This window comes from Camelus bactrianus, chromosome 9 (assembly GCF_048773025.1).
Source record: "Camelus bactrianus isolate YW-2024 breed Bactrian camel chromosome 9, ASM4877302v1, whole genome shotgun sequence".
Classification (NCBI taxonomy): Eukaryota; Metazoa; Chordata; class Mammalia; order Artiodactyla; family Camelidae; genus Camelus; species Camelus bactrianus.
Window position 1 is genome coordinate 7522912 of NC_133547.1, and position 60948 is coordinate 7583859.

The 60948-nt window shown below is 51.8% G+C and overlaps 3 protein-coding genes, 1 long non-coding RNA gene and 2 other non-coding genes across 9 annotated transcripts; 1 reads left to right on the top strand and 5 right to left on the bottom strand.

Annotated features, from left to right (window-relative positions):
* Window positions 1-933: 933 nt before the first annotated feature.
* Window positions 934-3530, top strand: LOC141578698 (uncharacterized). Its single transcript, XM_074370848.1, is given in 3 exon segments — window positions 934-937; window positions 1485-1654; window positions 2074-3530. Coding segments are annotated over 3 exon segments (903 nt in total). The 3' UTR covers window positions 2803-3530.
* Window positions 3531-16024: 12494 nt separating this feature from the next.
* LOC105062571 (uncharacterized) lies at window positions 16025-19651 on the bottom strand. The gene is made up of 6 exons (XR_834703.3): window positions 19512-19651; window positions 18099-18123; window positions 17942-17995; window positions 17710-17784; window positions 17504-17602; window positions 16025-16442 (listed from the first exon to the last, which is right to left on the bottom strand). It is a non-coding gene; the product is annotated as an uncharacterized LOC105062571 (long non-coding RNA).
* A 9494-nt stretch (window positions 19652-29145) lies between these two features.
* TRNAI-GAU (transfer RNA isoleucine (anticodon GAU)) lies at window positions 29146-29218 on the bottom strand. The gene has a single exon. It is a non-coding gene; the product is annotated as a tRNA-Ile (tRNA).
* Window positions 29219-32541: 3323 nt separating this feature from the next.
* NOP53 (NOP53 ribosome biogenesis factor) lies at window positions 32542-41276 on the bottom strand. Of its 3 annotated transcripts, XM_074369334.1 has the most exons (13): window positions 41028-41276; window positions 40527-40591; window positions 38678-38786; window positions 37875-38074; window positions 37470-37540; window positions 36433-36528; window positions 35004-35108; window positions 34709-34918; window positions 34130-34305; window positions 33878-33944; window positions 33035-33111; window positions 32870-32926; window positions 32542-32602 (listed from the first exon to the last, which is right to left on the bottom strand). In XM_074369334.1, the coding sequence occupies exons 1-13, from the start codon at window positions 41249-41251 to the stop codon at window positions 32596-32598; spliced, it is 1464 nt and encodes a 487-aa protein (XP_074225435.1). In that variant the 5' UTR covers window positions 41252-41276; the 3' UTR covers window positions 32542-32595. The 3 variants fall into 3 exon arrangements, with proteins under 3 accessions (XP_074225435.1, XP_045366585.2, XP_074225436.1); XM_074369335.1 differs by lacking the exon at window positions 32542-32602 and having other exon boundaries at window positions 32866-32926; XM_045510629.2 differs by lacking the exons at window positions 33878-33944; window positions 34130-34305.
* On the bottom strand, window positions 33723-33833 carry LOC123614578 (small nucleolar RNA SNORD23). Its single transcript, XR_006722015.1, has one exon. It is a non-coding gene; the product is annotated as a small nucleolar RNA SNORD23 (small nucleolar RNA).
* A 1738-nt stretch (window positions 41277-43014) lies between the features above and the next one.
* Window positions 43015-59305, bottom strand: EHD2 (EH domain containing 2). Of its 2 annotated transcripts, none has more exons than XM_010946875.3 (6): window positions 59149-59305; window positions 56756-57218; window positions 56144-56241; window positions 51871-52283; window positions 46912-47076; window positions 43015-44829 (listed from the first exon to the last, which is right to left on the bottom strand). In XM_010946875.3, the coding sequence occupies exons 2-6, from the start codon at window positions 57157-57159 to the stop codon at window positions 44278-44280; spliced, it is 1632 nt and encodes a 543-aa protein (XP_010945177.1). In that variant the 5' UTR covers window positions 57160-57218; window positions 59149-59305; the 3' UTR covers window positions 43015-44277. The 2 variants fall into 2 exon arrangements, with proteins under 2 accessions (XP_010945177.1, XP_074225434.1); XM_074369333.1 differs by having other exon boundaries at window positions 56756-57214; window positions 59149-59272.
* Window positions 59306-60948: the final 1643 nt, after the last annotated feature.

Consider the following 60948-nt stretch of genomic DNA (forward strand, 5'->3'; position numbering starts at 1 on the left):
GGCCTCTGGCTGAGAGTATTGGCAGTTATCACCAAGTCTGTCTCAGCACCAAGTAAGACTCCAAAAACATGAGAAAGCTACCTTCCGCATCCTCTCACCAACCAACCACAGGCATGGAGCCTCTTCTCAAACTCTGCCCATCTAACCATCAAGATGTTCCATTTCATTTCCTTTAAAAAGGAGGGAGAAGGTGGCCTCTAGTCACATCTTATAGACCAAGGAAATTACTAGATCCTCCCCTGTTGACAGCAGCACCACTGACTGTCTTGGTGACCAGCATGTTCCCAGCCACCCAAGAAGCACAAAAGATGTCCAGTCATGGCAGAATGTTGCCAGAAAGGTCTCCTTCTGGTAGACTGCCCCGGGGAGCAACAGTTCAGAAAGTGAGGCAAATTGAACAACAAGATCTCTGTGCTTTGTTTCACGTTGTCTTTGATCACTCATTTAATTTTCATTTGACATTGATGATAATAAAACTTCTCGAGAACATAAGTTACAGTGCTCATCCCCAGAAGACAGTGTCCCCGGGAGACCCCGGCACAAGCCAGGAGTTCATGCTGATGCTTATACCCAGATCTATGCAGCTGGAGGAGGTGGTTCTTGGGACCCAAGCTCCTGCGTTGAACACCCAAACCAGACCCAGTTCATTCATTCACCAGGAAAAAGGGCAGGACCCAGGCGGTCTCACCATGGGGGGTTCCTGGAGGCTCCCAGTGAGCAGTAGTCACTCAATAATAAAAGGATTAATAAATTAGAGTGTCTCCTGCAAGGGGGTAGGGTTGAAGGTGGGGCATGAGAGGGTGGGTCCCAGGACATTTAGGGTGTGCCTAGGTGGGTGCAGCAGGAAGCTGGGATATAAGCCCCAGACCCATGAGCAGAGTACGAAGCGCAGAGAACAGAGCAGTAGTGAGGAAGGAAGAACTCAGATCTCTCATGGGTGAGTCTGGACCACCAGGAGGGGCCTGGGCTGGTGGTGGGGCTGTGTGGGTAGGATCCTGTGGCCAAGACTGGGAGGCCGCCTGGACATCCAGAGAAGGCCCAGCTGTCTGGAAGGGCTTCCTGCGCTGTGCTGCGAGGAGGAATTAGCAGATTTGGGGGAGTGGAGTTACATTATTTGGGGTGGATGATCAGAGAGCTGGCACACAGTGGCCCCCCACAAAAGTCAGCGTCGCTTCCACCCTTGCCTGCCTTCCCAGCTGGGGACCCTGTAATATTCCAGAAGCTGTGATCAAGCCCATTTCAAAGATGTGGACACTGAGGCCCAGAGAGGGGCAGGCGCTGGGGCTCGAAGGTGGGGAGCCAGGGTCTGACCAAGAACATCTGGTCCAGATGCCACACCCTCATCCAGGCACTGCCTCCTGCTGCCGTCAGGCCTGAGCCCCTCTCCCACCTGCTCACAGGAGGGGCCTGGCCTAGGAGGAGAAGGGTGCCAGATCGGCTGGGAATTGGTGGTGGGGCTCATCTGACCCTGTTTCCTTGGCCAGACCCCGCCCGCTGCTCAGGACCCCTAAAGAGGCAGCGACAGGAGCGCACGGTGTACACCAAAGAGCAGCTAGAGATGCTGGAAGAGCACTTTAAGAAGAACGACTATCCGGGCTACCAGGAACGCCTGGGCCTGGCGGCCAAGCTCAACCTAGAGGAGCACAAAGTGCAGGTCTGACCCCCTCCCCGCCCCCGGTCCCCCAGACCTGCTCCCACTTGGCCACTTACCAAGTGCCCCGCCCCTGGACCACCTTCCCTGCCCTTCCCGCGCAGCAGGTGGGGAGCAGTCAGGCCAGAGGGGCCCAGTGCGGCCCTGGGTCACACGGCAAGCTAGGGATCTCCCCGGTGTGGGCGCACGACTGGATCCCGAGTCCACTTCAACCCTGTGCGGCACAAACCCGCCAACCCCGTCTGGCCAGGACTGACGCCCCACGAAGCCTCCCTGTGCCCAGACCTCAGGGCCTCTGAACCTGCGGACCCTCTCGGGCAGACCCCTTCCTGATTCCTGGGCTCGCGGGTGCCCCAGCCCTGTCCCTCCTGCCCTCGGCGCCGCCCCCCGGCGGCCTCCTGACCCGCAGGGGCCTCTAACTGGGGCTGGGGGCGGAGGCAGAGGCGAGGCCGGCGGCCCTCGCCCCGCAGCAGCCCCGCAGCCCGGGCAGAGGTGGACGCGCGCGGCCCCTGCTCTCTGACGCCTCGTCCCGGGCCCCTCTGTCTCCCCAGGTGTGGTTCAAAAACCGCCGGGCCAAACGCTCTAGGCTGGAGCGACTGTCCAAGGGCGGAGACCAGAGAGCCTGCGACGCCCCCGGCGCCCCCGGCCCCACATTCCCAGAGGAGCCGGGTTTCCGCAGCCCCGCTCCGCCCAGCCCCGCGGGGCTGCTCGCGGCACCGGATCCCGGCGCCTTCGGCCAGGGCCCGGCCAGGTGGGCCCCGGCTCGGGGCGCCCAGGCGGAAGTCCCGGCTGCTTCAGCCCCCGTTCCAGCCCCAGCCTCAGTCCCAGCTCCAGCACCCGTCTGGCCTCAGGACCCCTCTACCCTGAACTTCTATCCAGAGCCTCTTTCAACTCCAGATTTTGCAGGGGTGTTCTCCTACCGAGATCCCTCCCGGGGACCTCCCTCTCCCTTGATGTCTGGGTACCAAAAGGATGATGACTCTGAAGATGAGAACGACTTAGGCCCCAGGCAGCTACTGAATTTATAGAGTCATATGTCCCCACAAAGTCCTGCAGACCCCGCGGGACGAGAGGGGACTAGTTTCGTGGACCTGTGCATGGCACCCAGGCAAGGATGCAGGAATGTGTGGCAGCTCTGTCTTCACAGCTGATTACCCTCCATGGCGTTACTGCACCTCCAACCACCCAGCCTGGGGAGGTGGGTATTTTTGTCTTCACTGTGCGGCCATCAAAGGTGGCACAGCTCTGAATATCCCCACCCCGTTATTTGGGGTGGACACGGGCATTTCTGTCAATTAATGAGTCAGCGGTGGATTTGCTGCGCATAGTGTGTTCCGGGTTTTATGGACGCTGCCCGAGAACTTCCTAGGCGACCTTGACCGGCCTCATTCGCCCAGCGGTCCTGCCCAGCCTGTAGGACAGTTTAGAATTTGAGACTTTTTAATGTTGGACAACCTGCTGTCTTGTGACTTCTTGTAGCTTTAATATTGATTTCTCCAGTGATGGAGAAGTTAAGCATTTCTTGTGTGTTATTCAGGCATTAGGAATACTTCTAAATTGTCTTTTTTTCAACCCACTTTTCTTAATTTGTTTCAATTTAAATGGATGTCCCTTTTGGTAACCGAAGTGTTGGGAACATTTTTCCCATTTGTGCTTTTTTTATAAGTAGAATCTCTTGATTTTAATGTTGTCCATTTAAGTGCCTTTCATTATCTATTGTGATGACCCAGTGTCCTTTTTTCTTTTCCATCAGTGGTATGCTGATCGCTGTAAACAAAATTAATTTCTTAATAAAAATTTAAAGTAACTTTCATAAGATAAGCCCCATTTTCAAGTTGACATAAAAATTTATAAGGAAGCGGGTGAGTATAGCTCAGTGGTACAGCACATGCCTGAGGTCATGTGTTCAATCCCCAGTACCTCCATTAAAAGAAAAAGTTTACAAAAGCTGACATTCAAGGTCTGCTTACTTGCCTTGTCACAAACTGAAAGCTATTTACAGCTGGCATCAGTCTGAAGTCCTCAGTCTGCTGCTTTTGATACAACAGGGTTTGCTTTTTAGTGGGGGAAGGGCCGTCTGGTTTTTTTTTTTTTAGGGGGATGGATTTGTTTTTTTGTTTGTTTGTTTGCTTTTTCCCTCTAAAATTAACGCCTTTTCTTTTGTCTTCCTTGTTTAAGAAATGTCTCATTATCACATGGTTATAAAGATATTATTTTTGTCTCTAAAATCTTTAGTTTTAACTCCCATATTTAGGTCTTAAAACAACTAGAATTGATTATATGGTGTGAAGTAAGGATTTCTTGTTTTCTCATCATGGATTTCCAATTGTCAGTTTACAGAAAGAATGGTTAATTTGTCACAGATCAAGCATCCATTCATAGATGGATCTGTATCTACAGAGTCTGCATTTGGCATCCCTGGGCTCTATGTCCCTGCACCAATGATGTGTTCCTTCTGTCATCAGTTTCTCTGCTGCCCTCTGTGGCCATCCTGACCCCTGCATCTCCCCACAGCCAGTTTTCTGGTCCTGTCCTGGTCCCATTTAGCAAATGCTCCAATCCTCTTAGACCAGGCTGACCTCAGCAAAATATAGTGAGAATTAGCAGGGATTTAGAGGTTCATGTGACAGGCTATGGTTTGGGGGCAGGGAGGCAACTGCTAGAATATAACGAGACTCCTTACGATTGTCAGACAGACCCTGGTAGGAATGGAGACAGAAAAACACACAGACCCCACAAGGAAACTGAGGGGCAGAGAAAGAAAGAGACCAGGGGCAGGAAGAGGGGACACAGAGAAGGGGAGATACAGGGACAGAGAGGGGCAAGATAGGTAGAAGGTGGGGAGCCGCAGGAAGAAGGGGAAATTGAGGCGCCAGACTCTTGCTCTCAAAACCAGAATAGGCAAGGTTCCCCCAGCATGTGTCATTTCCCATGTGACAGCAGCTGCTCTATATGCCTTAATAACCTCACAAGAGGTCTTTGAAGGCCAGCAGCCTAATCCCTTGCCTACAGGAGTTCCTACCAAACATAAGAGCATTCAAGTGCCTTTCTGAGAAGACAGCAAGCATCCGAGCTGAGCCTGAACCAGGAGAGCACGGCCCTTAACTCCTCCGCTCCAGCAGGTTGGGCGGAGCCCATCTGCTCTGTGGACTCTTCACAGAAAGACCTGTGGACAGCCGGACAGCCGTGAGACTTTGGGTAACAACCACATGCCTGTGGGTGTGAATTACACGGAGTGTGCCATTTACACACTCAGCACGGAGGCTGATTTACAGGAAACACTGAGTAAATGTCTTACTATTCTGTTGTTTAGACAACCCCCCACTCCCCATCTCGTCCCTCCTCTGATTTGCCCATCTCCCACCTCTCTGTGCCATGGAGACCCATGCTTCCCCTTCCCTCTCCTCTCTGGTCTCTCTCCCTCCCCCTCAGTCCCTGGGCTTCTTCCCAGCAGGTTTCCTTGGCCTTGACCTAGTCTGACTCACCACATGCCCCAAGCTCTTAGGCCCAGGCAGGCCGGTGTCTGCAGAATCACAGCTAGGTCAGAAGACAGCTGAAGGGGTCATGAGACATATTTGGCAGGTGATGCCAAAACCTTTCTCAAGCCCCCGCTCATGTCTTCTCATGCTTCCTTGGTGGCCATGAGACTTTGGTTTCAGCAGTTGGTGCTGTCGCAGTCCCTGGGATCCCCTCCCCAACATAAGTCCCCAGGAGATGCTCTGAGGAAGAGAAGGTGAAGCTGTGGAATCCTCCCTGACATTCGCAGTGACTTGGGCAGTGGACGTAACATGCTGTAGATGTTCACACACATGCTTGGATGCATTTGCATTTGTAATCAAAATTTAAGTACACTTGTGGGGAGGGTATAGTTCAGTGGTAAAGTCCATGCTTAGCAAGCATGAGGTCCTGGGTTTAATCCCCAGTACCTCTGTTAAAAAATAAATAAATTCATACATACATAATTATCTCCACCCACAAAAAAAAAAAAAAACCAACCAAAAAAAATAAATAAAGAAGCCTAATTACCTCCCCCCCAAAAAAAAACAAAACAAACAAGAAAAAAAAGTTAATGGAGTACATTTATCTCCAAGCTCCTTAACTTGTATATATTAAATATATACAGCTTTTGTGTGTTCATCATACATCAATATAGTGTTTTTTTTTTTAAAAAGCATGCCATCCAACAGCTAGCCTGAATTTGACTCATTTGTGGTGAAGCATTTTATATTACTGTTTTCATTGCTGATCACAGACATTGGCTTTAACGTGCTTAAGCTAACTGCACTGAGTTATTTATTAGGGTCTTTCCCCCCAAGTTGCCTTTTCCTTAAAGTGTTTTACTTTCAGAAAAATACATACACCCTCGGTTTTTGGTTCTCTTTGGCTGCTCTCAGCTCCACACAAAGATCCCTTCTCTACGAAGAGAGATGAAGTGGAATTTTATGTTTTGTGTTGTACTCATTCCCTCTTGTGTATTTAGAATTTCTTGTAGAGATGTGTTGTTTTTTTTTTAATGTTTAGAAAACTGTATCTTGGATAAGGCAAAACTGTCATGCTTACTGACGCAGGAAAAATTCTATTGGAATACACACACATTACTGGAACTAGAAAATAAATCTAATAAATAAATAAATCAAGATCACAGGGTGCAAAATCAATAAACAAAACTTAATTGTATTTCTATACAATAGCAATAAAAAAACTGGACAAGGATATCTTTTAATAATACTATTCACAATAGCACTTAAGAACATAAAATACATTGAAAGAAATCTAATAAAAGTTGTGCAAGACATCTACAATACTCAACATATTGCTGAGAGAAATTAAAGAAGACCTACACAAATAGAAAGACATCCCATGTTCATGGATATTCTCCCCAAATCTACCTATGCAATGCAATCTCAGTAAAAATCTCAGCAAGGTCTTTTTCAATTGAAGTATAGTTGATATACTCTACTATATTTACTAACAATGTTGTGTTAGTTTCAAGTGTAGAGCAAAGTAATTCAGTTATACGTATATCATATATATATTCTTTTTCATATTCATTTCCATTATAGGTTATTGCAAGATGTTGAAAATGGTTTCCTGTACTATAGACTAGTACGTCTTTGTTGTTTATCTGTTTTATGTATAGTAGTATGTATCTGTTAATCCCAAACTCCTAGTTTATCCCTCCCCCTGAGCAAGATTTTTTTGAAGAAAATGACAAGATGATCCTAAAATTAGATGGAAATGCAGAAGATCTAGAATAGCCAAAACAATCTCCAAAAAATGGAGAACTGTATTATGCTACCTAATTTCAAGATTTATTATAAAACTACAGCAGTCAGGGAAGCATGTGATGGGCATAAGGGTCAACAAATAGATCAATGGAATAAAAAAGAATATCTAGAAATAAATCTTCAGATGCAATCAACTTGTTTTGAACAAAACATCAAGTCAATTTGGAAATTGGGGGTGAGGGGGAAGAAATAACAAATGGTACTGAAACAACAAGACATTTTTATGTGGGAAGAAAATGAACCTTGACACCCACCTCACTCCAGAGGAAAAACTAGAATGAGTAAGCTTCTAGAAGCATCCATAGAAGAATATTTTCTATTTCTTGGAGTAAGCAAAAAAAATTTTTAGGACAATTTTTCTTCTGTCTCTCAGTTCCTCCATCCCTCTCTTATACCCTCTTCGTTTATAGTTTCTCTTATTTTATTTTTTAAATATGCATCCAGTGACCAGGTAAATATGGCTAATCATCCCAGCCAGGAAGCACGTCCCCTCTTTCAATATCTTCCTCCTCCCTCTGTTTCTCCTCCACTCAGGTGATGCTCCCACCTGCCCCTCCATCTCCTTGTCTCCCTCGTCCTCTACCGCCTCCCTGTGGCCTCTCTGGTCCCTGAGTCTCCCCACAGTCAGTCCTCTCACCCTGTTCTGGTACAATTTAGCAAATGCTCCAATCCTCTTAAACCAGGTGGGCTTCAGGAGAGCAGAGAGAGAATTAGATCAGATTGGAGGGAGGGAAGGGGGTCATGTGACCGGTTACGGAGGTGAGGGAGTGGACAGACCTAACAGGGTGGACAGCCCGGGGGGCTACCAGGATATAACCCAAGCGCTGCCTGCTAATCTAACAGACCCTGTTAGGGATGGACAGAGAAGCACACTGAGGAAACAGGAGCGGGCCTGCGGGGAGGGTGGGGGGCGAGGGGCAGGGACGCAGAGGCACTGAAGCAATTAGAACGTGCCTCTCCCACCGCTCATAGATGGGTGGGCAGTGTTGAGCGCCTTGAGCCCTGAGAGCCTGGAGATTTTGTTACCGCTCATCTAGACTTCTAGAAGCCCAGATGATTGTCTCTAAACATCATCTCCTTCTGGGGGTAACTGAAGTTTTTTGGCGTAAAGGCTGGCTCCAGGTCTAAGGCAGGAAAAAAATCCATCAGGGCCAGCCTGGAACATCTTGTCACACCAAAAATAGGAAGAGCTCAGAGATTACTGGGGTTCCGTCCAAAGACTCGGGGGCCAACTTGAAGAAACCAAAGGTGGAATCATGTGAACTTCAAAGGCAGACTCTCAGCAGCGGATTGAAAGACGTCAAATGCTGCAATAAATGTGAAGAAAGAAAGAAAGAAAGAAAGAAAGAAAGAAAGAAAGAAAGAAAGAAAGAAAGAAAGAAAGAAAGAAAGAAAAGAAAGAAAAGAAAGAAAGAAAGAAAGAAAGAAAGAAAGAAAGAAAGAAAGAAAGAAAGAAAGAAAGAAAGAAAGAAAGAAAGAAAGAGAGAAAGAGAAGAAAGAGAGAAAGAGAGAAAGAGAGAAAGAGAGAAAGAAAGAGAGAGAGAAAGAGAGAGAGAAAGAGAGAGAGAAAGAGAGAGAGAGAAAGAGAGAGAGAAAGAAAGAGAGAAAGAAAGAGAGAGAGAGAAAGAAAGAAAGAAAGAAAGAAAGAAAGAAAGAAAGAAAGAAAGAAAGAAAGAAAGGAAGGAAGGAAGAAAGAAAGGAAGGAAGGAAGGAAAGAAGAAAGGAAGGAAGGAAGGAAAGAAGGAAGGAAGAAAGGAAGAAAGGAAGAAGGAAGGAAGGAAGGAAGGAAGGAAGAAAAGAGAAAGAAAGACGTCAAATACGTAAAAACCCACGGGTTCACAATGGTCCTCAAAAAGAAAGAATCAAAAAAAAAAATGAGGAAAGTTGTTGAAGATCTGATTTACTTTTCTAAACATTGCTAAATTAAGAAAAATCGTGTTTCTCCTGTCTTTCCTGTGGACAGTGTAATTCGGTGTAAACAAATAACTAAAGAGAGGTTTTTTTCCTTTGGGGAGATTTACAGTCAGTAAGTAAAGAAGAGATGATGGAATTAGGAAATCTCTTTTTGCATTGCCTGTGAAATAAGGGGTTTTAGGCCAGTGCTGCCTAGTAGAACTTTCTGGAATGATGGAAATATTCTATATCTGTGCTGTCCAATCCAGTAGCCACTGGCCACAACTGGCTATTGGGCACCTGGAGTGTGACTGATACACATTGGAATAAAGGCCAAGGGTGAGGGGAGGGACTTGGAAACTTGGAAGCAACCAAGATGTTTTTGAGGTGGGGGGGAGGGGTATAGCTCAGTGACAGAGCTCATGGTTAGCACACGGGAGTTCTAGGTTCAATCCCCAGTACCTCCACTAAAAATAAACTAATTAAGTAATAAAATGGTTAATTTTCTTTAAAAAAAGATGTCCTTTGGTAAGGGAATGGATAAATAAACTGTGGTCCACCCAGACAATGGAATTTTTATTCAGTATTATAAAGAAATGAGCTCCCAAGCCATGAAATGACATGGAGGAAACAAATGCATATTACTAAGCGAAAAGAGCCAATCAGAAAAGGCTTCACGCCGTGTGAGTCTAACAACATGACATTCTGGAAATGACAAAACCAGAGACGGTACAAAGATCCCTAGATGCCAAGGGCTAGAGGGGAGGGGGGAACAGCTAGGTAGAGCCCAGGGGACTTTTAGGGCAGGGAAACTACTCTGTGGTACTCTAGTGGTGAATACCCATCACTATATACTTGTCAAAACCCCTAGGATGTCAGTACCAAGCGTGAGCTCTAATGTAAATTATGGACTTTGGGTGGTAATGAGGTGTCAATGTAACTCCATCAGTTGTAACAAATCTGGTAGGGATGTCTATAGTGGGGGAGGCTGTGTGTGTGTTGGGGCAGGGGGTGTATGAGAAATCTCTGGACCTTCAGCTCAAGTTTACTATTAATCTAAAAATGCTCTTTAAAAAAAATCCTGTTTAAAGTAAAAAATAGGGGTGCTGACCCCATACCTGATGGTTCTGAATTAATTAACATGGGTTCAGCCTGAGACTTGAGTGTTCAAATCTTTCCCCAGGTGATTCCAGTGAGCAGCCAAGGGTGCGTTACCAGCGCACTTAGGTAACGGGCTAATGGAGAGCTTCAAAACTGAGGGAGGGAAACAATCTTCTAAGACAGGTATTTTAATAATAGAATAAAACAAGAAACAGAGGACAGATTTGAAGTGAAAAAAACATTCAAGAAACATTTAGAGCAAATGCAATATGTTGATCTTATTTGGGGATCATATTCAATCAAACCAACTATAAAAAAGGCATCTTTGTGATAACTGGGTAAATTCAAAAATGGACCAGGGACTATATGATATTCAGGAGTTACTGCTAATTTTGTTAGATGCAATGATAACCTTGTAGTCACGTAAAAATAAAAGTTAAGCCAAAAGAATGGAAAATAGGTGTTCAAACAAAAACTTAATGTTCATGGCAGCATTAGTCACAATAGCCAAAAGATGGAAACATCCCAGGTGCCCATCAACTGATGAGTGGATAAACAAAATGTACGTGTACAAGGGAATATTCCACCATTAAAAAAAAATGGAGCACTGACACAGGCTACAACATGGGTGAACCTTGGAAACATTGTGGTGAGTGAAAGAAGCTAGACACAAAAGACCACATATTGCATGATTCCATTGCTATGAAACAGAGTAGGCAAATCTATAGAGACAAAGATAGTGGATTCGTGGTTGCAAGAGGCTGGGGAAACAAGACAATGGGAAGTGATTGCTTACTGGGTTCAGAATTCCTTTTTAAAGTGATGAAATGTCCTAGAACTAGAAAGTGGTGGTAGTTTCGTAGCACTGGGAATGTACTAAATGTCATTGAATCAATCATACATATACTTTGAGATGGCTCAAATGGTAAAATTTATCTTATATGTATTTTACTTCAATTTTTTTAAAATGGAAAGAGGACTGGCACAAAAGGAAAGTGTGCTGGAAGGGTGCCTTCCTTCTTCCTGCTTGGAGCACAGATGTGATGTCTGGAGCTGCAGTGGCCATCTTGCCACCCTGAGGCAAAAACCAAGCAGATGAAAACCCAACAAGATAAAGGAAGGAGACAATAAAAAGATAGAAAAAATCTGAAACCTTGATCACATTGTTGGGCTGACTACCAACCTCACAACATCTTCGTAATAAATAGCCTTGAAGTTTAAAAGAAAGGTTGGGGGGTGGCAGGGAGGAGCTGCCTATCCTGAAAAATGGAGTCATTCTGAGGGTTTGGGTTAAGGGGAGAGGAAGAAGCAGTCTTTTCTCTGGAGGAGAGAAGTGGGGAGGCATAAAAAGCAATTCTGAGTCAAGAAAGGAAGATGTCTGGATGCTAGAGGCACTGAGGGCAAAATCTCTCATTTTGCACATGACTGTAGTCATGCTCAATCCCAGCCTCCTGTTGCCTTGATTCCCTAGCCCCATTTCCCTTACTTCCTCCCTCCATCAAGTCTTCACCCAGAGAGGTGAGGTCACTTGTCCGAGGTCCCACAGTCAGCAAGTAATGAAGCTGGGATGGGTTATAGATAAATGGACGGGATCCAGACACAGAAAGAATTTGAAAAGAGAGGTGTCTTTTTCCCTCTTTATTACTTCTTTGAAAAGTGACATGTTAACAAGCCTAAAATGGTGATTTCCTTGACTATACCGAATCTCAATGACCAGAACTGATTCCATGGTCTCACATTGATTCCTGGCGGTCCGAGGTGATCTGGGAAGGTGCAGTTCTCAAAATTGACCACATGGTGTCGCTGTCGGGAAAGAACTCATTGTGTCTCCCGTTTCCTGTCTTGCTGAAATCTTTTTTTTTTCTTGAAGATGTGAATTGTCTTGGTTAAGCCAAAATATGATCCTGTCACTTTCTCTTTATCCTCCATGCATGAGGTAAAATTAAAATAAAAGGACCATGGTAGGTATTCCTAGTGGTCAACATTTTCCCGGCTCTCCTCCTCGTCCTGACCACCGTTCCCAGGCAGATTCTACAGGTGGGTGGGGCCATGTGACGGTTCTGGCCAATGGGCTGCAGCTAGAGGTGATATGTGTCACTTTCTGGCTGAAGTCTTTAAGAGCTAGTGCATTTTCTTTCCCAGACGTGCGGACTGCAGATGCTGGGAGTCCAGGTTCCGCCGTAGAAGAACAGCGTCTCCATCAGTCTAGATCTGCACTGTCCAGTAAGATAGCCCCGAGCCGCATGATACGGGCAAGGAATGTAAACGTACATAAAGTAAAATGAAACATTCAGTCCCACCCACCACATTTCAAGGGCTCAGTAGCACCGTGTGGCCAGTGGCTATGGTATTGGCCAGAGCAGATATAGAAAGTCCATCAACATACTCAAAAAACTAAAAATAAACTTACCGTATGATCCAGCAATCCCACTCCTGGGCATATATCTGGAGAGAACTCTGATTCAAAGACACATGCACCCCAGTGTTCATAGCAGCACTATTTACAATAGCCAAGACATGGAAGGAAACTAAATGCCCATCCACAGATGACTGGATAAAGTTGTGGAATATTTATACAGTGGATGACTACTCAGCCATAAAAAAAAAGAATAAAATAATGCTATTTGCAGCCACATGGATGGATCTGGAGATTATCATTCTAAGTGAAGTAAGCCAGAAAGAGACAGACAAATACCATACGATATCACTCATATGTGGAATCTTTAAAAAAAAAAAAAGACATAAGTGAACTTATTTACAAAACAGACATAGACAACAAACTTACGGTTATCAGGAGGGAAGCGGGGAAGGAGGGATAAATTGGAAGTCTGGGATTGGCTGCTACAAACTATTATGTACAGAATAGATAAATAACAAGGTCTTACTGTACAGCAGAGAGAACTAGATTCAATACCCTGTAGTAACCTATAAAGAAAAAGAATATGAAAAGGAATATATGTATGTGTATGATATGTGTATGACTGAAACATTATGCTGTACACCAGAAATTGACCCACTGTAAGCTGGTTATACTACTATAAATAACTTAAAAAGAAAGAAAGTTCATCAACACAGAAAATTCTGTTGGACCGTGCTGCTCCAGATCACTGAATGGATGCAGAGAGGACAGTTGCCCTGGAGGGAGGTTTGCATGTGTTGTGCTAATCCACTGAGGCTGGGCTTGGTTTTCTTTGTTTCCACTAAAGCATAAGGCAACCTAGACTGACCCACCCGATTTCTTGCCTAAACAAAGGACTTGAGAGTCCTATGTCATTTGAATTATCAGCTGTTGGCACAAGGTGGCTTGGCCAAACCAAATGGGGAGCTGAAGATAACAGCCTGCAGACCCCAGTATGAGCTGAGCTGGCAAACGGGGTTAAGATCAAGTTCCTCGAGTCTTAGTTGCCCGCTGGTCTCTCTCTGGGATCCGTCTCCATCTACCTGATTCAGAGCTGAGCCGCAGAGGGGGAGGGGGTAACTCAGCGGTAGAGTACATGTCTACCAGGCACGCGGTCCTGCGTTCAATCCCTAGTAGCTCTATCAAAGAATAAATAAATCTAATTACCACCTCCCCTCAAAAATGTTCTAAAATTGACAGTAGTGATGGTTACATATATTTGTGAATATAGTAAAAAAAAAAAATTGAGTTGTACACTTTAAGTGGGTGAATTGTATGGAATGTAATATCTCAATAAAGCTATTTTGAAAAGAAAAAAAGTATCATTTCTGAGGCTGTGACTTTTTCGAATTCTCAGGCACTTAATCCTCTTATCTCTGCCTCCTGACTGGTCTCTTCCAGCTGTTTCTTAGCTGTCTCCTACTTAGAAGCCCTCAGGACTGGGACTTTTGCTTCTTGGTGACATCTAGTGTATTTCCTCACCTTGCCCAGGTCACCCAATGGCCTGGCTCAAACGAACAGACAGTAAATTGAGGGCTAATTAGGCATGATTCATTTGCTACAACTTTTTCCAGAGTCCTTCTAGTAGGATTCTTAGGGCCCCCAAGGCATCAGCCCACGATGAAGGTGAGAGCTGTCAAGACAAAAACAGTAACATTTTCCTGTTGGGGGCCAGGGGTTTTTTAGGAATATTCTAGTAGGTTTTATACGGATGAAATTTTTTCATATGCCTTAGTGATTGGAATCAACTTTTTCAGGACAGGTAGATGCATATAAGATATAATGACCCTCAGTGAAAGAACTTCTGAAAGAAATTATTCCAAATTTTGCAGTTTCAAAATACCTTTATTTACTAATACCCATCAGGACTTACCCTTTACAAAATGGATCATAAAGGTAGTTTCTAAAACCTCAGTGCTGCACCCACATCTTCCTGGCCTACAGCATCCGGAATCAGCTGGGGTTCTGTGTTAAAATGAAGGTCTTAAAAAATAAATTGACTGAGGTTTGTAGAGAAGGACCAAAGGGGCCAGACTCCCATAGTGTTTCCAGTCTAGCCACATGAAATATTAAGAAGTGGGCCAGTGAGGCTTCTAATCACACCCCAGTAACCTCATGCTGGCAGGAACACAAGGCTTCTTGAGGGCTGAGCTCAGCCCTGACACAGCCACTTTCTGTCTCATCCTGTTGGCCAGAACAGGTCACGTGCTCAAACCCAGCATCACAAGGAGGCATAGAAAGGAGGGCTGTGATACATGGGGGCTGAAAATGCAATCTACCACACACCCACCCAGCACCTTTTTCCAATTAGCTTCAGTTTTTCTCCTAAACACAGGAACCAGGGACCCACTTCACATGGGAGGACCAGGCCAGTGTTGGCTACAGGAAACTCCAGGTGCTGTCCAGGGACCCCCTTGACCTCGGCTTGGCTGACCACTAGACGTCAATATTGTTAATAATATAGCATAGAGCCAGCGGAATGACCTTCCAAAATAATCTTACAGATCTCTTACAAATGAAGTAACCAGAGAAATTCAAGATCTTCACCAGGGCTGGACTTGATCTGCCTGTTTGTCCATGAGAAGTTCTTCCTCTGATGTCACCTGTTTGCCCCTAATGGGGTCACGATTTGCCCCCAACACGGAGATCTGGCCAGGACCTCTCTAAACTGGGGCAGACTGCCAAGAGCTGATTGGCACCCCTCCCTGTCGCCACACCCTTTGCCATGGGTTTGCGATACCTCCCACCCATGACAGGGGGCACGTCGATCCATCTCACCACCCCTTGGTTTTGGGTTCAGCCAGAGACCAGCTTTAATAGCTGATGGGATATTAGGAGTGATGCACAGAAAGGCCCGAGAGGCGCCCTATTATGCTTTCGTCACCATAACTGCATGGGTCTCCGCCGGGCCCGGTGGTCCCGGGAACAGGCACTGCGGGCCTGTCCTGCCTCCAGCCTTGCGCGTCTCAGGGCGCCGCTCTGCCGCATTGCTGGTGGAAGCCCTGGCCCACCTGGATGCACAGGCAAGGGCCTAAGACCCAGCTCTCCAGGGAAAAAGTGTCATTACAGACCAAGTTAAGTGCCCGCCTCAAGTTCACATCAAAGCCCTCACTGCCAGGAACTCAGAATGTAACTGGATTTGGAGACTAGGCCTTCAAAGAGGATGTTAAGTTAAAACGAGGCGTTTAAAGGGGACCCTAATCCAGTCTGACTGGCGTCTTATAAAACTGGGACTCACACAGGTCACCAGGGGTGCACGTGCAGACCTGGGGGATACCCGGTGAGGAGGCAGCCGTCTGCCAGCCAAGCAGAGGCCTCAGGAGAAACCAAACCTGCTGAGATCCTGGATCCCAGACGTCCAGCCTCCAAAGAAAACACTTACTATTGTCTGAGGCACCCAGCCTGGCGTTCCGGCAGCCCTCGCAGACAACTGACACAAGGGCCAGTGAACTGGAGCCACGGAAAGATTTCTTTCAACAAAAGATCTGGGAGTCTGGGTTTTGCTGCAATTAACACCGCTGGTGGCAGCCAGTTTCCTCATCTGCATAAACTCAGCACTGCTTCTAGAAAGCGCTTCTTTATTAGCCAGGAGCCTGGCTCCGGAGACTCCACACCGAGTCACTCATTTCCTGGATTGCAGAGCAGGGGGAGGAGGGTCCCAAGGTAAAATGGACACACGGAGACACAGGCACGTTTTGTTCTCCTCATCAGCGTTTATTGAGAGAACTGTGAACCGTTGCAAACACTGCCGAAATCTAACACTCATTCACCCTGATCCCCACCTGGCTCCCGGGAGAAGGAAGCCTGGGGCAGGACCAGCCCAAACACCAGATGGTAGAAGGGAGACATGGGGAATGAGGGGAAACGGGGGGGGGGGGGGGGGGGGGGGGGCTGGGGGAGAGGGAGGAAGGAAGGAGCAGGGCCAGAGTGCAAAGTCAGACTCCTGGGACACAGACACACACACACACACACACAGGCAAAGACCAGGGGTGTCCACATGCCCCACCCGGCAGCCGTGGGAACATCAGGGAAGGACCAGGCGTCCATGAGACATTTCAGTCCTTCCTGTCATGAAGCGTCTGCCGAGAGGGGCTGGGCCAAGGTCGCTGGACTGTGCAGAGAGAAGCAGGGGTCAAATTGCAGGGAAAGAGGCCAGATTAAAGTCTGTCCCTTCACTGACTTTCATCTCTAAGCCTTCGCTGTAATAAACTGTGAGTATAAAAGCTTTGCTGAGTCGGGTGAGTCCTTCAAGCAAATCGCTGAGCCTAAGGGTGGTCTCGGGACTCCAGAAATCACACTCAAAAAACATGCAAAGAATCACTCTTCCCCTCTCTTTCCTCTTACACAAATCCCACTTTTGATTATTTTGAGTGAGATTATCCACTGATGGACCTCTCTGTAATCCAAACAAACCTCGTGCTGTTTTAAGTAAAAGCCTGTGAGTTGCCGACAGTCTGCAAGTGGCAAATGGTGGGTTTACGCAAGGGACGTGCTCCACTTTAGTCTGGAAGATTCCAAATCCTTACAGCAACAATCCCCAAGAAGCCAGCTCATGCAGCTTTGGAATTACACAATTCTTAATTTTCTTTTTTTGATTTGGGGAAACTCACGTCAGCTCAGACCTGCACATGAGGCAAGACATTTGCATTTCTGAACTGCAGTAATTCAAATTTGCGGGTCCAAATTCACATGGAAAGCAACCTCACTCTGCTCTAGCAGGAATGGTAAGAGATGGAACTTGAGTTTACACCATTTGAGAACCAGGTTCTCGTGTGAAGCCAGCTGGGAGCAGGTACTTGGGGGTCCACGGTACACTGGGACAGGACGCTGAGTTCCAGCGCGCTGTGTGGTGGGCACCAACATTCAAGCTGAGAGGGGAGGGAAAGTGCCTGTAGGCTCTGGAACGCCAGGAGCCGGAGCTCGGTCATGGACTAGGCTAGCAAACAGGGTCCAGTTCTAGAACAGGGTGGGTTTGGGGCTCATTTATGACACACTGGCTTGAAAAATGAAAATCAGACTCAGAAAGTACTGAAAAACAGTTCTGTAATCCAGAAAATAGTACAGAAATCACTACTCGTTCTGGACCGCCCTGGGCTGGAAGCTAGCACTGAGGCTCAGAGCGCACTAGGAGCCAGGAGTCAATTCTGCTGTCTAGGAGCTGGGCCCCCTCACCTCTGCCTTCAGGACACATCAGCCCTGAGCCAAAGCGGCTTTGATGGCGGCCACCAGCTTCAGAAACTTGCTCTCCGTGTCCACATAGCCATCACCTCCCTGGGGAAGGGAGGAGGAAGGAAAGGGTGAGCCGGAACGAAGACAACAACCCCAATCCCAGCCTCTCACTAGCCCCAAAATGAGGCGGGATGGACAGACAGACATACCTTCTTGGAGTGAACCAACTTCCCTGCTACCAGCACTTCAAAGAACCCGGTGACTTGGGGAGTCCCCTCGCCGCACTGGGGAGAGGGAGAGATGTTGGGGCTCAGATGCCCCCTTGGGGACACCCACCCCTTCCCAGGGAATGAAGAACAGGGGTGAAGGGTGGGGCTGCCATCCAGTGCTGAGGGACAAACACGGCCCATGTGGGACTCCTCCCCCACCCCTGAGACTCACAATGTCCAGGCGCCCAGGGAACTCATCTTCTAACTTCTTCTTCAGCTGAAGATACTGGAAAAGGGGGCGGAGGTCACAACAGGGGTCCACAGGGGCCACACCAGCCAGCCCTCTTCCCCTATCTTCCAGGGATGCCCCTTGGGGCCACTCTGCTTACCTTGGACTTGTAGCCTCAAGCACCACTGGTGGGAGAGAGAGGGAGACAGCAGGGATCCAGGGAGAGGACGGGAGAGGCAGGCAGGCAGGCAGCAGAGATGGAGGGAGACAGGAGGGGACCAGGAAGAGATCGAGAGAGACACAGATGACAAGACCAAGGAGGGGACAGACAGCCTCAAGGGAGAGGAAAGACACAAAGGGGAGCCGCACCGAGATAGGGAGGCAGGGGCACCGGAAGGAGGGGCCACCCAGACCAGGAAACCGGACACAGAGCAAGGGAGACAAGCACAGAGCGGCGGATGATAAGGCGAGACCACAAGCATGAGAGGGAGGAGAAGGGAAGCAATGGAGAGACGTGGGTTAGAACTGCTGAGAGCACGCCCCACCCGCAGCGCATCCCCACCCGCAGCGCGTGGAACAGTCTAAGGGAAACTCTATTCCTGGAGTCCCAAGGCCCTTCCAGGCCTGAGGATGAAATCCAAACGCCTGCCCAACCCCCACGGCTATTTCGGGACAGGAGTCTAGTGCACAGGCCTCCTGGGGGCCTCAAAATGTCACACCACCCTCTGCCTCCCAGCCAACTCAGATTGGAGTTATCCCTGTGATCTGCAGTCCAAACCTCGAGCTCCCGACCTGGCCCCGCCCCACTCCCAACCCGTTTCCTCACCTGTAAAATGGAGCTAAAATTCCCCCCTCACGGCGTTTCTGGGAGAGGAAATTCATTGACGGTGCATGTATTAAGCGCCTACACGCCAGCATGCCTGTGCAAGCCAGCGCAGCCCTCGGTGCCAAGGCGATAAATTGGTCTACAGGAGACAACATTCCCTGCCAACCCGGGGCCTTTTCACTCTAACGGAGGAATTAAATCAAACGTGTTTAGCACCAACACTCTGCACTCCCTCTGCGGTAACTTTAAGATCTTGCTCGCTCTCTCCCCCTCTCCAGATGGGGAAACTGAGAGCAGAAAAAGAGTAGGGTTAGTAGCGAAAGGCATCCGTTGTCCTTTCCAAACACAAGCCGGAACATTCTCGAACCTTCTGGACTCTGGCCGGCCCCACCCCATGACTGTTCCTGGTACTGGGGAGGGGAAACCTAGACGCTGACAGAGGCTCCTCTCCCTTTACAAACTGACACCCACCTGCTCCCCAAGCTGACCCCGGAGGGGAGTGGGGGCTAACACGGGCACACATGTGTCTTAGTTCTACCTTTTACGACCTGCGATGCCTAGAATGTCACCAACTGGGGACGAAGGGGGCCAACGTCCTCTATTTCCCACCCACACGGGAATCCCTTTTCTCGTGGAAGGATCCCCGTGGGTCCTGCCCCCCGAGGCCCCCCAGCGCCTCACTCCGCCGGGACGGAGGACGGAGCCCGGGCAGGGGGCGGGGAGGGGATCTCTGGCCCTCGTGCTCACCAGTAAACGACTCGGACGGAGAGAGCCATGACTCCGGACCGCAGCATCCGCGACAGCGCGGACACAGGACCGGATCCCAGCGCGGCCGCGAGAGGTCTGCGCCCCGAGCCCGAGCGTGCGCACTGCGGCCAGGTACTCGGCGTTCCACGGCGCGGACCAACGCAGGAGAGGGGGGAACGGGCAGAAAGGCCCCACAGGGAGGACACGGGGGTCCCTGCGGCTTGCCTCCCTGAGCCCCACACACAAGTCTCCCCCCTCTCCTCCTGCGGGGCCAGGAAGCGTCCCGACAGAGGGAGTTACCGGGAGAAGCCTCTGCGCGCCGCGCCCCGGGCTCCCCCCTCTCCGAGCCGGAATGGTATGGCCCCGCGGGGCGGGGCTTCAGGGCCAACCGCTACTGGCTGGAGAGGGAATTGCAAGAGACGGAGGTCGTTTCCCTACAGGGCATGCAGGCGGCGGCGGGAGAGGGAGAGGGGGCCGAGTCCGAAACGATTCAGGGTTCGCAGGGGCGGCCCCTTGAAGCTGAGGTTTCCTTATTAAGGCCCGGCAGCCGGACCAGGGGCCGCCTGATCAGCATTGCAGCCCCCTCTTTTGGGCCTTACAGCCCTTCCAAGCGAGTGGTTCATGAAGAGTGCCAGAAGGGAAGCTGGCAGCTGAATTACGGGTTTATGGCGTGGATGGGTATCTGAGAGCCTCGGTTTTCTCTTCTGGAAGATGGGCATAATCGCCTTCAAGGAATGCTTACCCATTTACAAATCCATACTGGGTACCTAACCTGCAGTCATGGATTCCGAAGACACAGCAGTGAAAAAAAATAAAGCCCCTGCCCTCATGGGAGTGATGAGATGTGGAGATAAGAGATGTGAAGCAAGATAAAGAACTTCTCTCCAGGGGTTGATGGGAGCGTTCAACGAGTTCATATATGTGGAAAGAACTAGAACAGCGTCTGGTACATGGGGACAGGTCGATAGAGATTAGCTCTGCCGAAGTCCTCATGCCTCAGCTTCTGTCTTTGCCTCCATGGTTCTCATCCGCTGTGACCCTGACCTTTGGGTTCCTATAACAATACCACAGACTGAGTAGCTGGAGGGGGGGAGTGGTAATTAGGTTTATTTATTTCTTTATTATTTTTTTAGGGGAGGTACTGCGCATTAAACCCAGGACCTTGTGCATGCTAAGCATGCACACTACGCCTTGAGCTATACCCCCCACCATAGCTTATAAACAACAGAAATGTATTGGCAGCTGGGAAGATCAAGGTGCCAGCATGATCAGGTGAGGGTCCTCTTCCTGGTTCATAGCTGGCAACTTCTTGCTGCGTCCTCACCTTGGTGGAAGGGGCTGGGGAATGTCTCTGGAGCCCCTTTTGTAAGGGCACTAATCCCATTCACCAGGGCTCCACCCTCATGACCTAAGCACCTCCCAAAGGCCCCACCTCCTAATACCATTGTCTTTGGCGGCGGGGGGGGGGGGGTCAGGATTTCAACATATGAGTTTGGAGGGAACACAAAAATTCAGACCATAAGACTCCCCAAATGTTTTGCCTTTTTTTTTTTAATTTTGTTTCAATATTCCTGATCTATAAAATGTCTGTTCTTTGATTCTCCTTCGAACTGGTTGTAACACCTCCCAGTGATAAGTTGAATCTTTAACACATGATCACTTTAAGACCTATATGAGTCATGATTTCCCCTTTTTTCCCCAAAATTATCTTCTAACAGTTCTATCCTCAAGGAAGGCCACCCAAGCCCCTCCAGATGGTCAGGGTCCCCTTGCCGCCCCCATCACATCCCCAACCGCTCTGTTGTCCCCACGTCTGGTGCCCCCACTGATGTTCCCAGTACACCCAGCAAGTGGCCGGGCACAAGGCAGATGCTCAGAGGCTGTTTTGGTGACCAGGCTTAGGGCTGAGAATTTGCCGGGGGCTTCAGGAGGGAGAGACACTGGCTTCTGCCACTGAGAACAAAGAGGTCTCTGTTGCCCAGAGGTGGGGGAGGCTGGAGACATTAGTGATGGTTCTGGGGCTGGGAATTCACCCCTTGCTCACACACACACACACACACCATTGGTAACACACAGCACTCACCCTTACCCGGCTACACTACTACACATCCAGACAAACCACAACCCAGCCGGAGACACAACAATGCAACAGCACACACCTCTGTTCTGCCACACAATGACACCAACACACACTGGGCTCTTGAGATACAACACCCCTGCCCACACCCAGCCAGGGTCACAACACTCCTCCAACCTCACAACGCACAATGGCAGCCACCTCTGCCTGGCCACACAGTGGAACATGCAACTGCCCCCAAGATACACAATAACACAACACACATGTATCCGGCCAGAGACACGGCAGCTCACCCCAAGATCCTGTTCACTGGGTCCCAAAATTACATACAAAGCACACACTGCTGAACTCAACTCAGTCACACATGGTGATACACAACAGCACAGCTGCACACACAGACCTGATCATTAATGCCCACTGACACACACAGCAACACACAACTCCACCCCCCCCCAAGAGACAAAGCCACACAACAATGCAGTAACGCAGTAGCCCACACCGTCATGCCGGGGACAAGACACACAGTGAGACTATACAACCGCATTGCTATACTTGGAGGCAGACACTGGCACACAACTGCCCAGCTACACAATACACACACACACATGCCACAAGGTTAACTAACACAATAACCCAGCCACATTGCCCGATGGACTCTCACTTGGATACACCCTGGAGGTGAACACCAGGGCACAGCCGCACCCGCACAGACACACCCACCACAGGGACACACCCAGCCGGAAACACATACAGGCAGTAAACGGACATGGTCCCCGCCTCCTGGGGCTCACGTTATGGTTGGGGAGACCGACACAGGAAAACATAAATAAACAGGGATTCCTCGAGGGCACAGTGAGTGCTGGGAAGAAAAATAAAGCCAGGAAGGATGGCAGGGAGTTTTGTAAATAGATCAGGGAAGGCAGCTCTGTTAACAATAAGAGCAGCTGGCACTTAAATACACAATGATGCAAGAAGAGCCTACTTCAGGCCCTAGAAGCTGAGATTATCCCATTCTACAGAGGCATTCATCTGAGATCTCACCAAGCACAGAGGTTGGATTTGACCCCACTGTCTGGCTGCAGAGCCTGCAGTCTGAACCACCTGTCAGTGGGCAAGATGCAGAAGAGTCGGAGCACGTAGGGTGCGGTAGGGGAGTTGTCAGGGACCCTGAAAGCTCCAAGGGAGTGAAAGAAGCCTGGACGTCCGAGAAGACAGGAAGTCTGGCCTCTGCCTCATCCTGGCCCCAGGGAAGATGCTGCCCTAGGCTCAATGTCCAATCTCGGGTGGAGAAGTGACCAAGGCGATCCCATCACACTTTCACTGTCTACACCACCTGGGTGGTTTCAGCTATATACTGACTCCCGTGGGACCTTCTAGTAAATCTCCGATCACATGGATGGTTTGGAGACCCGGACACAACTGGTAGCCCTGGTCAGAGGGGAGGACGTGGGAGAAAAAGTCTAAAATACAAATCACGCCACGCTGTTCACTGTTCCATTGTGTGTGGGCTTGAGGTGAGGGGAATCGCTTTTACGAAATAAAAATTCTCCTGCACCAGCTGGGAAGAGAATGGGCATTTTTCACGGGTTTGGGATCTAATGAATGCAAATTCCAAAGCAGATTTTCAGCCCCTGAATGCCAGATTTTTACATCCAACCGCCTACGTGACACCTACAACCAGGCAGGCGTCCAACAGGGGCACCGCAACCTCGGTTTCTGATCTCGAAATGGCAACTCCAGACGAGACCAAAAAAAAAAAAAAAAAAAAAAAATTTGGGAGACCATTGGCTTTTTCTTTTTCCTTGAACATCAGCCACTTATGGTGGATTTACTTTTATGTAAATCCTGGATGTATCCTGGATGTACCTCCACCTACTAGCGCTGGTGGACCGCGGCCACCTCCCGCCAGGACTCCCTGGGCTCCTGCCCTGCCCTGCTTCCCCCACAGTCTGGTCCCCACACGGCCGCCAGGGGGCGCCCGTCCCCACCTGCGGCCGCTCACTCCGGGCTCCCGGTCACTCCGCGTCCCAAAGTCATCACCATGGACCCCAGGGCCGGCATATTCGGGTCCCTCCCTTAGCCCTCTGATCTTACGCCCTCCTCACTGTGCCCCAGCTACACCCGCCTCCTCGCTCTTCCTGGAATATAGCTGACACCCTACCTCTTCAGCAATTTTTTTTTTGGCCGTTTTTAAAAATTGAGGTTAAATTAACATCACCTAACACCCTCTCAGAGTGTACAATTCCGTGGTATTTAGCACATTCACAAAGTATATTCTACCTATTTCTGAGGAATAGTCCTACGTCATCATTTCTTACAGGAAACAATGGCGATGGGGAAGGAGTTTGTGTTAATCGGTCGCATAAGTGAACATTTACCATGAGAGGCATTTGGTACAGTCACAATGTTGTGCAGCCTGCACCTCTACCTAGTTCCAAGGCATTTTCATCACCCAAAAAGGAGGCCTTACCCAGTAAGCAGTCACCGCCCTTCCCTCCTTCAGACACCCTCCAGCCCCAATTTACCTTCTGTCCCTATGAATTTGCCTGTTTGGGACATTTGGAGTAAATAGAGAGATGCAATAAGTCATTTTTTGTGTGTCTGACTTAGCATAACGTTTTCAGGGTTCATCCACTTTGTAGCATGTATCCACCTCAGAGATTTTGCATTTACTGTTCCTTCCACCTGGAACACTTTTCCTTCAGACAATCGCAGGGCTTTCTCCCTACTTCCTTCAGACCTTTACTCAAATGTCACTTCTCCCCTGACACCTGTTTAAAATTGCAACCCCGTCCTCCAGCTCTCTGTATCCCCCTTTTCTCATGGTGCTTACACCTTTAACATTCAACATATCTTACTTTATATTTTGTATGCTGTTAGCCATCTCCCCTCACTAGAATGTGCACTCCGTGTTTTTCTGTTTCTTCCTCCTTCATGGTACGTGCCTAGCATCGTAAGTGGTGAGTGGTACATGGCAAGCACTCAGTAAATTCTTGTTAGATAAATGCACCTTTAAGAAAATATTTAGTAAGTTTATTAGTGAGTCGCTTATATCAACAGCTACAATTGTGAACATCTTTACTTTTCACAAAAACCATCTTTAAAACAACATGTTTATTGGAATATCCATGCCCAAACATTGGAGACAATTGAATCGTGTAAAAAAAAAAAATGTATGTGAAACAGGAAAGCAAACTAAGTCATTTGTTAACACCAGGAAAATTCTTAACTGCCTCTCCCTGTGATAATTCTTGTCTCTTTCTAGGGAAGGAGCAGGCGCTAGGAATTCAGGCAAGTTGGAAGGGGGTGAGTGGGGGGAGTGGTGAGGGCGGAAAGTGGTTCATTTCCTTGCAGACTGGCCCTTGGCTGATAAGAGGCCACTTTGCATCCTTAAAAGGAAAGGGCATATTTCCGATTTTAAATGTTTTCAAGTAGGGCTTATAGGCTCTTCTACTGGAGGCCGCTTTGTCTAAGGTCTCAGTAAATTCCCATCAGGCTGCTTTCATTTACACGGGCATACGCATACTGAGCCACCGACACAATTGCAAACGGTAGGCGGCAGGAATTTCAAGTAACCTATTCTGATGAATATGATACCCGAAGGAGCTAAAGTAATCTGGTGTGGGATACACTGAGGAATACGGTACCTGCAGGATCTTGGGAAGATTCATTGGTGCTGGTAACATGGACATTTACTCAAATGTCACTTCCTCAGTGAGCCTTCCCTGACCATCACCTTTTTTTTTTTAATTATCCTTTTTTAACACACAAATATTAAACATGCAGCTTAGTGACATTTTCAAGTGCATAACACCATTTAACCACCTCCCGTATCAAGATAGAGATCATTTCCGGTTCCCCAGGAAGTTTTCTCACGCATCTTCCTTGTCAATTCCCCCACAGGGTCACCACTATCCTATATCATATACATGAGTTTGGCTTACTCTAGGACTTCATATAAACAAAATCATACAGCATGCACTCTTTATGTTGGGATGCATGGATAAATGGATGGATGATGGAAGGATCAGTGGGTAGATAAGTGGATGGAGATGGACGGATTGAGGATGGATGGATGGATGGATGGATGGATGGATGGATGACACGGATGACATGGAATGATGCCTGGCAGTCCCTAGGGGTTCTTGGTAAGTTCTCCGGTGAGGCCTGACATCTTTGTCCAGAGCAAAGTGACAAGGACCTGTACAGCAATTGTCTCCACACCTTCTGCCCTCACCCCCACCGGGATCTACACATGTCCTTCGTGGGCAGGGATCCCTGTCTGTCCTATCCTCCCTCTGGCCCTCTACCCTCAAACCCCACCCCCATGTCCCGGACCTCTGTCTACCCCTCTGGCACAAGTCCAGGCCCGAGTGGACGGGGTGTGTAACCAGTGTAGATATATTAATCAAGTGTCATCGACTGACCAGGACTTTCAAGACCCAAACCACAGCCCCCAGGCCCCAAAAGCCCCTCTGGGTAGAAAGATATCTCGGATATGCTCCCACCTATTTAGAAAGCAGCAGCTACCGCGTTGCCCCCACCCCACTCCCGGGGAGGGGAGTAGTCTAGCTTTTGTCCCGCCTGCTGCAATGTGGCCTTTTGAGGGGTCCTGAGTAAGGGTGACGGGGGAGTTACGGTCGTGCGAAAACCTCCCAAGCCGACTGGTTCCGGGTGTGGGCTCTCGGCGCCCCCTGGCGGCCACTGTCTCTCCAGCATCTCTACTCGCTTCCCCTTGAACTTGGGAAATCCTGCATTTGACGGTCCACACCGGACACTCAGAGAGACCGGGACGTTGATGTTCACGCAGGAGCGCAGGCGGCGCCACGAGACCGTTCCAGGCGTGGCCAGCAAGGGCGTCCCCGCTCCTGGATCCCCCGCGGCAGTTCTTAGCAATCCATCCTTGACCCGACCTCCCCCGACTCCCCCCCCCCATCACCCCTCCTCCCTGCTAGGGGTACTTCCAGCCTTGCCGAGTGGTCCAGCTGCGGTCCTGATTCCCTCCCACCTCTCTGGCCGCTTCTGCTATGTCCCTTTTTCTGGTTCCCGCCCCCTTCCTCTCCTCACATCTTCCCTAAATCTTCCTTCTCCCACCTCCCTCTCTCCTCTCCTCCCCACTCAGCTCCCACTGCGTCCAATGCCACCATATCCCCATGCTGACCGCCTCAGCCTCTCCCTGACCAGTCCTCTGAGCACCAACTCCTGTGTCCAGTCACTTCTGCCACTGCACCTTTTATAAGCCTAATGGGCAACTCAGGCTTAATCTGACCAGAACCCAACCTGAATTTCTCTGCCCCAAACCCACTTTTATTTGAGTTGTCCCCATCCCAGTTAACCTGTTTTGAACTCATTCCCCTTCCATCCATCCATCCATACAATTTTTCATTAATTCTCTGCTTTCCGCTGCATCTCCCCCCAAACCCCCCACCACCCCCAAGCCAGGAAAGCGTTAGAGCTTTACTTCCTGGAACTGGTGTTCCCCAAACCATCTATGTCCCCATCTCTGCATAGAGCATTTCCCTCCCTCCAAATGTTCCACCTAGAATATTCTCACTGTCCTTCTTGGTCTCTCTCTCGCCCTCTCACACCCACATGCAACTTCTTAGCCAGTCTGCACATTCCACCTTCAAAATTGATCCAGCATCTGACCACTTCCTCCCTCCAGACTCCACCCTGGTCCAGCACCATTATCTCCCACCTGGACGATTGCAGCTTTCTCACTAATCTCTTGCCCCTGACAGTCTGTCCCCCAGCCACAGCCAGAGGGACTCCCTCTCCTCACGTGGTCTGAATGGCCCTGTATGATGTGGCCCCAGGTTGCATCATGAGTCGCACCTCCCACATTCTCTCTTTGGTTCACACTGGCTGCAGGCACACACAGCCCTTCCTGAGGTTTTCAACCCGAGCCTTGGCACTGACTATTCTCTACCTGGAAAGCTTTTTCCTGTGATATCTGTGATATCCACATGGCTGCCTCCTTCATTTTATTCCAATCTCTGCTCAAATGTCAATTACTAGGAGAGGATTTGGTATTGGAGTTAATACCTGGGTAGGTGAGTGGGGGTGGGGACAAATGGAAGGGCTATTTCAAAGGGAGAGTGGACATGACCCGGGTGGAATCTCAAATCTAGGGTATCACTTCCCTCGTCTATGCTTTAAATTCTTCAGTGGTTAAAAAAAAGGGGGGGGGGTCACAATAGCACCTGTCACACTGGGACCGGAACAAGGAACTGGGACAGGGACAGCTATTAATTGCTTAAATGACATCATTAAAGGAAAAGGAGGGATCCTTGACATTGCCAGGTTTCTGGCCGGGGAGACTTACATATCACTTCAGAGTTAGGGTCACAGGAGGATTTTAGACCAGAGGTCAATTCCCGCCTCCTCCCCACTATGAGCACGCTGGGAAGGTGGGCACGAAGGGGTGGAGGCGTCCTCCACCGTCTGTCTGTCTGTGCTCCTGCCTTGTTCACGGAAGGCTGGGCTCTCTAAGTGAAATGGAGAAAGTCCTGCCTGGCCCCTGACTCTCAGCAATTGTGTGGCTTTGGCTAAGCCCCTTGTCCTGTCTGGGCCACCATCTCTTTTACTGGCAAATGAACACAGCAAAAATGACAGTTTTTTACAGTGGTTTAATTTCTTGCAGACCTTGGTAAACTCTCTGAATTTTTTAAAAAATTATTTTCCTGTGTTTAAAAGCGATGCCTGACCATCTTGGCTAGGGATCAGAACCTAACTAGAAACCACTCCAGGTGTTTTAAACAGGAAGGGATTTAATATGGGTAACTGGGTGCTTACAAAACTGAGGGAGGCTAGTGCAGCGGGCTCTAAGCCAGGCTTTTAGGGATGATGCCCAGGACGACAGCACAGAACCCACCCACCACCAGGGAACCACTGGATTCAAGAACGCAGAGTCCTGGCCATGACCCTGTGGTCACTTCTGCCATCTACGACTCTGGAGGGACTCTAATTGCTGGAACCGGTTCTACACCCAGAATCCAGCTGCAAGGGTGTCTGGGAATCGCAGTTTCTGCCTGCAGCCTCTGCTATGAGGAGGGTGGAGGTCAGCAGAGCCCACAGTGACCTGGGTGGAATCTCAAATCCACCGTGGTGGGTCCGTCACAGTGAAGATCACGGGAGTAAGTGGAGAAGAGGCGGAGAAACAGATTTAAGGAGGAAGGTCAAAGTCCACCATCATTCACTGTCCACGTGTAGTCCCTGGAAACCCTGGTGACCATCCTCCCACGTGCCTTTCTCTGCCCATGTTTATATACATTTTAAAAATAGTTCAGATCCTGCTGTGTCCTTTCCCCGTGTAACAGTTCTCTGAGAGAGACTATATTTTCCCTGATCATTGAAAGTTCTTCCAAAAGCTGTTTTTTCCTTTAATGGTGGTGAAATATCCCACTTGTAAAAAAACTCGCTTCCTATTGTTCTACACTTGGACTGTTTCTGCATTTACCCTTCTCAACAGCACAATGGCAGACATCTCTACGTACATCAAGGAATCTTTGTCCACAGTTTGAATTCCTTTTTTTAATTAAAAAAAAAAATTTTTAACGGAGGTACTGGGACTTGAACCCAGGACCTCATGCACATCAAGCATGTGCTCTACCACTGAGCTTTACCCGCCCCCATCCTTGAAGTCCTCTCTTTTAAAAAGTTTGGAAAAGCTGGACAAAGCAACACAAAAGAAAAGAATCCTCTGGAATCCCCCACCCAGGAGACTCTGGGCATGGAGTTAGTTCAACGAACTCCTGCGTGGATGGGGGCAGATCCTGTTTGCTTTATTCCACAAAATAGCAGAACATAAACACATCCCGGTTATTACACATGCTTCCGACCCTGGGGTTAGTGGCCACCCCACCTCCCCCCACAGCCATTACCACGCTTCCTTCCATTCTACGCGGGGCTCTGACGGGCCTGCCTCTGCTTTATGCTTTTTTCTCCAATTTCCGGCCGTTTCCTTCAGGCAAGTTCCCAAGAGCGCAATCAGTGGGTCAAAAGGTAAGAGCATTTGTGAGGACTCTTTGGCGCAGAGTGCAAGTTTCCACACTTTAAAAAAAAACCGTTTTGTTTTGTTCCCTAACGTTATTGTTATTCTAATAGCCGACACTGATCCAGGGCTGACCCTGTGCTGGGCGCTGTTCAAAGCACTCTCCTGTGAAGACTCTACCCTGGTAATAACCCACACTGCAGCAGGCACTGTCATTATGACCACGTTGCAGATGGGGACCCTGAAGTCCAGAGAGGTGGAGTAAACTTCATGAGGTCACACAGCTAGTACGGAACAGAGCTAGGATTTGAAATGAGGACACTGGCCCCCAAAACCATGCTCTTAACCACAATTCAAGGCTGCTGCATACAGATAGCCTCCCTCCTTTTAACAACCCACTTGTGCTCCTTCTGCAGGATACAGGTACTGTCACTTACTCAGCTTTCCTCACCCTACGTGTGGGTAATCCTTCCAACTTTATTACTACGATCAGAGGCAGAGCTAAGATTTGTGGTGCCTGAGGCTTTTACAATTTGGGGGACCCGCTGCAGGAAAAATAGTTGTTACAGATTCAAAAGAAGGTGTAGGGCTTTGGAAGGGACCAGTGCAAGTAAATGGCTCTGAACCTAAAGTTCCATCAGCATCACACTAAATCCCAACGTGCCTCTTCCCAATAATTACCAGGAAAATTTTAAGGCAGTGAAGTCAAGTGAGTTTTCCTGTGAACATCTACATTACACCCTCACCTAGATTCCACCATTAACATTTCCCTGTGCATGTTTTATGATGCACCTGGGAGTCTGCCCCTCACCCATCTGTCCCTCCCTCCCCCTTACTGTCTTATGCATTTCAAAAGGAGTTGAAGACATCAGGGCACCACTGCGGTTTGCGGATCTTTAACCAGAGTTCAGCATTTTTACGCTTTTCCTTTTAGTGTCAAAATCAGACATGAAATGTAATTTACATGCAACACAACCCATAAATGTGCCTCTGCTGACCCTGCTTTCTGCACACATGGGAACAGATGCATTTCCCCAATTAAATAGTGAGAACTTCCTGAGGACGCTGCCTAACGTCCAGGCTGCAGAATGTGTCCCTGGGTAGCAGTGACCACCCATCCCCCAGGTAGCTCCGTATTTGAGGGATGCTCTGATGGCCACCTCTGGGTATTGAGTTTCCGCCCTTCTTCCATCAGCTTCCTTCTGACTCCCTCCCCAGGATGGACTTACTGGGTCAGAAAATAGGGTTTAAAAGGCATTTTAGCAGACACAGAACAACTTCCATCCTCACCTCGACTTACTGTTCCCTCTCCCTCCCCCTCCTCCCTACCACACACAGCCATTCACCATATATACAACCATCCTTTTTATTTTTAGGACAGGAGAGGGGGAGGAACTGCAGGAACAGTTCCTTAAAGTCATGAAGTTTTAGAGTATAGGGGGTGGGAGGGAAGGCTCTGACATTACTCTCTTCCTCCATCCATTTGTTTTATAAACTGCTTGCTCTATTTTTAGATACTTGTCCTGGAGCAACCTTTCAAAAGGCCAGGATAAAAAACAGAGGAAGATTAACAGCAAACTAAAAGCATCGAATGCTTCTGATAAAAGATACCACACAAAAAGTCAAAAGGAAGAGCCTGGGAGAAATGTCTGTGACATGGATGGCAGACTTCGGATCCATAATAAATAAAGAGCTACTACAAATAAACAAGATGACAAATCAGCCCAGAAGGAAAATGGTCCAAAGGTTTGAACAAGCATGGAAGAAACTGCTGGTGATTACATGAAAAGATGCTCGACCTCACTGGTAACCATGCACAGTAAAACAAAAAAATTGAGACCACAGAGTAGTAAACACATAAGCAAACAAGGGACCTCCTATGCTGTTGGGGGTAAATGTCAACACAGCCTACATGGAGAGCAACCTGGCTGAGTCCATCAGTGACCCTGTAGATACTCTTCCTGTATTACAGAGATCACTTCCAGGCACCTGTCCTACAGACACATGGGAGATGCCTCAGGTACACAGGTCTCCTTCCAGCTTCAGGAGGAGCAACGTGGGCCTAAGTGAGTGGAACGCCTGGCACTCACACCATGGAATTCTCTGCAGTCATGCAAACGAATGAGGAAGCACCCAATGGACACAGGAAGTTCTCTAACAGGTGCCCACGGCACATTACAGAACCACGTGTGGTATGATCCTATCCAAGACACAGAAAAATTACAATCCTACTATTTTCCTACATACACGTATGTACTTTAATGGACTCAAATGTGGAATGTAACAGAACCATGCACACCACACCACAGAGACAGCTACTCTGTAGAGGAGGGTTAGAATGGAGCGGAAAGGTCAAGGGTGATCACACGTTTTGCAGTGGGATGTTTACGAACCACATCAGTGACTTACAGTGAGAACATAAACCCTTATTATTTGTAGAATAAAGATTTTCAAAAGTCCTTTTTAAATGATGGGCGGGAGGATTCACTCCCTTTGACATGCTTCAGTTTTCTCACTTTTTAAAAGGGGGATAACCCCAGCCCTCCTTAACTAGATTGTCGTGTGGACCTGATGAACAAAACCACCTGCTTGAAAGTCTGATAGGTGCGCAGCAAACGTCAGCTGCTGCGACGGCCAAGGTGACAGGGCTCAATCAGGGTCTGCCTCCCGCGCAGTCACTGGGGCCTCCCCAGAGAAACCCAAGTGCAGAACGCCACTCACCTCCCCCGCGCCAGGCCTGCAGGCCCCGGCTCCTCTGCCAGTTTCTGTAAGACCATCCTCACTCCCGGGACGGCTGCTCACCCTGCCTCAGCTGGACAGGCCTTTGCCACCCCCTAGGTTCCCACCAAGCTTTTGTGGAGATGAAGGTCCCAGCACCTACGTCCCTGGGCACTAGAGGGGGATGTACAGAGAGAGAAGCTGCCTGCACGAGGGAGACAAGTCACACCCGAGGCCAAAGGTGTTGGTCAAGAGGTACTTTATTGAAGGCTGGGGGCTCGGGCATCTCGAGGCAGCTATAACCTGGGGACAGAGAGGTAAGCTGAGGGTGGAGGAGGGGAGGGGGCCCCACATCCTCGTCCACCTGACACCCCTTCTTCTGGCTTGGGCCCTTCCGTTTCTCCTGGGGGACCCTCCCAGGCCCAACTCTGTGGTCAGGTGGCTCCGGGGGGCCGACCCTCTCCCAGGCCTGGCCAGAGAACATTGCTCCACCACTGGCCACAGCGACCAGGTCTGGGATGGGCACCGGGACCCACCAGAGGCCCCCGGGGAGAAGGGACATATACTCACTGGACCTCGCGGAACGCCCGCCTCTCCACCAGCTTCACTTTGTACTTGCGCTTGAACCTGGAGGAGAGAGCAGAGAGCAGTTGGTGACCACAAGCCCATCACTCGCAGGAAGGTTCTCGATGCCCCACCCCCAACCTGCCCCGCTTAGCAGCCCCAGGCCCTCACTTGGCTCGCTCCCTTGGCTCGATCATGTTTCTCCTCTGGAAGCTCTTGAAGCGGTCGCGGAGGACGCTGCCCTCGGGCTGTGGGACACAGAAAGGGAGGCCTCAGCAGGCACCCAGGAGAGACCCTAGGGCACCTGAACTCTCCACAGGGTCCAGAGGGAGCTGAGCCCCCACAGCTGCCTGTCAGCCCAGACCCCTAGCCTGGCCTCGTGGACACCAGGGGCTCAGCCTGGCCCTGGGCTCGTGGGGTGATAGGTATGGACCTGGGGATGCTCAGTGTGGACCCGTGGGTTGCCCGAGCTGGGTCTGAGAAATCAACAGAAAGGAGATCAGAGAAGAATGAACACAGGAATGCCATGCAGAGAGCAGCAGAGGCAAATGCAGGGGTCAGAGGGAGAAGGGCACACTGTCAGCCCACTAACGAAGTGCCCAAGGCAGGCTGCGCCACGCAGGGCTGTGGTGAGGAGCTGGGCTTCCCCCTCCCCGAGGCGCTGGGAAGACATGGCAGGTTCTGATTGGGGGAGGGACTGGGTCTGTTTTGAGCTTTAGGGAGACCCCGCTGGGACGGAAGAGGGTGGGAGCAGGGCCGTGAGACCAGGGGCAGCAAAGGGACCTGGCTGGGAGGAATGGCAGCTGAGGGTCACACGCTCAAACCACTGTCACCCAGCCCCTCACCCCCGGGGGCCCCGTGCCCTCAGCCCCCAGGCATCAGCCCAACCAGCCCAGCCCGGGGGCAGCCAGGATGTCGCCCATAGTCCCTGGTGGACACGGGGAGCAAGGATAGGTGTCATCACCGGGCACAGGGGCGCCCCTATAGCACCACAGCCCCCAGACAGACAAGTACCTTCAGGGTCCTCAGCGAGTCAGACAGCTCAGCGCTGAGCTGCACGTCAATGTCAGGGTCCTGATACCTGGGGATCAGGGGGCAGGGCGTTCAGTGGGACAGCCTGGCCCAGGACAGAGTCCAAAGGCCCTTCCTGGGGAAGAGCAGGCTGGGCAGTGGGGCTTTCGGGGAAGCAGGGCCCAGGCCGAGCAAAGGTGGGAAGGACCCAGACCCCTCCCAGCCTCCCCCAGGAGCCCTCAGTCCAGGCCTCACTTCAGCCGCCCCAGCCTGCGGGGCTTATCCGCCTCCGCCAGCCGCCGCGCCTGCCGCCGCTCCCGCCGCCGCGCCAGCTCCGCCAGCCGCCGCGCCACCTGGGCCTTGATCCCACGCAGCCTGAAGAGCTCCTGGTGCTGGAGCCGGGCAGCCCGCACCTGGGCCTGCTGTACCCTCTGCAGGGACAGGTGGGGTCAGGGACCCAGCCAACCATCACTTTGCCCCAGGGGGACCCTTCCTGGCCACCTGCTTCCAGGTCACGACACACCAGCGGCCCCATCTCCCTCATCCATTTGTCTGCCTGTGGTCCCTAAATCCCCCCTCAGCCCCCAATCCCAGAAAATAAGCACCAGGAGCTTGATCTTGCATGCCCCCTGCTGCGTTCTCTGAGCCCCGAGCAGGGTCTGGAAGGTGCTGGGAGACAGGTCTCAGCTGACAAAGCAGATCAGAGGGCCCCGTACAGCACAGAAAAGCAGGCTGAAGGGATCAGAGACGGCAGGCTTCGGGCACGAAGAAAGCAGGCTGCAGGCAGGAGGAGCAGGGAAGCAGGGAAAGTGGACCGGAGCCCACGGTGCTCACCAGCATCCGGGCGGCCTTCTCCCGCCGCCGCTGCTGCTCTGTCTTCTTCTCCGAGGGGGCCAGGCGGACAGCGGGGGGTGAGGCCTCTGCTCCAGCGGCTGAGTCTCCTCCAGTCTTCGGCCCCTCGTCCTGGCCCTCACCCGGCTCTGGCTCCCCCTCCCCATCCGACTCCTCCAGCAGCCCCTGGCACATCTCCCGGAAAGTGGACTCCTGGGGAGAAGGGGTGCGTCAGGCGCTGGGCCAGGAGCAGGCGGGATGTGGGATGTCAGGATGTGGGAGGATGGAGGGCGCTCACCTGAGTAGCAGCCTGCTCTGCGGTGGGCGGGGCCAGCTGCCGCTCCAGCTTCTCTGCCTCCTTCTGTCGCTGCAGCTCCACCTCATGGGCTGCCCAGAGCAGGGTCTGGGAGTGGGGAGAGGATACAGGTGAGACCTGAGGCCCCCAAGGGCCTCTCCTGGGAGTCAGACCTGACCTTCTTTCCTCCCACCCGCCTCCCACCCCAGTGCCCACGGCCCACCCCTTCCCTGGACTCCCAGCTACAGCCTCACCCTGCTCTCCATGCGGCAACCAGAGGGGGCTTCTAACCCTTGACCTACTCAGCCTGTTCCTTTGAAGGACAGTCTGGTCTCTTCATAACTGCAGTTTCACTTACACAAAGTGCCCAGAACAGGCAAATTCATACGGACAGGAAGGAGAGCAGCGGCCGCCTAAGACTAGGGGAGATGAGGAATCGGGGCGTGACGGCTGATGGACGTGAGGTTTCTCCCTGGGGTGATGCAACATTCTAACATTGACCTCAGTAATGAATTAATAACAACTTTGAATACACTAAAAATCACTGCATCACGCCCCCCGGGTGGGTGAATCCTACGTGATGGCAATTAAGTATCAACATAGCAATTATATTTTAAAATAAGACAACTGTCCCATCTTTGAGTGAGGTGCAGCCTCCCCTGCGTGGGGCCAGCCTCACCCCTTCAACATTCAGCGGAACCACAGTCGCTGCCGTCAAGGCCGTTGACCAGGTGAGGGACGCTGCCTCCTGCTCCTGGTCGGCCCGGAGCCCGCCTTACTGTGAACCGCTCAGAACAGCACTCACAGGAGCACCTGCGCCTACTCAGTGATCTCCCTTTCTCTCCCGGAACCTGCGCCCCCTGAGGGCTGGGGGATGGTCCCCTCTATTCGTGACCCCTGTGCTCAACAGGTGCCTGTGAGATGAACTCAGTGACTCGCAGTGCCAGCTCTTCCCGTTGCAAAACCATCTTCGCCTCTGCACAAACCTCTCAGCCAAACGTTTTCTTTGCTAACAGTTGAAGACTTTTTGCACTGATGCCCCACAGAATTCCTGAAAGGTGCCATGGTCTCCCTCACACCTGGGCCTTTGCACACATACTGTTCGCTCTGCATGGAACTCCCCTTCCCCACTTGCCATAGCAAACCGCTCTCAGTCTCAGCTCTGATGCCCCCTCTTCCCAGAAGCCCTCCCTGACCCTCAAGGCTGGGTTGTGACGCCCCCTCTGTGCTCCTCCATCAGTGTAGGGGCATCACTGCCTGGGAATGGGTCTGTCTCCCTGACTGGACCACAAGCCGTGGGCAGGCAGGACCAGAGCTGTCTCAGTCATGCCAAGTCCCCAGCACTGGGCGGGCCCGGAGGAAGGGCCAGGCTGGGGCACGCCAAGCAAGCGGCCGAGCGCGGACTAAGGAGAGGCCTGGCGGGGCTACATACCTGGTGGTCCTCAAAGGATGGGTTGTAGGAGGCTCCCGCAGGTGCCGCCTCCACAGCAGGCGCTTGGGAGGGCTTGGTGTGGAGATGCTGCGGCCGCTGGAGAAGGACGAGACCAAGGCAGGGTAAGGCCCAGGAGCCTCAGGACTCAAGCTCACCCAAGTGCCAGTGAGGAGACCCCAGGCTCGGGAGGCGGCCCGCGGCCTTCTAGTTGGGACATATCTGCACAGCTGGACCTCGGGGAGTAGCATCCCCAGGACAAGCAAGGCCTCTGCACTCAGGGGTCACTTTTGCCCATCCTGAAAAGAGCCCCTGTCGCCCCAGCGGTGGGAGTGGGGTGGCTGACACTCGCAAAAGCACGTGGGACAGCTGGTCTCTACGGCAGTCATCTGTCCGTCACTGAAACTGGCAGCAGCATTTGGCAGAGGATGTGAGGTCCTCTGTCTGCTGACAGAGGGCTGACAAACACTCACGGTGCAGCCCTCCCTCCCCGGGGAGCTTGTGAGAGGCCTAGAAGCCTGGCCCACCTCAAACCTGCTCACCAGAGTCTGCAGCCCCCTAGGAACCAAGTACACACTCAGCACAGCACCTCCGCATCCAGACGCATCCCGTCCGTGCCCATCTGGCCTCCACCCCAGCAAAGGCTGTCTGTCTCCAGCAGAAGCCCAGGGGTCACCCTGGACGCCCCCTGCTCTGGGCCCCGCCCCACACCCAACTGCCCGCCAGGCCTGGTGCTTCTGCCCCGGAACTTGTCTCCCCCGCTTCCCCCTACCCCAGGTCTCCAATCCCGCAGAACCATCTTTTTTCCAGTGTGTTTCCCTGATCTCCCCAAAGTGTGTCTGGCTGACCCACCACCACCCTGCTCTCTCCCTTCGGGGCACCGACTCGCTGCCTGGCCCCAGCACGTGAGGTCCTGGTCACAGGACAGTCGGGCTCCAAAATGGAGGCTCGAAAGCCCAAATGAAGAGCAGTTCCCTTGTCCCCAGCCCCATCCTCTGACCTCTATCACCCCAGACGCCCTTCTGATGACGACCGCTCACCTTTACTCCTTTCTTCTTGGTCTGCTCCAGGAAAAATTCATCCTGACCTTCCAAGGGCCGGTCCAGAGGGTCTGTGGGGGCAGTGAGGGGGGCGGCTGCTGGAAACATTGTGGCTCTGAGGGGCCCCCTCCTTTCAGAAAGTTGGCGCTGATGCACAGGCGAGAGAAGGACAGATTCTCAGACCCCAAAGGGCTTTGAATGCCCAGCAAAAGAGCATCTGGACGGGGTCCAGAAAGCAGAAGAGACCCAACGCCGAGGTCAGGGGCCGGCCCGCTTGGGAGAGGGTGCACTAACGGGAGAAGGGCGCCACCTTGGGATGCCTGGCTTGGCTGAAGACCTTCCAGGCAACGTCTGCAGGGCACCGGCCCAGCCCCCACGACTGCGAGCAGAGGCAGGGACACTCACTGTCTTTGGCCCAGAGGTCATAGAAGGGCCGCTCGATGGTGTCCTGCGGCCTGGGCTTGACTCTGGCTGCAGGAGGGTTGAGGAGCCGGGCCTGCGCCCTGCGCACCTCCCGGGGCAGCTCGCCCTGCTTCGCCAACCTCTCCCATAGCTGCTCCTTCCGCTTGAGCTTCTTGGCATTGGGGACCTGGTGGGCAAGGACGCTGGGTGGGAGAGAAGCAGCAGGAGCGCGGTGGGTGAGTTAAGCTCGCACCCCTGCCGCCAGGGTCCCCAGCGCCTCCTCCCCAAGCACCTGAAGGCTCCTCCTGCTCCTCGCTCAGTCCAGCAGCTTCAGGGACCGTCTCCCCAGGTCTGTCCCCAGCCCGGGCCCCTCTCCTGAACCCTAGACCCAACACACAAAGGCCTCAAGGGCCCTTGCCCTGGGTGTCTCCCAGGCACCTCACTCCAAAATCAACCCCGGCCACTCGTCCTCCCATAGCCGCACTGTCCACTCCATCACCCACCCCGCCTCCCTCCTTTGGGGGTCAGTCACTCAGCCCTGCCTAACTCACCTGCTGACCCTGGCTCCCACCCAGCCCCTCCTCTCCATCCCCAGAGCCCCCAGCCAGGCCCATCCTCACAGGCCCCAGACAAACCACCCTGGACCTGGGCCCCACTGCCTCCAAACCACTCTCCAAAGCCCAAATCAGACCCTCTCCTCTCCTCTCCTCCAGCGGCCCTCACCTATCACTCTCCCTCCCCGGCACAGAGGGCAGGGGGCCTGAGTTCCATGGGAAAGAAGGGTCTGGGGCCAGTGGGACACTTACTCTTTGGGGACTGGGACCTTGGATGTGTTCTCTAGGATGAGGTCAACCCGAAGGGGTTTCTTAAGAAGCAATGACTTCTTCTGGCCTTTGGTCCTCTTCTTACTCAGCTCTGGAGGTGGGAGGAAGGACAGGAATCAAGACCTCAGGCCTCCTCACTCTCCCAGACCCAATTCCTTCTCCTCTCACTTCAGCTCCACTGGGGCCATCAGACTCACATCCCAGTACAGCCCAGAGGCCCCAGGCTCGCCCCAGGTCCCCAGCTAAGGAAACAGGACCCCAAGGGCAGCGCCCAAGGTGCCCAAGTTGTGACCCCCCACCCAACCCATTTCCTGGGCCAGCTGGAGGCAGCTCAGTGCTGGGGACACAGGGAGTCAGACCCACAGCCCTGAAGACGAGTGCCTCCAGCTGCAGCAGGGCAATGGCCACAGAATCACTAATGCTAAGGAGGAAGCAAGCAGATGGTCAGGCGGCAGGAGGCCCAAGAAGCTGGAGTCGGGACCCAATCCAAGACAGCAATTCTCAGAACAAGAGAATTTTCTGCCTTTCTTCCTAAAGCCCAGTAATCAAAAAGACTCTAGGACAAAACAAAAGGACGGAATCCACATCCTTCCATTTGCTATGGGACCTCGTGAAACCGACTTTGCTCCCCTGTGCTTCCAAAACGAGGCCACAGACTGCCGACCTCCCAGGGTCGAGAGGGGGAGATGTAACTACAGCTGACCAGTGAACAACACGGGTTTGAACTGCAAGGGTCCACTTATACAGATTTTTTTCAACAGCAAATACCACAATACCACACGAGCCGCAGGTGGCTGAATTCGAAGATGTGAAACTGCAGGTGCAGAGGGCTGACTCTAAGTCACATGGGGACTTTTGACTAAGTGGAGGGTCAGCACCCCTCACTCCAGCATCGTCCCAGTGTTTGCTATATTTCAGCAAGGGCACGGCACAGTGATCACCCAAGAAACCATAGGCTGACTGTAATCCTTTTTTTTTTTTTTTCCACCTAAAGCAGACTCTGTAACTACTTCCTCACCCGTTCACCAGGGTAGGTCTCTGCTTTACCCTTCTATTCCCAGAACTCAAGCCCTTACCTCTGTGCAAGCTGACCTCTTTAATAACCCCTTCTCACCTGCTCACTCAAAGACGCCTACGCCTCAAAGAGTTTCTTTTACGTTCTTCTGTTCACTGAAACGGGCCCGCTCATTTTCCTTAGAACAGATCCCTTGAAGGATCTCATACGTGTTCGTTAAGGGTGTCCTGCTGTTAGAACTTGCCCTCTTCGCTTTTCTCTCCTCTCCTTAAAGCAGATCGCTTCCTCTTTGTCTGTTTTTCTAGGCATTAACAGTAAAGCCTACTACTCACTGAAGCAAATGCTAACTCACTTCTCCACTTGCTTTCAGCTGGTCCCAATCGTCCATTTTGGCAAACTAAAGCAAGCAGGTTAAGGTGAGTTCCTTAGCTACTCATTCAAGTCGATCATCCTGTTCTCATTAAAGCATGATACTTTAACTAAAACAGGTCTGATTCCTTACAGCAAGTCCTTGATTTGCTCTTCTGCAAATAAACGGAGACCTCCCAGTTTATGTCTTATCTAATCACCAAGGCAGACTCCTACTGGCTTCTTTGCGCATTGAAACCTCTGACACCGTAGAAACGAAAAAGAGCTCTTTAGGTTAGTCTCGAGCTTGCTTTCTGCTCACTACAGGTCCTCTTGTTTATAGTTAACAGCCTGTTTAGCAGGTGTTTGCCACCCAATCCACGTTATTAACACAGTTCCTTTCAGAGGCTGAGATAGGCTACTTAATGACTGATAATGTCATATCCCCCCACAAAAACCTTTCCTCACCTTTATTCTTGCAGCCTGTGTCCACGAAGAAGAGTTTTTCATCGGGCGCCTCTGATATCAAGCCACTGGGAGATGGAAATGCAGAATGTTAGCCACAGACGTTAGGGAGGGAGCGAGATGCTGCGGAAGGAACAGGTTTAACCTCTCAGTTCCCTGCATTCCTATCACGTTCATTCAAGCGCGCTCTTCCCGCATGGGAGTCCCACCAGGCTAAGGCCCCTCCCTCCAGTTTGCAGAACTTCATGCTTAAGTCACACTAAACTAGGGTGGATGCTTGGGACGTACTGATACTAGGAAGGGATTCATTGTTTACCGGGGCTCTAATTTAACTGGGCGTCTTTTATCTGATAACCCTATCAAATCCCCCAGCCCTCACCCAGCGTCCCCAGCCGTGCTCGGGACAGGCGCTCCGGCCCCCAGTAAGTCCCCCCGAAACAGCTCGGCCTCACACCCCTCCACACACGACCGGGGCCCTGCTGCCGGAAGTCCCGCCCCACGCACCCGCTCGTGCGCTCCTGCAGCCGCACGTCCTCCAGGAACTGGTCGACCTCCAGTCCCAGCGGCTCCTGAGCGAGCCGCCGCCAGCCCCGCTTCTTATTTCTTGGGCCTCGCCGCCGCCGCCTCAGCGCCGGGTCCACCGAAGTGGGCCGCAGCCCCAGGAAGCCGGAATTGGCCTCATTTTTCGAGCCGTGCCTGCCGCCACCGCCACTGCTCCCCGCCGCCATCTTGTTAAAGGAAGAACTTGACTACCCGGCACCCCCGAAATCCGATTTGGGGCATGCGCGCGCAGACCTCCCGTGACCTACTTCCGGTGGCCACCATCTTGGTAAGGTGGCTGGCTCTGCAAAGGGGCGTGGAGGCTGCCATCTTGGTAAAGGATAAATGGTTCCTCCCTCTTCTGCACGTGCCGCTCGGCCCCGGTTTGTAGATTTGAGGCTGCGGCCGCCCAGGAGTACTTTTTTAATCTGAGTATTGTTTTTAATTTTTAACTTGCTGATTTAAAAAAATTAGTTTTCTAGTGGCAATCTAGTTTTCTAGTTTAAGTGGTAGAGTGCATGCCTAGCATGCATGAGTTCCTGGGTTCAATTCCCAGTACCTCCATTAAAAATAAATAAACCTAATTACCCACCCCCCTAAAAAGAAAAAAAAAAAAAAAAGAAGGGAAAAAAACTAGTTTTTCTTAGAAAAGTTAGAACCGTCAGTGGCAGATTCGGCACAAGACGCAGTCCAGTCTCAGAACGTTTGGCTTTGTCAGTGTTCCAATCTTGGAACCTTGGAAATCAAAGTTTTCGGAATGTCGAGATTGGAAGCACAGAACGTTACACGCGAGGGATGTTAAAGACATACACTATAGAACCCTAGAAGCGCAGGCTCAGAATCATTAATTTAGGCAAGCTAAGTAGTTATGCCTCAGTTGCTTCATCTATAAAATGGCGATTCAATCTGGAGATTAAACAAGATAATATATACAAATCTCTTAAGATTGCGCCAGGCATGTAAATGTTAGCTATTGTTACTGTCTCGCCCTATGAGACTTCATCTTAAAATCAACTAATGTATGCTGTTTATAAATAAGGAAGGAAGCTCCCAGGCCCTTGGGCCCTGGCAAGCATCCATAGGGATCCAGAGCCTCGTAAGGCCGTTCTCGACTCGAAAAGGAAAAATGGCCCAGAGAGGGAAGGCGCCATGCAGGGGTTCACACCGCGGAACTCGGCATCGGGAAGGTGATGGGTCCGATGGCCCGGGACTTTGGCGCTGGAGACCTAAAGCCCAACCACCTCGGACAGGGGTTTCAGCGACCAGCCAGCCTAGCTCCCAAGTGTCCGCCAGGGGGCGCAGGGCGCAGCGCAACGGGGCGCGCGTGGGCGGGGAGGGCGCGCGGCCAGCGTGTCCCGGGGCGCCGTGGGTGTGGTCTTGGGTGTGAGTCGGCGGGAGAGCGAGCGGGGTCCGCTGCATAGCGGAGGCGAGAGTCCCTCGAGCGTGAGCTAGCGCACGCGCATGCGCACACTTGGTGGTCCTGATGGGCAGCGGCACCTCCTCCCCTCTGGGAGCCCGCTTGTCCCCGGTGTTACGTGTCAGGAGTTGCGTACCCAGGTTGTGTGGGTGGACGTTGGCGGACAGGGCAAAGGGCGGGGGCAGGTTGTACCCAAGCTCCCTCCTCTAAACACTCAACCCCCACGTCCTAGGGCTTGGTTCCCAGGCCCCCGCGGCAGGAGGTGAGAGGGAGGGATGTCCCGGAGGGAGGGCCCCTGAGTAACTTTTCTTCGGAAAGTATGCCGGTCTGGCCCCCAGCCCAGGCCTGAGTCATCAGGCTCTCGCTGCATTGAGTCATGGCCTCCACCCCTGCCCCCGAGAGCTTGGAGGGGACCCTCCTGAAGTCTAGCCCAGGGCTCCCTTCCCCGGGATTTGGAGGGAGAGCGATCCCCTCCTACCAAAACACACACACACACACACACACACATCCCATCTCAAGACAGCCTGACTCCCATAGGGAACAAAGCCTTGGCTTTATTTGCTCTGTGGGAACGCTGTTACGTTCACAGCCCCCTCCTAGGCAGGGATGAGAGGTGTTGGGCGTGGGAATCCCAGCGAGCACCCTGGAGGGGGCATCGTCCCCATCTAGTTCGCTCTTCCCCATCTTTTCCGTGGGGCGCCCCTCCAGGGTCAAGCACTAGTATGTGGTGAAGGCAGGAAAAGGTGTGTGTAGGGGGTGAGAGTTCCCTTTAGGGAAGGGAAGGGAAGGGAGGGCTGTAGCACCAAGAGTCCCTCCCCCAACGAGGTCCCTGGAAAGGGGGCTGAAATAACGTCCTGGGGCCTTTCTGTCTGGCTGGGGCTCCGCTTAAATATGGTGGGCAGAGAGGGTGTGCCCCAACAGGCTAAAATTCGGACCACCAGTTGTGGGGAGCCCAGGATGGGGGGTGCAGGCTGGGCTTTCAATTTGGGGCAGGTGAACAGAGGACAGAAATGCCTTACACTGGGCATTCTGGGAGGAGCAGGGATGGAAGGGGCTTTTCTGTTGACTGAGGATCCTTATGAAAGAAAGGGGTGTGGCCAGAACTGGGGGGAGGGGCCAAGAGGGGTCCCTCTGAGGAAGTAGGAGGTTGTGTCTCCCCTCTGAGCCCCCAGTGGTCCCGAAGCCTGAGGACATGATGGGTTGGAGGGTCCTTGCCTGGCTAGGCAAGAGGAAGTGGGCTGAGAAGGGAGGGGAAAAGTCAGTTAGTCATTTCAACCAAGTGGACGCTCACTTATGGGGAGAGGCCAGAGGTCTTGCTCAGAATCAGGGATCAGACTGGTTAGGGCCGGGTATGTGTGTGAGTGTTTGACTATGTAGGCGCTCTCTCCTGAGAATGTCAGCTCCATCGGGGAAGGTAGATACGTGTGCGTTGCTCTCTGCTGTAATCCCCAGTGCCTAGAAGGAGCCCTGAATGTATGAACAGAGTAGGTGCTCAATAAATATTTGAGTAACTGATGCACAGTTGGACGCTTCTGTGTGTGTGTGTGTGTGTATTAGTGTTGGTACGATGTGCCAAATGTATGTGAGGGTAGAGCTGTGAAAGATGGGCAGAGAAGTCTTGCCCCTCCCCTGGTCCCTACTGTCTGGCTTGGGGGTGGAGGGACCCCCAACCTACAGCCAGGGGAGTGGGCAGGCAGGACGTGTGTGGGCAGGGGTGGGGGGGTTGCGTGCAGCTGTCCAGAGCTGGGGAGCCACAGCAGGGCAAGTGGGAGGGAGGGCCGGCAGGCAGCGACTGGCTCACTCAGCCGAGCCCTTGTGGCGCCGCTTAGAGGGTGGCACTAGGCGGCGGGGCAGGTTGGTGGGCAGCCCATGGCCCTCGAGCTTGGCCTCAATAAGGTGGCTGGCCAGGGCGAACTCCTCGTCATCCAGCATGCCATCTCGGTCGACGTCGCTCAGCTTCCAGATGCGCCCCAGCACAGAGTTGGGGAGCTTGGTACCCACCATCCAGGTCTTGGCCTTGGTGCCGCTTAGCTTCCCGTCGGCTGGCGCCAAGTTGTAGAAGATCTCGTCGTACTTGGACTTGTCCTTGGTCACCACCCACTCGGCCTCGTCGTCTGAGCCCTCCTCACCGTCCTCCAGGGCCTCGTCAGGCCCCCGCTCCACAAACGGGCCCATGTGGGTACCCTCAAAAGCGCCCCCCTGCACGCCCACCTCCGTGCTCTCCAGCTCCTCCTGCCGGAGCAGGGGCATGAGCTTGGCGATGTCATGGGTCAGCATCTCATCCAGCGCCTCCAACAGCTTCGGCTTCAATGAGTGGAACTTGGTGAAGTCATGAGCCATCAGCAGCTCCTAGAGGGATGAGGGCACAGAGGAGTCAGGGACACCATCCCCAGGTCGCCTCTCCCGTGCCGGGTATCCCCCCCAAGTCACTGGACAGTAGTGGGGTTGGAGACTCTCCCGTGACTCAGCAGCTGTTCACCAGCCAGTAGAGAAGGATTTCATCATTTTGACATCGGCTGCAGTTTTATCAGAGCACCCCGGTGGGCCCTGAGCCCTGCCCAGCCTCTAAGGCACCCCAGCTGCCCGGCCAGCACCCCCACTGTTATGCAAGTTAAGAAAACACAATTCCTGCCACTCTGCTAGCTCTGTTACCAGGGCTAAGGCAGTTTGTCCCTGAGACCGCCCCCCACCCCACCCCCCAGGCAAGAAGTCATCTGGTGCTCGAGCCACTGGGGGCTGGGTTTGTGGTCAAGCTGCTTCTCACCAGCACAGCTGGTAAGTCAATTGCGCTGGGAGCTGCAGCAAAGACCAAGCTGTATCATGGCACCACATTAATTTCCAGAGCCAAGGCAGAGAGGCCCACTGATTGTGACCATAAAGAAATGGGAATGTGATGGAGAAGGGCAGGGAGGAATCCTAGGCCAGGCTGCCCAGGTTCCAACCCAGCTCTGCCACTCGGGAGCTGTGTGACCTCGGGCAAGTGACTTCACATCTCTGGGCAATAGTTTCCACATTTGTAAAAACAGGTTGATAAGTAGCACTCCCTTCACTGGGAGGTGGGAAAGGCTAAATGAATTCATATGGATCAAGTGCTCAGTAAATGTCAGCATAACATTAGCAGCTGCTATTTATCTAGCTCCAAGGGCTGGCTTGGTGATTTACAGAGGGACTCAGTCCCCTTCTGTCTTAAGTCTCCAAGCCTGGCCTCCAGTCCCAAGAACAATGATACAGAATGGCTGTGGCAACTCTAGCCATTGTGTCTATATTCCAGCCAGCAACAGTACTTTGTACGATGATGGAAATGTTCTATGCTGTGCTGTCCAATGTGGTAACCACTAGCCACATTAAAACTGAAATTTTAAGTTTCCAGTTGAAGAACCTGAGGCTCTGAAAAGGTAAGTGACTTGTCCAGGTTCACAGAGCTAGTTGGTGGCCAAGGGGAAATTCACCCTACTATAATTCCTCAATCTTGGACTAGAAACATCTCAGATGCAAAGGTCAGAGGCTTTGAGTATCAGCCTAATGCAACCTCAGAACAGAGGCTCAGCCTGGGCCGACAGGCTAGTCCTCAATTCCATGCCTGAGCCTGGGACTCTATGCCCATGTTCATTTGGTCGCTCCTGCCCTGCCCACCTCCAGCAGCTCATTTACCCCAGGCTGCCACACCCAAACCCAATGCTTTCCCCAACACTGATTAATCCTAGACCTGGAAAGGTGAGGAGCCTCCAGTGATCCCCCAATATCCATCTGTCCCTTCCTTCTCCGTGCTGGAATCCCCAAATATTACCTGGGCACTTGGCCACCTAGAGGAAAGACTACATTTCCCAGCTTCCCTTGCAGCAGATATGGCCATGTGACCAAGTTCTGGCCAATTGGATGTCAGCACGAGTTTCATATGCAACTTTAGAATTATCCTGCTCAATACTGTAGCCACCTGGGATTATTTAAATTGAAATTAGTTTAAATTGAAACCTAAAATTTCAGTTTTAATATGGCTAGTGTTTACTGCATTGGACAACACAGCATAGAACATTTCCATCATTGTAGAAAGTACTATTTCTGGCTGGAATATAGACAATGGCTGGAGTTTCTGCAGCCATTTTGTACCATGAGGGGTTCTTTGGATTGGAGGCTAGGGATGGAGACTTAAGACTGATGGGGACTGAGTCCCTGGCTCTGTAAAGTACCAAGCCAGCCGTGGACCATCTTCCAAGAGTTTTATGAAGGAGGGAAATAAAGTTCTATCCTAATTAAGCCCTAGTTACTTTGGGTTTGCTCATCACTCCCTTATCCTAACTCACAAATCCATGCTCCCAAGGAATCATTGATAGGAAGTGCTTTCAGGAACCTGCCATCCATCTCTCCAGTTTCTGAGGCCCCATCCCAGAGCCCACAGAAGCCAACCTTCCTATCACCCCTTTGGCCTCCCACCTGCATCTTCTGGCAGTCAGGAAAGTCACCAGGAGATATGTGATGCTCCAGCTGAATCTTAGCAAAGATGACAGGCAGCTTGAGGATCAGCTGCTTCTTCTTGTTCTCCTTCCCAAACACGGACGGCATCTCCTTCTTCAGGTAGCTGATGATGTATGCGTGAACCTGTCGTGGGTGGGGGGGAAAGTTCTCACCTGAGCCTGCCTCACAGTCATGCAGTGGGGCTCGTTAAAACACATGTCACCCAGACTTCCGGATTCACTTGGTCCTGAGAATGTGCATTTCTAACAGCTACAGGTAAGCTGCTGCTGCTGGTGCCCTGGGAAGAAGGGCTCCTCCCCTCTTCCAGGTAATCTCAGCCCCTCCTGTGGCTTAAGCACCCCTCCTTGCCATCCACTGCCAGATCTACATACCAGCCTCGGCCTCTCCCTGGAGCTCAAGGCTCAGAGCTGATGGCCTTGTCAACATTCCTGGACAGCTCCATCTTAGGACGCCTTCTGCCCGCCTTGGAATTCGAGGGGCTGGGCCACTCATCTGTGCCCATCTCAGGGAAACAAATGGCACCCCCCCCCCAGCCCCCAGTTGAGCCCAGAAACCTGGAAATCATTCCTGATTTGATTCTCACACCTCACCGGCCACATCCAATTCATCAGCGAGTCCTTTAAACTCCTAAATTTCTCTCCTACTTTTCCTTTTCTCTCCACCCCATCCCAGCAGGCACCCTCTCTTGCCTGGGGAGACACATCAGTCACCCCACTGGACTCCTGGCTTCCCCACTGGCCCCTACAATCCCAATCCTCTTTCCCCATGCAGCAGCTGCTGGAGGTTTTGTTTTTCATTTTTGGAGTTTTCTTGTTTATTTGCTTTTTGGTTTTTTTGTTTTTGTTGTTTTTTTTTTTTTTTTTTTTTTTTTTTTTTTTTTGTAGGAATAAGCACCAGACCGACCACGAGACGCGGCTCTTAAGTCTCTATTTGCTTCTTATTCAAGTTTAAAATTCCTACCACCGCTGACAAGGACTTACTGCAAACAATTCTCAAAGCGTGGTCCAGGGAACCCCCAGGGGTCCCTGAGACTTCCAGGGATTTGCACAGTCAAACTGTTTTCATAACAATACTAAGGGGCTGTGTGTCTTCCTTACTCTCATTCCCTCCTGAGAGGATGGTGGGGTTTTTAAGGGCTAAAAGACGGGTGAAATTGCAGCTGACTGAATGCAAGAACAGATGTGCAAATCCAGCTGTCTCCTCCGAAGCCAGACATTAAAGAGATTTGCAAACATGTAAAACAGGGCCACCATCCTCCCTGAAGTATTTTTTCTCTTTTTTTTTTTTTTTTTTTGGTTTGGAAAATAGTTTTCATAAAACATCTGTTACTTAGGTTAACATGTAATAAAATAGACTTTTTATTGCTAGTTTAAATGATCTTATATTAATTGTTATCAATATCTGTTAATTAATATACATAAATGTCAATAACTTACTTATAACATTTATCATAACTTGTTAATTATATAATTATTGTTTGTTCATTAATATGAGAGAAATAAATATTAAATGTCTTCTCAGTTTTAACTTCTAATATGGCCCATATAGAAAGATTTAATCCATGTGCATACAAGGTCTTTGGGGTCCTCAACAATTTTTAAGACTGTAAGGAGCTCCTGAGACAGAGGGGTTTGAGCAGCGCTGCTCTCCATTATTTGGCTCCTGCCACTTCATCCAATATTATCTGCCCCCACCTACTTCCTCACCTGCCTTCTTTTGTGTTATTCTTTTAAAGGAGGTACTGGGTATTAAACCCAGGACCTCATGCAAGCTAAGCATGTGCTCTATCACTGAGCTATACCCTTAGCCCCTACCTTCCTTTTTTATCATCATGTCTATCTTTTTCCCACTTCAAGACCTTTGCACATGCTGCTCTCTGCATGGAACGCTGCCCTGGTCTCCCAACTGGCTCCCTCAGCTTCCTTTTGATATCACCTCCTCACAGAGGCCATCCTATGGGAAGCAGGTGCCCCAAGCACCACTATCCAATTCCTTTCTAGCTTTACTTTTAGTGTTCACAACACTTATCACAATTCATCATTATTTTATTTCTGTTTGTTTACTTATTGTCTCCTTCTATCAGAATGATAGCTCTAGGAGGGCTGAGACCTTGTCTGTTCCCTCTGTCCCCAGTGCCAGTGCATTGTGCATAGAAAATACTGAAAAAATATTTGTGGAACAAACCAATGAACTGGAGAAACTTTGAGCCACAATTTCATAAGTTATCAAAAAAACAAACAAGGAGAGAAGAAAAGTGAGCATTCATATGTCCTATTTTTTAATAGGAAGCTCAATAATTAAATGGATATGCTTAAATAAAAATAGAATATACCTGAAAACCAAGAAACTACTCATGGGGATTGCCTATAGGGAAGAGAACCTGAGAGCCTTTGGAGTCAGGGGTGGGAGAGGGCACTTTTGACAGAGCCTGAATGCTTTCCCATGAGATGGTCTTAAATGTTAAATTAAAAAGTTCTTTTAGTGAGTCATAAATTTAGAAGGTTAAATATTATGGTGGCACCTGGCTGGCTCTAAATCTTCATCTCCTCCCATCTCCACCACCCAGTCTCCTCCAGCCACCCTGAGCTTCTTGTCCAAGCACATCCCAGCCCCAGGGCCTTTGCACTTGCTGTTCCCTCTGCCTGGTATGGTCTTCCCCAGTTCTCCACTTGACTCACACCTTCCCCTCCTTCAGGTTTCTGCTCAAATATCACCTCCTCCAGGAGGCCCTCCCTGACAATCCTAGTCCCTAAAACAGCCCCTCACCAGCCTCTCTTCTGCTTCATTTTCTCTCATAATTCTTATCACATACAATATAATATTAGAGACGAACTTGTTTAATATCCATTTCCCCATTAAAAAGCAATTCTATAAGAAAAGAAACGTTATCTGTTTTGTCCCCTACTGTATCCCCCAGGGCTTAGAACAGTGCTGGAGCACGAGGTAGGTGCTCAGTAACTGTTGAATGAATGTTATTGAGTGCCCTTGGGGTGCTTGGTATGAAGGTTCAGGGCATACTGGCCTCTTAAGAATCAGAACTTCCCAAGACCTTGGCCTCCAGTACCATAGCACAATGAGATCGCCCCTTCTAGCAGCAGCTGTCACTTCGACCAAAGGGCAGAGCCAGAGGACTCTTCCACATCTTACATCGTTACAGACGATGGGGAAACTAAGGCACAGAGGGTAGTTACCGAGAGTGCAGAGAGGTCTTGTACTGTCGGGGGAGAGCATGTGGGAGGTAAATGATGTGGGCCGTTGTTCGATGGCAGAATCACACGTGGAGGGTGAGTGGGTGACACAGGGCAGGGGAGGGTCAGAGAGGCTTGGTCACCATGGACCTTGTGTCTTGAGCGGCACTGGGGAGCCATAGATGGATCTGCAGGAGGAGGGGGAAGGAGTGGTCTGTAGATCTGAGGAGCCAATCAGGGCAGGGGTGTGGCCAGGCTAGCGGGTGGGGCCTGTGGAGGGCCAATGGGGAGGGAGGAGGGGCGGGGCCTAAGGGCGGCTCCTGGGGACCCAGAAGAAGGGAGGCGGGAGGGCTCTAATGGCTTTTCCAGAAAGGAAGCGGGGGAAGGTGCCAGGAAGAGATAAGGTGGGAGGGTAGAGTGGGCCGGGGCGCGGGTCCCGGACTCCGGGGTTTGTCCAGGTTTCCGGAGCCGCCTCCTGCGTGGCAGAACCACCAGGTGTCCGGCCCCACCTCACCCCTCTGTCCCACGGACCCCGGGCCTCAGCTCTGGTTGCTGTCTGCTTCTCGGAGGGGCCTGGGGGACCAGGTCCGGGGGAAGAGGGCTAACCAGGGGAAAACAGGGAGAGATGGAAAGAGAGAGAATGAATGAGGGAGGGGAGAGGAAAAAGAAAGAATAAGAGAAAGAGAAAGTGAGAAAGAGGTAAAAATGAAGAGATATATATACAGAGAGACAGAGAGACAGAGACAGTCCAGAATCTGGGCAGAAGAGGAGAGAAAGGTGGATTCCAGAGGCTGCAGGAGCTGTCCACACTGGGCCGCTCCCTCCCAAGGAGGATTCCTGGGGTGGGGGTGGGGGCTCTGACTCACCCCCTCTCTGCTGATCCTTAAATCAACACCTCAGGCTCCTCCATCCCCCACAACTTTCTCGGCCTCCCTGCCTCTCAGCTTCCTGCCCCACCTCCACCCTGGCAGGCAGCCTCCCCTGTGAATGTTCCATTTGGCCTCCAAAGTTGCTCTTAAACCAGAGCTCTCCTCCCCTCTCTTGAGGTTCTGTCCTGATCCAGGCTCCTCCTGGTCCCCAGTCTCCTCCCAGGTCTCAGCACTGGGTCTCACTGCCCTGGAATCTACCCTCCAGAAGGCAGCTGGAATCTGACCCTGTGCCTTCTCGGCTCTGAATCCTTCCATGGCTCCCCAGTGCCCTGGGGATCAAAGTTCCAGGCCACAGCCCTGGGTGAACTGACTCTCACCCCCCTCCCCAGCCTCAGATCCAGTTACTCCTACTGTCTACACTGGGTTCAACACTGACATTTTCCCTCTTCCCTGAACTGGCCATGGTCTCATCTCCAGTCCATGCACTTGCTGGTTCCACTTTCTAGAATCCCTTCCCCTCCTCATTCTCCTCATCCTCCAGTTTGCAGCTCAGCTGCCCTCTCCTCCAAGAAGCCCTCCCTGATTTCCCTCTGGGCTTCCTCCACCCAGCCGTGACCATGCCGGGTTGTCACTGTCTGGGGATGGGGCTGTCTTCTCCCCTGGATTGCTTTGGTCACTGCTGTGTTCCCAGCGCCACCAGCACAGAGCCAGGCACAGCAGGAGCAATTTCTTAGAGAACTAACTGATGAGCTGACGTCAGTGACCAGCAGCCACGTAGAGAAGGATCAGAGGAAAGACAAGAGCCGGCCCTCCCTGCCTGTCCCCCGTGACTGCTCAGCCAGCCCCCCATTAGCGCTCACCCGCACCAGCCGGGCCCTCTTCACCAGGTCATTGAGCTTGCGCAAGGCGGCGTGGCGTGGCAGGCCCTGGATGTCGCGGAAGAGGTCTTGCTCCTCCAGCTCAAAGAGCCGCCGGTTGTCGGGCACCAGGAGGGGCTGGGACCAGAAGGAGCCGATGTAGACGCGCAGCACCTCGGGCGTGCCCACCACCTTGCCCAGCGCCCACATGAGCGCCCCGTAGACGCGCATCAGCTGCTGCGTCTCCACCATGTCGGCCTTGTTGAGCACCACGCGGATCTTGTCCTCGTGGCCTCTCAGGGCGTTGATGGCCTCCGAGAACTCGTCGGAGATCTCCAGCTTGTGAGCATCGAAGAGCAGGATGATGAGGTCCACCCGCTCAGCGAACCAGCGCAGCACGGCTGGGAAGTCATAGCCTGGGGGGAAGGGAGGGGGTAACAAGGATGCCAGGGGCAGAGGTCAGCCCCAGAGCCTCCAGTCATTCGGACACAACCATGGGTTTGGACTTACATTGGGCTGTACAGATGTTCAGGTTGTTAACTATCCAAATTTGTGTCTATGGGAAACAGCCAAGGTCCCAAGGGTGACCCCACAGCTCTGGTCCAACCAGCCCTCAGAATTTCCCCCATCACTCTGGCTCCAGTTGCTCAGGCCATCTGACTACAGGGGGAAATCACCCCTCCCCCATTTCATTCATTCATTAGGCAGACATTAGCAGCATGCACTGGTCAGGATGCAGGGGTTAGCAAAACACTGAAGTGTTTCCTACTACACTCCCTGTGGTTCTATGTACCCCAGGCCCCCAAAGGGCCTCCCCAGGACCTGTCAGATCACCCCACCGACCAGCAACTAAAGAGTTCACCCAGGCCCTTGCCACAGCAGATGTGAAAAATTTTCAGTTTGTTAACAATATTGACCGAGAGTCTTCTGTATGCCAGGCCCTGTCCTGGGCACTGGGGATGCTACAGAAAACACACAGACAAGGTCCTTGCCTTTCTGGAGCATAACAGCTGGCTCCTGAGTTCATTCATTCATTCCTCTCACCATTCATTTCCTCATTCACTTATTCATTCACACAGTCCACTCTTTTGCCTGTTCCCTCATTCATTCAGCATCAAGCGATGCTCGGGAGAGCAGAGAGAAGCAGTTGAGACCCCCTGACTTGGCAGTCAGGAAAACCTGGGTTTGAATTCCAGCTCTGCCCCCATCAGTTAGGTGACCTTAAGCAAGCAGGTAACCTCTCTGAACCTCTGTTTCCTCTTCGGTAAAATGGAAATCCTAATAGGATCTACCTCAGAGGACTGTATGAACGTTAAAAGAACATAAATAGGCTAATATATATAAAGAGCTTAAGACAGTGTCTGGCACTGAACTACACACTTAAAATGAGTAACTTTAGGCATGTAAATTATACCACAATAAAACTGTTAAAAAAAAAATAATAAAAGCAGTGCTGGGCTCATGGTAAGCACTCAACAAGTATTACTCACGATGCCTGCAAGACATCATGGGGAAGTCATCCAGGAGCCATCCCCAAAGTCGCCTGCTCTGTGCGGAGGACACAGTGGCTGAGACAGCTCCAATTCTGTCTTAACTTCGCTCCCAGTCCAGAGGTCAGACTGGGATGGGAAAACCCAGGGAGCTGCAGGAGCCCAGACGGAGGTGCCTGATCCAGCCTGGGAGGTCAGGGAGGGCTTCCAGGAGGAGGGAACAGAGTGACAACCTGGGGGATGAGGAGTTAACTGACAGAACAGAAACCCATCGCTGATTCACTTGATGTCAACTCCCGCTCTCCCTGAATCAACTCACTGAATCTTCAAAACAACCCCAGGAGACAGACACTCTATGACCGCCATTTTCCAAAATGGGGAACAGAGACAGAGAGGTTAAGGAATTTACTCCTTATACAGCTAGGAGGCAACAGAGCAGCAGCCCTATGGGCCTCCACGCTCCACTAGGGAGCTTGTACTGGGCCCATCCTGTCAGGGAGGAAGCAGTCTCCTGCAGCCACTGGGGACTGGACTGGACAGGGCGGGGGTGATGACATTGTTTTGGGGGGAGGAAGGGCCAGGTCACCATAAGGACAGCAACTGGGGCCCCTCCTCCCTCCCCAATGTCTACACAAACACACACACCAGCCTAGATTTGGAAAGTGTGTCTCATGTAGGGAGGGAAGATGGGAGGGAGGTTGAGTCGGCGTGGGAATGCAAGACGTGGCACCTGGGGTGCACAAACACGGCACTCACACAGGAAAAACAGTTGTCCTGAGCGCTTCCATAGCACTCACTGTGCGCCACACAGTTCTAACTCCACGCGTTTGACACTTAATTTTAACCCTCAGGGCAAAGTCTGAGGCTGATGCTATTATACTTCCATTTTATATATGAGAAAACTGAGGCACGGAGAGGTTAAGTGGCTTGGTCAAGGTCCCACAGCTTCAAAGTAGTAGAGCCCAGATATGAGCCCCGCCAGGGGGCTCCACTATGCTACAATCACACACGTGTGTGCACACATATTCCAGACACACGCTCCACCAATGCACACATGCATCCACACATACACTCATGCACTCAGTAGCACACACCTGGATGCAATCATACCCACACACTATAAGATGCAGATTTCCAAACACGCCTTACTCACAATCTGGGACCTACACAAATATTTGTGGTCACAAAATTGCAAAGACAACGTGAAACACAAAGTAACAGGCAGCAGCTAACGCACACAAGCCCGTGCACATCTGCACACCCATCATGTTACAGAGACACAATCATATACACTCCTGCACACACACACAACCTCACTTGTACACACAAGCACACAACTGTATACAAAGACATAACCACACACAATCCAACAAAATCCCCTCCATCCCATACAGTCCTCCGTGGCCACACAGTTACAACCACACGCACAGCCCTGACACACAGACACACCACCTCAGAGTCACAGCCACAGTTGTACACTTTCCCAGACACATGCCAAATTATCCACACGGTTACACAAAACTTCCCTTGCACAATGCACTCACACACACGTTCCACAATACAATCGCATACGGAGACACCATTAGTCACGGTCACACACAGTCCCACAAAGTCCCCAGCGGTCCTGCAGAGCCACACAGAGTCACACCCAGCCAGAATCACGGGCACGGACTCCCAGACACACACATATACACATCCTCACAGACAGACAGACAGGCAGACAGACAGACGCTCCTTCTCTTCTTCTCCCCCCACTGCCAGGGAAGGAGACCCCGTTCTCTACTCTCTCCCACTTCCCACAGCCTTTGGGTCCCCCACCCGGCAGCCCAGCCCTGGCTTGGAGGCCCTGCTCCCTCCGGCTGTCCCAGGCCTGGCCCCCGGGGCGGGCTCCCCAGGAACTCCCCGCCCGCTGCTCCCGCGTCGGGCTGGCGGCGGGGCGGGGGTCGGGGGGTGGGGGCACCCCCATCGCCCGTGCAGCTGCCTCCAGCCTTTCTCCCCGGGGGACGTGCGCTCCGGGGCGGTGGCCAGGGACACCGGAACCCTCCGCGCCCCCGCCCCGCAGCCCAGCCTCCTTGCCGTCGCCTCCCAGTCCCCTCTGCCCCACTCTGCAGCCTCCTTTGCCCCAGTTTCTGGCCTCCGAGGCGGCGCGGGGCGGCGGGGACCGAAATGCTGGGGGGTGGGGGAGGGGGAAGGGGCGCAGACTCCGGGCCCGGCCGGGCAGGGGTGGGGGCTGGGCTTGCTCGGAGGCCCCCGCAGGAATTCACCCCCCGCCGCTCCCCCTGCACAGCTGTTTATAAATTCCAGGCCCGGCCTTGGCCCCCGCCCAGATTACCCCTCCCCGGCCCTTCTCAGCCCCATCTGTGGCCCAGACGCGAAGCCAGGAGCTCACACCGACCCAGGGCCTCCCCGCCCGGCTCCGCCTCCTCTCCGCGTCTCCCGTCTCTCCGCACGGCTGCCTCACCCTCTGAATCTCTCTCCGTCCCTGACTTTGTGTATCTCTCTCGGTCTCTCTGGATCTCTCCCTCTCCATCTCCAGACCCGCCCGGACATGCAGCTGCAGCCTGTTCACATGCGCTCACCCGCTGGCCTCCCCCACCCACAGACCTGCGCCAAGGTGGAGGAACCGCAGCCTTCGGCCAGCCCCCTTCTGCTACCCAGCTAGCTCAGGGTCGGCTGACCCAGGCTCAAGTTCTAGCAGAGACCCTGGGCCCTTCCTCCCTTGGACCCCGGAGTCCCCACACTCAGCCCCCTCCTCCCTCAGACCCAGGGATCCGGGCCTCACTCACCGCGGCTCACTCTCTGTTTGGCACCCGACAGGATGCCTGGGGTGTCGATGATACTAATGCTCTCCAGGACCTGATTGGGGAGGTGGGCGCACATGAACCTGGGGTAGAGGGAAGGTCAGGGGTCAATGCAGGGAGGGGCAGGAGGAGAGGACACTTAAGAAGGGAGACCAGAGGAGAATCGGGCTCAGAGATGGGAAAAATCTTGAAAGAGAACCGGAAGATCAGGGCAGAGATTAACAACTATAAAAAATAATCAGAGCTGATGTTTACTTGGCACTTACTTTGTGCCAGGTGCTGTTCTAAGGACTTTGTATATATTAATTCATTTAGTCCTCGCAACAACCCTACAGAGTAAGGACTATGGTTATCCCCATTATCCAGATGAGGATAAGAGGAACAGAAAGGTTAAGTCATTTGCCCAAGTCCACCCAGCTAGATGGGAGTTGAACCCAGGCTCCACTGGCTTAACTGCTCCCCTGGAGAAGGCAGGAAGAGGAAGGATCCCATAGAGAGAAAGGAACTGGGGCTGAAAAGGAGAGAAACACAGGCAGGGATGGGACAGAGAGGGGGGCCAGGGACAGGAAGATGCATTCCTGGCTCTCGGCTGCACACCTGTTGAGGAAGGTGTTCCCAAAGGGGTTGAGTTTGCGGAAGGGCTTGTCCGGGTCAACGACGAGGGCGTTGCCAGGCACCGTGCCCTCAGTGTCACCATGCATGACGGCCACGAAGCAGTCGGTGGTGGGCTCGGGTCCCACGCGGGAGCCGGGCACCTCCTGCTCCAGGAGGTACTGGATGAAGCTGGTCTTGCCCGTGCTGTACTGGCCAGCCACCAGCACCATGGGTTTGCCGTCGAAGTCGGCATCCTCCAGGGCTGGTGAATGGAAGGCCCCGAAGCGGTAGTGCTCCTCTAGAGGCAGCAGCTTGGTGCGGTACAGCTCCTTGAGTGCCGAGGTCACCGTGCGGATGGCCTCGGGCTGCTGGCCCCGAGCTCCTCCCCGCTTCAGCCAGCTGAACATGGTGGCTGCACACTGCCCGCTGGCTCGCTGATGGAGATGCACAAGGTGGGGAGAGCTACCTGCGGGAGGAGAGGGTGTTGACAGAGGACTGCCTGGAGAAGGAGGTGGGAATGCGTAGTGGGGGAGGAGCCTCTGAGAGCAGTGATGGAGGATGGCAGGAGGTGAGGGCTGAAGGAGGAAAAAGGTGATTATTCCAGCCGAAAGAAGAGAAAGAGAGTGACAGTGGAATGACTGAACAAGGAGAATTGATGGTGGACGATCAAGAGATAAACAAATGGAAGGATGCAGCAGCCAATGCAAAGAAATATAATTCCTTCATCTTTTTCTATCTCCTTCCCCACCCCTTCCATTATTTCACACATTTTCACTGAAATCACATCATGTGTCAGATAGACCAAAGACCAGTCCCCATACACTCAGAGCCTCCAGTGAGGCGAGAACCTGGGCACTGAGCAGTCAGTGATGCCTGGCAAGTGCCGGGGAGTGGATTTGTAGGCACCAGAGCAGGACAGGATGAACCAACCACAGGATCGGGAAAGCTCTGTCTTGGCTGACTTTTGAGCTGCTCCCTAAAGAGCGAGCAGGACAAGGGCATTTAGGAAGAGGATGCTGTGTGTCATGGCTTGGAGTGATGAAATGGATGGACAGAGTGGCTGGACACATGGACACAAGGATGAGGAATGAAAACTGAGGCTGAACGACTGCTCTTGGCCCCCCAGATCATGATATTATCACAAGAATAATAACATTTATGATCACTGCATGCCAGACACGGCTCTAACTCACTGAATCTTCACAACCGCCTTGTAAGGTAGGGCTATTATTTTCCTTACTTTTCTGACAAGGAAATGGAGGTTCAGGGAGATAACCACAACTTGCCCAAGGTCACTTTGCTAGAGAGTGCTCAAGGTGGGACTCCAGGCAACATGATCTCAGAGCCTGCACTCCTATTGTGGGTCTAGGGAGTTAGGGAGAGAAAAAATTAGGGACCTAGCGGCAACGAGCACCCGCGGCATTCAGACTGTGTTCTCTAGATTCCTGTACTACTCTTTCATTCTCTATAGGATCTGTAGTGATGTCCCTTTTGTCACTCCTGGTTTCAGTCATTTGTGCCTTTGCTTTCTTTCCTTTCTTCCCCCTTGATCAGTCTAAGCAGATGCTTATAATTTTAACGATCTTTTCACAGAAACAACTTTGGCCAGACTGAAGTCACTAAACACTTTTTTACTAAAAGAAACTGAGACTTCTTGGAGAAATGGCTGACTCCAGGGCTGAGGCAGGGAAAGAACAAGTGAACTTGGATTAGATAGTGGGGAAGTGCTCAAACATGGATGGAGCATGTCATGGGGACACAGATCCAGCTGGACAGGATTCCCACTAGGAGATGGGACAATTTGAGCATCAGAAATACTGCAAACCAAATATGTTAAAATCCACAAAATCATAATGATACTTTTTAAAAAGGGAAAAGAATTCGGGGAAGTTGCTAGAGAGGTCAAGGAGAGGCAGGAGCCAGGACCTGGGATGTTGGCAGAGGGAGGGGGCCCTGGGCGGTGTCCTATGCAGGGAGGGACCTGAGGGACATCTTGGGGAGGACGCTTGAGGATGGCTGGACAGGCATGGTGTTGGTGAGGGAGGAGAGGCGCTCTTGGGTGGGAGGAGGGAACCAACTAGTCCAGAAGTGGATGAGGGCGGCAGAGGGAGACCCCAAGGAGGGGATCTCCTCTGGTTAAGAGGATGGGGGAGTGGAAGAGACTGGAAGGGAGGAGGAGAGTGAGGGACACTGTTACAGGCTGGAAGGGGCTGGGGGTGGTGGAGGAGACAGGTGGTTTGGGAAGGGACTGGGGACACCGGGGAGACCGTGACACACTGACTGCGGTGTGGACCGACGGTCTTTGGGGAGCAGGGGAATAATCGACAGCCAGAGCATGCTCGGGGTTTCCGCGGGCGGAAGTGGGGAGGCGACAGCTGCGGTCGGGGGCCACTCACCGATGGGGAGCGCAGGCGGCTGGACCCGGCGGGCGAGCTGGGCGGGGGTCCCGCGGGGATCCGAGGCGCCCGCAGAGCGGCCTGTGCTCACGGTCCCGTCCGGAGCCGTCTGAGCCGGGTGGGGCCCGGAGCCCGGAGGAGGGAAGGGAGGGGCCGAGGGGGGCGGAGGGCGGGACGAGGCGCCCCCCTCCTCCCCAAACTGGGCGCCTTGCCTCTGGCGCCCTCTGGTGGGGAAGGACGGGGCTTCTTTGCGAGATGGGTGAGCGCGCGGGCCTCCGGTCCCAGGTTCAAATTTCATGTCTCTCTTCTTAACATGGGAATAGTAATAATAAAACAATAAGACCAATAACAATAACTTTAAAACTTAAGCGAGTTCGTGAAACTCTTCTGCTCACCACCCTCCCTGGCTCTTCTTTCAAAGTAGAAGTCAAAGCCCTCACTGCGCAAGGCTCTGCACCATCTGCCGGCTGTCTCTGCGCTCACCTCCCTCTCTCTCCTCCTCGCTTGCTCAACTCCAGCCACTCTGGCCTCCTCGCTGTTCCTCAAACAACCCTCCAGCCTCAGGGCCTTTGCACTTGCTGCTCCTGCACCTGGAACGCTGTCCCCCCAGGGACCTGAGTGGCTCCCTCCTTCCCCTCCTTCAGGTCTCTACCCAAATGTCACCTCTTCAGAGAAGCCCTCCCCGATCTCCCTGTTTTTAATGCAGCACGCACCGTCTATCCATTATCACGGCTTTATTTTCTCCACTGTCTTTATCACCACTTCACATGTTTACATCTCTCTGTTTCAGTGAAGGTCTCCCTCACAAGGACATGAGCCCCATGAGAGCAGGGATTCCAGACTGGGTGGTTCCCTGATGTGTCTTCGTACATGTTGAATTAATCCCTAATCCTTACCAAGGGCTTCCTACCCACAGACACCGCTCTAAGCTCTTTGCACATATTAGCTCATTGACGTCTCAGAATATCCCTGAGAAGTAGGTGGTGTTTTTCCCATTTCACAGATGACAAAACTGAGACCCAGAGAAGTGAATGCAGAAAACCCAGAGAGATTGTTCAGGGCTTAGCAACACGCCTGGCTCACGGCAGGTGCTTCAGAAACATCAGCTGTAATAATCCAGAGCAGTTTTTTTCTCCAGATCCTTGTACCTCACAGACTCAGAACATCCAAGGCCTTCAGTCAAATCCCAGCTCTACTGCTTGCCTGCTGTAGAATCCCTGGGAAGTGACTTTGCCTCTCCAAGCCTCAGCTTCCCCATCTGTAAAATGGGCCTTTGTCCTGGCTTCACAGAACCACTTCCCTTGGGTCTTTTCTCAAATAGAACCTCCTCAGTGAGCCTGACCCTGACACCTGCACCCCTACCTCCCCGCCATGCCTCTCCCCATTCCCCACTTCCTTTCCCTTCTTAGTGCTCATCACCGTCAGTCAGAATATATCTGTGACTAATATTTAATCTCCCCCTGCAAGTCTGTCAGCTCCTGAGGGCAGGGACTGGGGTCTCTTTTGTTCACTGTTGTCGCCCCAGTGCTTTGAACAGTGCCTGGCACACAGCAGGCGCTCATGATATATACTTAATTGATTGAATGCAATAATGTATGTGATTAGGGTAAGAAAAATGCTCTAAAATTCACTGTAAGGATGGTTGCACACCTCTGCAAATATGTTAAAAACCATTGACTTGTACACTCAAAGTGAGTGAGTCATATCACCAGCGAAATATCTCAACAAAGCTGATATAGACAGGCGTATGTATATATGATATACACAATGATAGAATATGACCATATATACTGCATAGTG

What these genes read in the sequence shown, in the direction of transcription:
- EHD2 (XM_010946875.3), bottom strand. Translation starts at nt 57,159, where the DNA reads ATGTTCAGCTGGCTGAAGCGGGGAGGAGCTCGGGGCCAGCAGCCCGAG. An exon ending in CAAACAGAGAGTGAGCCGCG is followed by an intron (nt 52,284 to 56,143) that starts GTGAGTGAGGCC and finishes CCTTCCCCCCAG; the next exon opens with GCTATGACTTCCCAGCCGTG. An exon ending in CTGACTGCCAGAAGATGCAG is followed by an intron (nt 44,830 to 46,911) that starts GTGGGAGGCCAA and finishes TCATCCCTCTAG; the next exon opens with GAGCTGCTGATGGCTCATGA.
- NOP53 (XM_074369334.1), bottom strand. Translation starts at nt 41,251, where the DNA reads ATGGCGGCGGGGAGCAGTGGCGGTGGCGGCAGGCACGGCTCGAAAAAT. An exon ending in CATCCTTTGAGGACCACCAG is followed by an intron (nt 35,109 to 36,432) that starts GTATGTAGCCCC and finishes CCCCACTCCCAG; the next exon opens with ACCCTGCTCTGGGCAGCCCA. An exon ending in AGAAGGCCGCCCGGATGCTG is followed by an intron (nt 34,306 to 34,708) that starts GTGAGCACCGTG and finishes CTGTCCCTGCAG; the next exon opens with AGGGTACAGCAGGCCCAGGT.